General features: G+C 31.8%; 1 protein-coding gene and 1 long non-coding RNA gene across 2 annotated transcripts; one reads left to right on the top strand and one right to left on the bottom strand.

Moving 5' to 3' along the window:
* The first annotated feature begins 35,007 nt into the window (after positions 1-35,007).
* Positions 35,008-40,900, top strand: LOC143056079 (uncharacterized). The gene is made up of 4 exons (XR_012972236.1): positions 35,008-35,315; positions 36,420-36,464; positions 38,628-38,709; positions 40,847-40,900. It is a non-coding gene; the product is annotated as an uncharacterized LOC143056079 (long non-coding RNA).
* Positions 40,901-60,130: 19,230 nt separating this feature from the next.
* On the bottom strand, positions 60,131-61,584 carry LOC143057159 (acetylcholine receptor subunit beta-type lev-1-like). The gene has a single exon (XM_076230407.1). The coding sequence runs from the start codon at positions 61,465-61,467 to the stop codon at positions 60,325-60,327; it is 1,143 nt and encodes a 380-aa protein (XP_076086522.1). The 5' UTR covers positions 61,468-61,584; the 3' UTR covers positions 60,131-60,324.
* Positions 61,585-72,089: the final 10,505 nt, after the last annotated feature.

Here is a 72,089-nt window from a genome sequence, read left to right as displayed (position 1 = left end):
TTTCCAAAAAAAAAAAAAAAAATGCAGGCCCAATGATGATAATGAATTGTGAAAATAGCGCAGATATTTTAGGGTTTCGTTTCATTTAAAATTACTGGTACAAATGAAAAATATCAAATCAGTTTGTTGAAATCTCTTAGATCTTATTATATTTATGTTTGCATTTTACTTATATTCTAATGTCATTAAGTTTACATATCTCCCGCTTGTTTTTAACATCATGTATATCTCCTTTAATCAGACAGATACACACAAAAAATAACCAGATGCTCTGCAGGGCGCATCTTTATACGACAACAGAGTTCGAACCCTGAACATTGGGGCAAGTATGGACACAACATTCAAGCTTGATACAGCTCTGAATTTGGATTGTGATTAAATAGTTGACACAACACAGGTTTCTGACACATAATGAATGTGGTCCAAGAACTTAAACTTAAAAACTTTAAATTTTAGATTGGACATTACCTATTATGGTCCAATATCCAAAATCAAAATACATGGTAAGATTCAGCATATCAAAGAACCTCAAGAATTCAATTTTTAATGAAATCAAATAAAGTTCAATTTTGGACCCTTTCGACCTCAATGTGGACCAATTTGATAACCGGGCTCAAACATCAAAAATCTAAATACATAGTTAAATTAATCATATATTAAAGAACCCCAACTATACAATTTTTGTTAAAATCAAACAAAGTTGAATTTTGAACTCCGATTTGGACCAACTTGAAAACTGGGCCCATAATAAAAAATCTAAGTACATGTATAAATTCAGCATATCAAAGAACCCCAATGATTCATTTTTTGTTGAAATCAAACAAAGTTTAATTTTGTACCACGATTTGGACCAACTTGAAAACTAGGCCCATAATAAAAAATCTAAGTACATGTTTAGATTCAGCATATCAAAGAACCCCAAGGATTCAATTTTTGTTAAAATCAAACTAAGTTTAATTTTGGATCCTTTAGACCCTAATGTAGACCGGGACCAAAAATAAAGAATTTAAAAACACAGTACTTACACAGTTAGATTCGGCATATCAAAGAACCTCAATTATTCAATTTTTGATGAAATCAAACAAAGTTTAATTTTGGACCCTTTGGGCCCCTTATTCCTAAACTGTTGGGACCAAAACTCCAAAAAATCAATCCCAACCTTCCTTTTATGGTCAAAAACTTGTGTCAAAATTTCATAGATTTCTATTTACTTATACTAAAGTTATGGTGCGAAAACCAAGAATAATGCTTATCTGGGACCTTTTTTTGCCCTTAATTACTAAACTGTTGTAACTAAAACTCCCAAAATCAATCCCAACCTTCCTTTTGTGGTCATAAACCTTTTGTCAAAATTTCATAGATTTCTATTTACTTAAACTAAAGTTATAGTGCGAAAACCAAGAACATGCTTACTTGGGCCCTTTTTGGCCCCTAATTCCTAAACTGTTAGGACTGAAACTTCCAAAATCAATCCCAACCTTCCTTTTAAGGTCATAAACCTTGTGTGTAAATTTTATAGATTTCTATTAACTTATACTAAAGTTATAGTGCGAAAACCAAAGTCTTCGGACGACGACGACGCAGACGACGACGCCAACGTGATACCAATATACGACCAAAAAATTTTCAATTTTTGCGGTCGTATAAAAAAAAATTAAAAGAATAAGCTTACTTATTTTTGTTAGAGCTTGATACACTGTATACACAACCTGTATGTCTATAATTGTTAAAAACTGCGTTGATCGCCATCGACTTTTAGTTATTTATGTCGTTGGGTTGCTGTGCTATTTGCGCTATTCCCGTATTTACTTTTACAAATGTGATACTTGTGTACAAGTCGGACAACAAGACCGTACATCAGTTTCAATAAAACCCCAGTTTCCAATAGGACGGTAATAGAAATACGACCACAGCTTGAGTATCTATTAAGGTCAGAAGGATAGAAAATAATGTTTCCAATGCGGTTAGAATGCATGTGAACCATAATGTAAGGATCTCTTTGTTAGAAAATGAAAGCGGGAACATATCTTTCTTCACTAGTATATAAAAGAAAGCGAAACAAAATGATAATCGAACGTCCACTGTAATCAATTCTCCTGCGCATGCAAAAATGAAGTTTGTTTTACGGATATCTATACTACTATATCAAAAGATCGTGTTCATGTCAAGCTACAAGTCAAACTTATATAAGGGAATATATGCTTGATAGGGTATATTGAAAATTTAACCCTTTTAAATCGAATACTATGCAATTAGACGAACTGATAATTTTCAGAACTAACCGATGCACTTTTCTTTTTAGTTATATCACATGTTACCTATTACCTTATCGGTACGTTCCGCATCTGCCAGGCGCACCACCATACGGTGTATTTGGGAATTACACGGGTCATAATCACACGGTTGAAATTTCTAAATTCATCATTGTCACATTGTTTCCTAATGCAGTATTTTAATCAGCATGACTTTATAAAATGAGAATTCGAATACTAAAAATCTAGACTTGAAATAAGGCGTAGGTACAGTTTCCTATATGTTAGCTGACATGACTTAAACTGAACGGCGAATCAAAGAACTCAACGTTGTTTATAACTAATATAGGACAAAGCATTAAAAATTACGCCATGTCAGGATCTTTCTTTTCCAAATAATTATTATTTCCAATAATTGATAAGTTCCAGGTCGACGAGTTCAAACAGAAAGATCTTGAAAGTAAAGAAAACTGTCAATCTTATAATCAGCATGACTTAATCAGATGACAATACCAATACTAAAAATCCAGGCTAAAATAAGGCTTACACATAAGTAGATATTTAAATTCAGTCACGGACCCGCGAAATCGCGGGTTTGTTCTAGTGTTAACTATATTTGAAACTTTCTATAGCCCTTGAACGATGTAGAGCTGACACAGTGCTCGGACACATTTTTGAAGATTGTATGTTGCCTCTAGATTTCTATTTCTAGTAACTTTCTATCGTGTCTTGGGCTCCTGTCTCATTGTCGTTTAACCATATTTCTTTTATTCAAAGATATGACATTTTTTTTAAACTTTATATAACATTAATATTTAATGATAATCATTTAATAAAAATGAAATGGCACGGCAAAATTCGATGTTGACTCTCTGAAACTGAAACTCTCAAAATTCATGTTATTATAAAATATTTCACAACTGGGAGATGTATATTCTATAGTTTGAAATTTCTCAAAGCAAGAGGTCATGGTTATAACAGTTTCATAATTTTTTTTTACAATAAAATTAATGAACAGTTTGCGTTTCTTATACAGATAATTTATATCAAAAATCCTATGCGGATAACTATATTGTATGCGCATAACAGTTAAATGATCTTCTTTGTTAATGGCATTTTTTGCAGATGATCTTCTTGACATTGGTAGTAGTAACTGAAGGGTGGGCAAAAAAAATTGCTAATGCAATAGTAATTTTAATTCTATATTCCATTCAGTTCTAACATTTCTCATATCTATCGATGGAGTCGATATTTATCGTAAATTGACATGAACAGTGGTGCAATATTGACATTGTATTTTTTTCAGTTAAATATGTTTAACATATCGAAAATAATAGAATTACTCAAAACATCACCTTTTCACTAACTTACATAAAATTCAAAACTGATCAATTGCATTGACGTGTTTTGTTTGTTGAGATTTTTATACTTTTAACACTGTAACATTAATACGACTTATCTATAATATTTTGTATTACCATACATTTCCTACCAATTCTTTCATTCAGTGTGATGCAATATTTTTCATTATAGAAATTAAATAATCGAAAAAAAAAAAAATGATCGACGCGAGGTTTGTCTGTCGAAAGTGGAGAAATATCATATTGCTGGGGATTCATTGGTAACATATGTTAGCTATTGACTATTATACCATACTTGTGCATTGTATGTAGGACAACTTTATCTTTCCCTTTCAACAATTTATACAAATACACAACGAGCATGCAAATATGTGTTATTTCTATAAAACTTCATCTGACACAATCCTCTTTTTAAATGTTAAAATTCTGAGGGAAGATAAAAAAAATTAAAATTGAAATAAAAAAAAAAACCCGCCTTAAATAAATGTCGATCAATCAAGAACTGTGGCGATACGACTCACCTTGATTATTTAGCAAAAAATGTCAACCGGTCAGGGAAAGTATGAATTGGGGATTATAGCAGAAAAGTAAAACCTTTAAACCCTACTGTTTTGCTTTAACAGTTGTATATTATATAACGAAGATTTCAATTCAGTTTCGGCAAAAAGGACCACTCGGTCATCCACCATAAATACAGCTTTCAAAAAGATGTGACTTTAACTCATAGTTAAAGGCCTTACGAGAAAACAAAATTGTTTTCATTCTCTGGTTGTAAATATATAGTTGTCTCTTCGTATGATTTTGGAATCATAAATAGTAGTCGACGCTCAACCTGTTGATGCACCCAATAACACTTCTTTTAACGTTCATGTGATTACCACAACTTTTGTCTGTTACCCTTGATTTGTCATCTTGATCAATTTTTCTGATTTATGCATCGATAAACCTTATTTATTCTACTGTTGTCTATAATTTGGCAACCCTACTACAATAAAATTGAAAAAGAAAATGTGGATTGTGTCAAAGCGACAACAACCCGACCATAGAGCAGACAACAGACGAAGGCCACACATGGGTCTTCAATGTAGCTAGAAACTCCCGCACCCGTAGGCGTCCTTCAGTTGGCCCCTTAAAAAATATGTATACTAGTACAGTGATAATGGACGCCATACTAAACTCCGAATTATACACAAGAAACTAAAATTAAAAATCTACAAGACTAACAAAGGCCAGAGGCTTCTGACTTGGGACAGGCGCAAAATAGCGACAAGGTTAAACATATTTATGAGATCTCAACCCTCCCCCTATACCTCTAGCCAATGTAGAAAAGTAAACGCATAACAATATGCACATTAAAATTCAGTGCAAGAGAAGTCTGAGTCCGATATCAGAAGATGTAACAAAGGAAAATAAATAAAATGACAATAATACAAAAATAACAACAGACTATTAGCAGTTAACTGACATGCCAGCTCCAGACCTCAATTAAACTGATTGAAAGATTATGTCTTCATCATATGAATATCAGGCACAATCCCTCCCGTTAGGGGTTGAGCATCATACTTTCATAAAATATATGAACAGAACGTAACCCGTGTCATGCCAACAACTGTTTTTTAAATAAATGTGTTTAGTTCCGATGCAAAGACCCTATAAGTGAATCAATATTAAAACCAAACTATGCAATCTTTAATGACTGACAACAGTATCGAAACTATATCCCTTTTTAATAAGTCTGTTTAAAGGTTTTGTAAGCTTTTGAGGTGAATACTGACATTTTTGTGCTTTGCAAAGAATATTACCATGAAAGATTGGATGTGAAATACCTGAAAGTATAAGATGTCTGCATGTTGAGTTATATTTACGAATTATTTCCTTATACCGATGATAAAATTTAGTAAATGATTTGACTAGTTTGTGATATCGAAAACCCTGGTGCAATATTTTTTCATCCCTTATCTGTATATTGATTTGTCCATTATTAATGTTATAGATATTTGACGATGTGATGTGTAGATTACAATAATTTGAAAACATGTTATTTAAGTATTTCAAAATTCTTTTTACACATTATACATGTTGTACGTATGCAGACCATAGGTACATTTTTTTATGATATATAATATATGAGGGACCACTGCATCTTAACTAGCCAAGCCTGAGAGGAGGGGAGTGGATCGTATCCGTTGGCTAGCGAAAATGTGACTGCTGTAGATTTTAAATGGAATTGATAGTAAATAGCAAATACAAGTTATTTGTAGTATAATTATATTCTTATAGTACAGAAAAACGCGTAAATTATTCATGTTATTGAAATTAATCGAAACGGAAAAATAACGGATTTTGCCAAAATTGTCCTGTCCCAAAGCACTTATGATGCAAACTATCTACAGATTGTGATAGTCACACTTAACATTTTTGATAAAAAAGTAATATTAAAAAACATACCATGCACGTTTATGTGATAATGATTGTCATTGTAGAGAAATCCCGATTTTTACCCAATAAGATGAAATGGCTAGTATTTTTTTTTTAGGAAGGAGGACAAACTATGTAACTATAGTTATTATTTCTACTTTATTCATTTCACCATAAATCGTGGAACTATATTACAGAAAAGATAAAAATGTACGTGACTTGGTCCATCTTGAGCCATATCGGTCTGGAGAAATTAATTGCATATGTGAATAATCAATAAGACTAAAGTCCTTTGCTATATAACCAAATTTAGTAAAAAGTGTATTGTAAATGATATCATAGTTATTGTTGGAAACCCCGGCCTTAACATCACGAGACAAAAATTATGGTTAAAGTACCGATACACTGGAAAAATATAAAAAAAAAATGAAATATCAGTTTTAACTTATTGTAACTTTCACTGTAAAAATATTGTGCATATAAGTTTTTGTTTTATAAGATTCAGTAATTTAAATATTCCCTTTGTTTGGGCCTTAAAATCAAAACCCACTAAAAGTCGCTAATATCAGTTAGATAATATTCATTGACAGTTAGGAAGCGTCAAATAACGTTTCCGACGAAATATGATGATACAGAAATAATACGATTATCGTAAGTGTGCGATGAAGAACTAGACATTACCGGACACAAATATGTGAAGATTAAGATATATAAAAAAAAAACCAATTCTTGAAAATGACGTTTACAGACTTAATTGAATTGCCGCAAACGAAAAAAGAATTTTTCAGGGACAATTTATAGAATGACGGTTTAAGAATGTTATTTTCCGGACTACACTTACATTGAATTGAAGATCAAAGCATGAACTGCATGAATGGTTCCAAGCTGAAAATGAAATTGTCTAAGTGATCAGTATGCTATAGGAACGAACTGTGCGGCGCTTCTTGCCGACCTCTTCTTATTTTCATATGAATCGGAGTTCCTTTAGACATTTGTCAAAAACAAAAAGATTAAAGAAGACAGATCATTTAATTTCAATCAATTTTGATAAAAAAAAGTTTCTCAACCACTTAACCTGAAAATTAATGTTATCACGATAACTATATGAACACAGTTATTTTCATTATTGTGCAGTATAATTCTGTTTTTTTTTATAACGATAAATCCTTTATTGCACATTTCTCTGCTGTTTAACAAATTACTCGACTCGCAGCATTCAGCCGGGTATCCCTGTAAATTAGTTACTGTTTAACCAGGGAGATTATACATATTATATTTATGAATTATGGTTTGTTATTATAAATGCAATACATTGATTTTCACAATTAGTCAATTTTGTGGCGGTCATCATTATGTAAGTTAAAGACGGAAGTTGTAATATCTATTGTTCGATGTTGGTTATAATTTAATCATTGACCTTAACCTTGATCAACATATTCCCGTGAAAATTGAGATGATCAAATGATTGAAGGATACCACGTGGAATGATTTCAAGAGCAAATGATCTCAACTGAGTATTTCTAATGGTGAGTTGTGTTATATTTCTATTGAATTATAATAGATTGATCAATAAGGAATCTTTTTTATCCTGAAGTATTAGATAATATAGTATAATTCTTATTGTAAGCGCAATGCTTATAGGAAAGCTAAATCAAAATTGTTTTTAGAATTGTGACTATAGATTGCGTCGATACCAAAATTGATTGGAATATAGCCTTTGTCCGCTATTCCATGAAATATGACACGATTCTACGAAAGCAATTATTTCGATACAAAATACAATATGTTTTTGATAACCTCTGTCACGGGAAAAACATGTATTCAGCTATAAAGGTGTATATACCAAAACGACAATTTAACAACATAGTTGATTGTTTATCTCCAAAAAAAATGCGTCAATTTTCAAGTAGAAATTTTTAAAGTTCTTTTCTCACTTGGCTTAAAAATTACAACCCCAACCTAAACGGTTAAAAAATATATACAAATTCTGCTGTCTCACACCCACGTCATACTCAAGAAAATTGTCACCCAATGAACGGAACATTCTCTTCGTGGTCGCTTTAACATTAAAAAAAAACTTCTCCATTGAAATGTCTCAGCGCCTTAAGTAGCGTAAGAGCCATTATAATTTAATGTTATTATTAAGTGCTGTCCTGATTTTTATAGAGAAATATCAATTGTTTAATATGTGTTCAACATTAGCAACTGTCACCCCTTGATTTTATAACTAGGCTGGGCGTACAATCTTTGCATTGTGTTCACACATATTTGAAAAGCCAACGTAAAGAATTCGATAGGACAACAAAGGAGAGCTATAATAATCCACCCTGGACTCATAACTACATGAACATGTAAACCGGCACTACTGATTACACTGCAATCAATCTACTGATGAATAAAAAGAGCAATCCAGCAAACTATCTACTTGAAGCATTTACTCAAATGTTTTGAAATACTTTCAAGAGATCCTAAGCTGATTTGATGAGGGTAGTTTTAACGACCTTGACTGGCTATACAGCCCTCACACGATCGTCTTAACTGAGTAAACCGTTGATGTCCTTTTTATACAGGCAGTATTCGCTGTCACATTAAAACAACAGTAACATATCATTGACAGCAAACTGTGTATAATACGTTTCATTTATCAAATCGGACAGATAATTACATTGCATGATATAAAATCATTTTAAAACGTATATTTCTGAAGAGAAAAAGGATATTCCCATATTTTATCAATGAAATGTATCGGGAAGAACGAATATGAAAGTAAAATAAAAGTGATGACATAACAATATTTTGAAATTAGAACCTTTAGAGAAAGACTTATTTTTTAGATTCTTTTAATGTAATACATATACAGTTTTAAAATTACATGTATGATCTTGCCTCTTATAAGAAAAAAAGTCAAATGAGTTACAAAGCATGACAAAAGTTGAAAATGAAAAACAACAACGACTTAACTAACATTAAGGTTATCCTTCCTTAATGCACAAGATCTTCCGGGTTTAAATATATTTTTAAGTATATCTGGATTTTTTCCAATCCCTTCTTCATTTTCTTGTACTTTATCAAACAAGGAATAGTAATAAAAAAACAGGATCTTCCTGCTTAATTTGCTATAACTTTTCATTTTTAAGTACAACTTTAAAAAAAAAAAAAAAAAAAAAAACCAGGCAGGTTGAATGATAAAAATGAATTGTGGTGAAAATAGCGCAGATATTTTAGGGTTTCGATTAATCTATTTACTGGTTCAACTGAGAAATATCAAATCAGTTTGTAGAAAATATTCTTTTTTTACATTTTACTTTTATTTTACTGTAAACAAGTTTACAAATCTCTATATAATTTACATACCCTATAATCAGACAGATATAAAAAAAAAAAACGAGAATAAGATTTCTTTATTCGTCTCTTTTTCTTTAATATACTGTATACAAAAACTTAATGTATATCATTGTTAAAAACTGTACCTTCATCTCTAGACGACTTTTGGACAAAAATAGAAATACAACCACAGCTGAAGTATCTATTGAGGTCATAAAGCATGTTGCCAAAATGTGGTTAGAATTCATTTAAAAACAATTGTACGGATTTCCTTGTAAAAAAATGTAAGCGAGAACACACCTTTCTTCGCTAATATATAAAAGAAAGCGAAATCAAGCGACAATCAAACGTCCACTGCAATCGATTCTCCTGCACATGCCAATATGAAGTTTGTCTTACGGATATGTTAACTATATTCACAACTTTTTGTAGCCCTTGAAATATATACAGCTGACATATTGTTAAGACATGTTTTTAAAGACTGTATGTTGCCCTCTAGATATCTATTATTTTACTATTCTTGTTGGGCTGCTGTCTCATTGACGTTTATCCATATTTCTTTTATTCAAAGATATGACATTTTATTTTTAACTTTAGAATATTAATATATTGGGATAATCGTTAAATAAGAATAAAATGGCACGACACAATTGTTGACTGGAACTCTAAAAAATCATGTTATTCCTAAGTAAAATATTTCCCAACTAGGAGATGTACATTCTATAGCTTGACTTTACTCATTCGATAACACAAGTGTTCATATATAACAGTTTTGTATTTTTTTCTACAACAAAATAAATCAGCAGTACATGATGCGTAAAACTATATTGTATGCGCACAACATATACTTTAATTTGTTAATGACATTTTTTGCAGATGATCTTCTTGACATTAGTAGTACTAGTTACTAGCTCTGCTGGTTGGTGGTGGGGCAAAAAAGTTACAAATGTAATGGTAATTATATTTCTATATGTTATTTAGTTCTAACATTTCTCATAGTTATCCATGGAGTCGATACTTATCGTAAAAAGACGACGAGAACAGTTGGACAATATTTACATTGTATTTTTTTCGTTTAAAAGGAATTTGATTTGTTTAAAAGGAATTTAATTTGTTTAAAATATTAGACTCATTCAATATATAGCTCTTCCCTAACTTGAATTTTAGAAAATTAAATCATGCGTTCTTTCTATGAAACTTCTTCGGGAATTACACCCTGCTGTTTTGCTTAAACAGTTGTGTATAATTTAACGTATGATATATGGGGGCATAAATAGCATAAGACGCTTTAAATCTGTTGTAAACCTGTCAACGCACCCAATAACGCTCCTTGATTTGTCTTCTAAATATAGGCAAACTGCTGTTTCCTATTTATGTGTCAATCATACCACACCTCATTATCTTTATATGATATGACCATTGGTTCCATATCTTAAATGTTGTGTGTTGCTACCTAGATCTATCTAGATATTAGACGATATAATGAGTAATTCTAAATAGTTTGTAAACATGTTGCATATATATTTTTCATTATATTTTTGCAACATAATCAAGGGTCAATATACAAGTATACTTAAAAAATGCAACATCGTTTAGATTGCTTGTTATGTAAGACTATCTGCAGATCGTGACATTTACATTTCACATTTATGATACAATGTTATATACAAAAATATCTGACGCACCTTTATGTGATTATGGTTCTAAAAAGATAAATTGTGTGTGCTACAAAAATATAAACAAACAACCTACGTAATCTTTTATAACTTGTAGATCCTTCTAGAGGAGAGCCTTACTATTTTGGAACAACAAAACTATTCTGCATGACAAAGAAAGGAAAGCGAGATGCACCATCGCGAGGCACTAAAGTTCTTAGTCATCGATGGATCCAATACAAGGGATACTATTTTGAAAGAATAAACAGCGGCGATATCTATACTTATGGATCATCAACGGAATCTGACAAGTGCTCAACCCAGTGTGAAAGTAAACCAGCTGGATATAGCTCTCTAAGTGTTGACTGTATAAAACGCTGCACAAATAAATATCAAAGAAAATATGGATCATATGGATGGTGGGGAAATAACTGCCATCATTATGCAAACCGTATCTCCGAAATTCTATGTACCAAAACAACTTGTCCCTCATGGTGTGAATACTGAACTCGCCTCAATATTTACCTACATAACATATGTTTATTTACGAAGAAAGAAGGAGCATTTAATCTACTAACATATCCAAGGATACAATTTCAGATAATTACTGAACACTTTATTCTTGCTCATTTGAAAAAAAATTACATCATTTGAAATCTCGTTTCTCGTTTTTTATATAGATTATACCATTAGTTTTCCCGTTTGAATGATTATACACTAGTAATTTTTGGGGCCCTTTATAGCTTGCTGTTCGGTATGAGCCAAGGCTCCGTGTTGAAGACCGTACAGTGACCTAAAATGGTTTACTTTTATGAATTGTGGCTCGGATGGAGAGTTGTCTCATTGGCACTCATACCACATCATCTTATATCTAATTACACAGAATTTTTCGACTGTTTAGGGACGTCCTTAAAAAAGTCAAATAAAAAATAAAACTCCAAGGAAAATTAAATCGGAAAGTCCTTGAATTTTAAGTTAATTATTATTATTTCCCTTTACCAAATTGACCGATTACCCGGTTTATTGGATGATACGATAGACAAAAAACTGCCTGATTTTTATGAGAAACCATAATATGTCGCAATTACAGTCAAACTGCATCTTCGTGATACAAATTACGTTTACATTTGCTATAAAGGCTAACTTCAGACGTTAACGAATGTGATGTAGATTGGTATCTTACATTATTATTTGTCGAATTAAAGGGCCACATAATCCATAACGATTACGTCTCATTTACACTGGGCCGGTGCCACAGCTGACAGATGTTTTGCCTCTATGAAAAAAGTAAAATCTCAAAAATACTGAACTCAGAGGAAAATCAATTCGGAAAGTCCATAATCACATGGCAAAATCAAATAACAAAACGCATCAAAAACGAATGGACAAGAACTGTCATATTCCTGACTTGGTACAGGCATTTTCAAATGTAGAAAATGGTGGATTGAACCTGGTTTTATAACTAGCTAAACCTCTCACTTGTATGACAGTCGCATCAAATTCCATTATATTGTCACCGATGCGTGAACAAAACAAACAGACACAATAGGTATAAAAATGTCAAAAATAGGGGTACAGCAGTCAACATTGTGTTATCATCTTAATCACTATAAAAACAACAAATGTAACGAAGAAGCACAAAAGGGCATACATCAAATTAACATCCTCATTTTGATTATATTATACGATTTCACCTGGGGTTGAAGTCGTAAAACTTTGTTCAATGCTTAGAGCACAAAAATCATGCTCGAAACATCATTGATGATGTCGAATATAAATCAATCCAAAATCAAAGGACGTAAACAATTACAGATCACTATACGGCCTTCACTAATGGGCACAACACATGGATTTTATTCACCTTCTATGGTCAGTAGGGGGTCAACAGTTAAGAGCACTTCATAATTACCGTATTTGTCCTATTAGAATCGAAATAATTCATGAGGGCTTGAATTTATCGTGAATTTTACCAAAGGTTGGCCCTTTATGCAAAACATTTTACCCGGATCGATAGCAGCCATTTTGATTGTTTAGGTTCACATGATAACAATATTTTGAAAATTATATCTAATAATAATCGGGAAAATGTCAGAATTATTTTTTTTTTATTTTTTAATTTAGAATCGATGCGAGTTGAGGAAATATGAAGTATTCTTAAATAAATGTATACAAATGAAAATATGTTACAATTTCATTGCTGTTGAAATATACAAGTATTTTTCACTTCTTGGAAATAATTATTGATAGAACTATATTGATTACATAACATAACATAAAACAATAATAATATTAAATAACATTGGTGTCGATACAGAATGCAGCACAAGTTTCGTAATGAAATAAATTCTAACGGTAAGACTATAAAAATAGATGTGAAAATCTAGAGCAAATGATGTGATAGTTGATGGTACTTATACAGACCAGTGGCCATTATTTCTTACATTTTTTAAAACATTCATAGTATTGTCAAATAGATAAAAATTGGCTCAAATATAAACGACAAAATAAGAATTTGATATGGCTAGTCGGATTTTCAACGGAGGGGATGCCACAAATTTGAGATGCGGGATAAAAGAGGTAAACATGTGGTACTGTGCTATGTAGTTGTAAAAAGGGGGATCTAGGAAAAAAGATGAAAAAATAACGGGAACTGCAATACAAAAATGTGGGATTCGGGATATCAGAAATCCCTCTTTCACTCCTCTTACTTGTATCACAATTGTTTAAAAGAAAATCTGAATTGAACATCAATGTAAAAAAAGATGAAAAAAACAAAAGTAATTATAAAATGTTTATTATCCATAACCCCTTGTTATTTGTGAAACTCTTGATGTTTTCATTTTTAGTTTTATAGAATCTTAAAATATATTATCAAGATGACAGTTTATGTTTCAATAATTTAAAAACTTTAACCCTAACACTAATCCTACCCTCACGATACTGTAGCACTGCCCATAACGCACATTAGAAATTTGAATGTAACAGTACAATTCTGTAAGACCGACTTAATTCATCGGTTGATTGATAACCTACTTTAACAACATCCATCCATTCCAATTGAAAAACTTATTATATCAATCATGCAAAGACACTAGTTAGTGAGCAGATGGTATCTGTTGGATCTAACATTCAAACAGAAGCGACAAAGTGGCTAATTCATATTGTGACCAATTGGGAAATACGGTTAACCATGGTTAAACCGACCGGTAATTTAATCGAAAACATTTGTTAACAGAATCTATTGTCATGAGTTATAGTTAATGTTTTGAATAGTTTAACAACCTAAATCAAAACCAAACCTAAACACTTACCGTAGATTACATACCCTATCATAACACTAGCCCAAATGCCTAACAGAACATAAACGGACGTTTTTGAAGTTGCCTAAACGGAAGTTTTTGAAGTGGAATATGCCAATAAAAGCAACGTTACCATGGATTTTAAAACGGGCGATTAACTGAACATTTGCTAAACAAAGTTCTTCAGAGGGAGTTCTCCTATAAATTAAAGCTTGTTCCAAATCACTCGCTCCATTCCTAAAACAATTGCATGTTATCAATATTTGAAAAGTACACAGGGTAATAAATTGGACATCTAAACAAAACAAAATGAGAGAAATTAGTTTTAGATTACATTTAAATTAAAGAGATTACCCCCATATTTAGGTGGGGTTCGTGTTGCTTAGTCTTGAGTTTTCCAATTTGTGTCTTGTGTACTATTATTTGTCTGTTTGTCTTTTTTTTTTGTAGCCATGGAGTTGTCTGTATATTTTCGATCTGTGAGTTTGACTGTCCCTTTGGTATCTTTCGTCCCTCTTTTTGTACCTTTCGCCATCTTTTTTGTAATATTCAATAGATGATTAGTGGTATTCTAAATATGTTAACCCCCAAAATGGATCGTTTTATAAGTCTTGTAATCACTTCTATCCCCTGTAGATAATGTGAAACCGGTTAATTTAAAACGCCTTGTGGACAGTCCATACAAAGAGTGGGATACAGGTCTTTAAGTTTACACGTGTAATCTTTCTTTCTGCGTATATTACATAAAATCACAAAACTACTGAACTCCGAGGAGAATTCAAAAAGGGAAGTCGTGGTACTGACAAGATGGTGGATTGAACCTGGTTTTATAACTAGCGAAATTGTGTTTTAAATATTTTCTGTTTAATCATCAGTATTAGAATGCATATAGTGCTAGATTGTTCATATGGTTTTATGTACATTTTGAAGTTGGAGTGTTAATGTTAATGACCGAAAATTAAATCTGTTATATGATGAAATATAATTAAACCTCGAGTGCGAATTTGGGAGTAGGCCACACCCGAATACGGACATGTCATATTATAAAAAGATAAATTTGTTTTAGACAAAAATGCTTTTTTATCTGATAAAACATAGACTAGTCATGTAATCGTTGGACTGTAATACATGCTCCCCGCCACGTTCGTTCGTATCATTCCATTCATCTAAAGGTATGAAAGTTCTATAAGAACTAAATGTTAACAGTCAAAATCTCTAAGATCAACTATTCATAAGGATATCATATAATAGTTTAAATACAGATTGCATCATTTATGATAACTTTTCGTGTACCAACCATTTAATCATTCATAGTTGTTTTTCATTAGTTTAAAGTATTTGAGCTTTTAATTTTTTCCATTTGTTAGGGGACTTTCCGATTTGAATATCCTTGGAGCTCGGTATTTTCACTGGTATTAACCCTTTCCCTTTCACACGGTACAGCTTACCGGTGAAGCCAATTTCAAGACTTTTTTGGGGCATTTAGACTTGTTCCATCGCCTTTTGCTGACGTACAGATGTGGCTAAGGGCTCAAATTACTCAGTTACTCAGATAACCAGCAATGTGATTTAATGTGCATCAAACTTCTAGAGTTATTACTTTATAGTCAGGTCGCCCCTAACTGATGTGTATTTTTTCTGTAAAAACCATTTTTTTTCTTCGAATTTTGAGGAATAATCTCAAAAAGAAGTGCAAAGAAAACTGCTATTTTAAGAGGATTTATGACTTTTTTCACTAACTATGCAGTGAGTTTATGAAGAATAATATTAAACTAATAGTTCTAATTTGTACACTAGTTGAAAATGTAATTTTTAGTGTTACAACGCAATCACAAATTGAAATGCGCTAAAAATCCGAATTCATTTCTTAAAGATATTATGGGAAAAGAGACAAAAACCACTAAAATATTCTGAAATGTTTTTTCAGAGTTGAAATAGATGTAAAAAAAAACATGGTTTCGTAAGTGTTGAGGTATGATAAAGTTGAAAACACTTTTGTTTGAATAAAGGAACATGTATATTTTAATGCAAAAATGACATTTTAAAGAGTGGATTCCTCCTATATTTGCGTAAAAATCATGCATTTGGCCACAAAATTTTATCATCTGCACACATAATTTCTAAAAGAAAACAAACTGGGTGAGGATCTTTATATTATTATCATTTTTTAATTTCTTCAGAAGACTTGAGTACTCAAATTGCAATAAATTCTTGACAATGCCAGTGGCGCAGGGGTACGCTGAGCTATCCCAAGGCGCTAAGATTGAGTGTTCGAATTCCATTGCTAGGGTTGGAAAAAAAAATTCCTACATTAAATGTAACTTAACTTAACTTTACTTTCCATTTCGAAAAGAAAAACTACGAAATGTTTTTAAAAGAATGTGTGTGCCAAATTGCCCCCCCTTTTTACCCCCTTTGCTCCTTTGGGCTCTGTCTAGGGTGTACCTAATCAAGCATTGGTAATTCAATGAATTTTCCCTTGTAAAAATTTAGGTTGCTGATTAATTGAAAACGAATTAGACAAATAACTAGGGTCCAAGTTTGAAATTGGACAAAATGAGCGTCTAAAATCAGTTATTTTGAATGTTAAGGACATCTATATTTCAAGGCCTATAGCACGTTATGCGTCTTTTTATACCAATATGATAACTTATATGTCTTCAACAGACTCGAGGCATTGTGTTTCCACCAAAACCCGACCCTACAAGGGCAACAATATGTCTCTGCACGACGTTTTGCCCAAGGATTTCGAATTTTTTCACTTTTTCTCCAACAGTCACGTGACTTTTGGAAATATACCACTTGACCAAAAAATGACGAATTATCTTTTGAAATATTTTACCAATTATCTGTCATTTGAGCCCAACATGGCATGTTTATGACCATTGATGCGAATGCAGTTTTCATTTAAACCTTGATAATGTATTTTCGATAAGTAAGGGTCTAAAATGCCTGAGAGGGAAAGGGTTAAAGAGATAATCGTAACTGGAATTACGATTATCCCAATAAGGCGACGGCAGATATAGGTAAAATCTTTAAAGTCATTTTCTCAATTGTAGCATGTTTTTGTCAATAGTTACTCAGCTGCAAGATTTTTCTATACCATTACATCATATTTGAATCGTAACGATGCCCTGGAATTGTCTAAGCGCTTTGAAAATTGCCGTTGAAAAATTCGGGATGATAATCGTAAGTCTATGGATTTTTTCTTGTTTGGTAATCGTTATTTCTTTATCGGATAATAGGAACTGAAAAAATAATAAATGTGTCTTTCAGCATTTCAATGGTTTTTTGTGTGTTACAATGCAAATGTCAGTTAATTGATGACATTAACGGAAAATTAAAATAAATGAAGAAACTAACAGGTTAAAAAGAAGACAAATTTACTTATTTATCTCCATTTATGAGCGTTTTTCAACAAAACCGTGATTTCTTGTCCAAGCCACTTTAAAAAAAAAATATGTTTGATCTTTACAAGTGATTTTTTGTGCAGTCAGTACATGGAATTAGATTTAACATTAAATTTTTATCATTAGCAAAGAAACATACTATTTTTAGAGGGACTAATAAGATCTTGACTCCTGAATGATTCAAAATAACCAAAATGGCATGTCCCTACACGCCCTATTCAACATTCATTCTCAATGTTTGCAAGAGATATAAACATAAGGGTCTTACAAAAGAAGTCATGCTTTTATAACGGCAGTTTGAATCTTGGCAAAAAAGAGCACATCAAATGGATCAGAGTGATACCGTATTTTTGATAATGTCCATTAAGAAACGGTTTAATTCTCCTTCAGTATCTGGTTTTAAAATTATGAAAACAATATCAGTGTACAGGTTAGTACGTGCTTTGATGAATAGAATCATTCTTGTTACAATTGCAATATAGGGATTGGGGAAACAAATAAAACATGTAAATATGTCCACTACAAAACGGTCACCTACGAAACAAGTATTGGAGATTTTGTATTTTTTCAATTATATTCGTGCAAAACAAATAACAAGGGTTAGTTTCATGTGATTTTCAGTATGCTATAAACATAGAATAGGGTCGATGTTAACTACGAAACCGTAAGTTTTTGTCCCCTACGATCGAAACGGTTTTGTCCACTACGACACTCATCAAAATGTCCACTACGTAACATAAGTTGTACGTTCATATGTGAAGTACTGTTTAATATTTATCGATCATGAAAAAATGGTTCTCAAATTCAGAAATAAATGAGATCTTTCTAGTTCATCAAGTAAAACAAACTGGAATGTCTATAGGATACATTAAAATGCAATAAGATGTGCGTTTAAAAGTAGTTTCGTAGTGGACAAATGTCCCCTACACTACAAACTCCTCAGAGTCTGAATTGACCAGTTTTTGTGCTCGACCAGTAAAATCGAGCACACATTTTACTCGACTAGTCTCGACATTGTCTCGACTGTACTTAACTGTACTTAAGTGTACTCGACTAGGTCTCGACTTTACTTAATTAGTCTGATTCAGTACTTGATGATCTTTGTGTAGTCTGAAATGGTCTTGACCAAGGCTCGACCTGTCTCGATCTGTCTTGACTAGTCTCGACCTGTCTCGACTAGTCTCGACTCAGTCTCAACCAGTCTCGACCTGTCTCGACTAGTCTTGACCTTCAAATTTAGTTTTGACTGGTGTAAATCAGCCCATCTAACTAAATTAAATATTGATCTTACAAAATTCAAGCTTATTAGGTAGTTTGATTTATTGCTGTGAAATGAAAGAATTTAATTTTACAATATGTAAAAATAAAAATTATTATATAAAAATTCAGATAGGCATCTTTAATTTTTTTAATAACTTTTTCAAATCAACTTGGATTTGCATCAAACCACGCAGCTATCTTACATATATATCAAGCTAACTGAATCCCATTTCATTTAGTTTTTTGTTGTATTGCTGTAATATTTAAGAATTAAAGTAATCTTGGTAAAAAAAGCTAGGATTTGCAATTCGGACAAAATAGATATAGTACACTTTAATTTTTTTAATAACTTTTCCAAATCAACTTGGGTTTTCATCAAACTATGCAGCTATCTTAAATGTATACTAAGCTTACTAAATCCCAGGTCATTTTGTTTTTTGTTGTATTGCTGTCAAATTCAAGAATTAAATTAATCTAGGTCAAAAAAGCTAGAATTTGCTGTTCGAACAAAATAGAGATAGTACACTTTAATTTTTTGTATAACTTTTTAAATTCAACTTGGATTTTATTGAAACTATATAGCTACTTTGGTGATGTATTCATCTTACTGAATCCCAGGTTCTTATAAAGTTTGTTGTATTGCTGTCAAATTTAAGAATTAATTTAATCTAGGTAAAAAAAGCTATGATTTGCAGTTTTGACAAAATAGAGATGGTACACTTTAATTTTTTTCATAACTTTTTCAAATCAACTTAGATTTTCATCAAACTCTACAAATATCTTTGCAATATATTGATGTTACTGAATCATAGGTTGTTATTTTGTTTGGTGTATTTCTGTCAAATTTAAGAATTTAATTAACCTAGGTCAAAAAGCTACGTATTAGAAATATTTCTATTCTCATAATTTGGGAAAAAGTATATATAAAATAGTTATATAATTCCTTTAATGTTTTATTCCTTTTGATATACACTTTATAAATATATCAAAAAGGGATGAAACATTAGAAATTATTAAAATAGTTCTTCTGATTTGTTGTGATTTATAAAGCAATACCTTCTGCTTGGGGCAAACTTATTAAAAATATCACATCTACCAGAGAGTTTAAAATTCTAAATAACATTTATTCAAAGTTGCAACATCCTGTTAAATCTAAATCGCAGGGCTTTTAATTCACTAGATAAGTAATACACGAGTTTAAGAAAAGTAGGGCTTTCTTTTTACCTGTAAAACTCACGTGTACTGATGTAATTAAATCATGTATAGTGCCATGTCATTAAATTTGACAAAAAAAAACTTCTTGGGGATTTAGTAAGATCACCAAGGTAGTTATATAGTTTTAAAAAAATCCAAGTTGATTTGAAAAAGTTATTAAAAAATTTAAAGTGTACTATCTCTATTTTGTTCGAACTGCAAATTCTAGCTTTTTTGACCTAGATTAATTTAATTCTTAAATTTTACAGCAATACAACAAAAAACAAAATAACCTGGGATTCAGTAAGCTTGATATATATGTAAGATAGCTGCATAGTTTGATGAAAATCCAAGTTGATTTGAAAAAGTTATAAAAAAAATTAAAGTGTACTATCTCTATTTTGTCCGAATTGCAAATCCTAGCTTTTTTTTACCAAGATTACTTTAATTCTTAAATTTTACAGCAATACAACAAAAAACTAAATGAAATGGGATTCAGTAAGCTTGATATATATGTAAGATAGCTGCATAGTTTGATAAAAATCCAAGTTGATTTGAAAAAGTTATTAAAAAAATTAAAGTGTACTATCTCTATTTTGTCCAAATTGCAAATCCTAGCTTTTTATACCAAGATTACTTTAATTCTTAAATTTTACAGCAATACAACAAAAAACTAAATGAAATGGGATTCAGTAAGCTTGATATATATGTAAGATAGCTGCATAGTTTGATGCAAATCCAAGTTGATTTGAAAAAGTTATTAAAAAAATTAAAGTGTACTATCTCTATTTTGTCCGAATTGCAAATCATAGCTTTTTATACCAAGATTACTTTAATTCTTAAATTTTACAGCAATACAACAAAAAACTAAATGAAATGGGATTCAGTAAGCTTGATATATATGTAAGATAGCTGCATAGTTTGATGCAAATCCAAGTTGATTTGAAAAAGTTATTAAAAAAATTAAAGTGTACTATCTCTATTTTGTCCGAATTGCAAATCCTAGCTTTTTATACCAAGATTACTTTAATTCTTAAATTTTACAGCAATACAACAAAAAACTAAATGAAATGGGATTCAGTAAGCTTGATATATATGTAAGATAGCTGCATAGTTTGATGCAAATCCAAGTTGATTTGAAAAAGTTATTAAAATAATTAAAGTGTACTATCTCTATTTTGTCCGAATTGCAAATCCTAGCTTTTTTTACCAAGATTACTTTAATTCTTAAATTTTACAGCAATACAACAAAAAACTAAATGAAATGGAATTCAGTAAGCTTGATATGTATCTAAGATATCTGCATAGTTTGATGACAATCCAAGTTGATTTGAAAAAGTTATAAAAAAAATTAAAGATGCCTATCTGAATTTTTATATAATAATTTTTTTTTTACATATTGTAAAATTAAATTCTTTCATTTCACAGCAATAAATCAAACTACCTAATAAGCTTGAATTTTGTAAGATCAATATTTAATTTAGTTAGATGGGCTGATTTACACCAGTCAAAACTAAATTTGAAGGTCAAGACTAGTCGAGACAGGTCGAGACTGGTTTAGACTGAGTCGAGACTAGTCGAGACAGGTCGAGACTAGTCAAGACAGGTCGAGACAGGTCGAGCCTTGGTCAAGACCATTTCAGACTACACAAAGATCATCAAGTACTGAATCAGACTAATTAAGTAAAGTCGAGACCTAGTCGAGTACACTTAAGTACAGTTAAGTACAGTCAAGACAATGTCGAGACTAGTCGAGTAAAATGTGTGCTCGATTTTACTGGTCGAGCACAAAAACTGGTCAATTCAGACTCTGAGGAGTTTGTAGTGCTACGAAACAGTACATACATTATGAAAATGATATCATGTTAAAGAGTATTTTAGATTGCACTTTTTATTTACAAACAGGTCTATACTAGAGGTATTTAAAATAAATCTAGAAATAAATTCCGACAAGTTGATTTTTAATTTTTTTAGGTCTGAAATTCACACTTTTATTGAAAAACACCCTTATAACTGACAACAAGATGCATAACCTTTTAACATTTGCATATTCCTGATATTGAAAATTAAGCAGCTGTCGAGTCAGGTTTTGTAGTAAGGAGATATTTTAATTTCTTTCAAAGTTTCAATGTTATGTGCGCGTTTCAGGGTTTTTTTGGGGGAGAAAATGGAGGGGGATTAGCAATATCCCATATCCCAAAAGTGCAAAACTGTAGTTCCTATTTTCTCGTCGAACTGTCTCTGGCGAATACTTAACGTATTTCCTACTTCATTATGGCATAATAGGGTATGGGCTAGAATTGAATCAACAGTGGCTTCCCGGGGGATGGGTGGGGGTGGGGGAGAGAGATAGAACATATAGCCACCTGCAATAAATGATTTAAAACAATATTTACTACATTTACTATGTTTTTATTCAGGATAAACCAATGTTTTATAAAAGTCTAATCACAAATCTGATGTAGGGTGATACATGCGTGTGTCATATATCATAACTTCCCTTAAAATTGCCTCTTCGCTCATTCCCATATTTTGAGACATTCCTAGTTCTTGAAGTTTTCTGTAGTTTATCATAGTTCGTGTTTTTCCCATATCCAATTTTTTAGAAGCTTGTTCAACTTTCCAATTTTATGATATAATAGTATGTAGCTGTTTTCATTAGATCTATTAATAATGTATGCACAAAAAGAAATGTCATAAGATGTTGAAACGTGATTAATTCATAACCATAATTTCATCATGTGCTAACAGATATACTATCCAGTTACGATTATCTTCTCATTTTTTAATACAATAATTACGATTATCTTCTTTCCGAGTTACGATTATAACCCCAAATTTTCAAAGCGCTTAGACAATTCCAGTGCACCGTTACGATTCAAATATGGTGTAATGGTATAGAAAAACCTTGCAGCTGAGTAACTATTGACAAAAGAGGGACGAAAGATACCAAAGGGACAGTCAAACTCATTAATCTAAAACAAACTGACAACGCCATGGCTAAAAATGAAAAAGACAAAAACATGCTACATTTGAGAAAAATGGCTGAAAAGATTTTACTTTATCTGCCGTCGCCATATTGGGATAATCGTAATTCCAGTTACGATTATCTCTTTAATACCAGTGATATGTTTTTCTTCTTCATATATTCAAAAGTAAGATAACAAAACAAGCGAGGAAAAGTCAAAACGGAAAGTTTTTAATCTAATGTCAAAATCAAAAGCTTAAACACATAAGACGAGTGGATAACAGTTGTCATATTCCTGACTTGGTATAGGCATTTTTTTTCATTTATGTAGATATTTTATAGCTAACTAAACCTGTCACTCACAATCTTTGGTTCTCATTCATTATGCAAGGAGTCGTTAAATATATTGCGAGCTTACACCCTCTCATAACATTTGACAGTGTTGTAACATCAGAACATGGTTACAAACACTTAACAATCACTATATTTCAAGAGGGATAATATAAGAATATAATATAAAATTTATAAGTGTCGCTAAGGAATACACCACAAAGTGCACATGAAATAAAATTCTACGGAAAGGTTGAGTAAAGTTTTGGAATTATGTGATAGTTTGTGGTGCTTTTACCATCCAATGGCTAGTAGTTCTCAAAATTACAAATACATTTATAGCATTTCAAAATAAATAAACCATATTACTGTTTTAGAAAAAGGGAGAAGGTTTCATACCATTTAAACGTTTAATCCTACTGCAATTGTTTGCACCTGTCTTAAGTCAAGAATCTGATATTCGGTGGTTGTCGTCTGTTTATGTGGTTCAAAAGTGTTTCTCGTTTCTCGTTTTTTATATAGATTAGACCGTTGGGTTTCCCGTTGGAATGGTTTTGCACTAGTAATTTTTGGGGCCCTTTATAACTTGTTGTTCGCTGTGAGCCTAGGCTCCGTGTTGAAGACCGTACCTTGACATATAATGGTTTACTTGTGTTGAGTGTGACTTGGATGGGGAGATGTCTCATTGACACCAATACCACATCTTCCAAAATGTATTTAAACGAAATTTAATATGATAAGTCTGATTTAACGTGTAATTTTTCACCATACAAGACGGGGATGGCAGTGGAATTAAAATTAAAGTTTTTGTCTCTCTTGATTATTTTGATATGAGTATCACTGATGAGTCTTATGAAGACGAAACGCGCGTCTGGCGTACTAAATTATAATCCTGGTACCTTCAATAACAATGATATAACATATGTATACAGAAAAGCAAAAGTAGATTCAGTTTTTTATCTGTTGTTGAAATTCTAAATTAAAGGAACATAGAATGATTTATGGTTTTTTCTGGAGTTTCCCTTTGGTTAGTGTTTTTATGGTAAATTTCGAGTTTTCAAATGAATTGACAATACTCCTTTCCTGAATCAAGTAGTTGATCTAATGGTATTCACACACAAATAATAGGTTCTTTTGTTTGGATTTTTCACTATTATTAATAGTTTATTAGCTGTAATGTTCATGACATACTGGTGTTTTTAGTACAAATGAGTCGAAGGGCTTTACTGGGGGGGAGGGGAGGGGGAACAACAAAATTGCTGCTACCCATTATTTGGGGTTTTGTACCATGTGTCGTCATAGATGCAATATGTTTTCAATTCTAATATGTATCAACGCTCTAACTGCCTTAACCCATTTTGATAATTTCTCTGTGTTTTCTTTAATGCAGCTATCTTATTGCCTAGCATCATCCTCGACTAAATTTATCCTTACTTTTAAGTTTCAAATTGATAGATTTAGGATCAAGATATTTCGGGCCTTTGAAAAAAACACAACTTGCAGATACGTGTTATTGATATAAGCAAGATACCTTTAATATCGTAGGAATGGGGAACTATCAGAGGTGCAGTTGTCAATTGTTAGATGCTGCAACAAGTGATTGTTATTGAAAATTGTCGCAATTATATGTTTAAAAAAAAGATATTATAGGTACAGATGAGTTATTAAGCTATTGCCAAAATTGATGGCAGGGGTACCTTTGTTGGTAAAGAAAAAATTAAGAAAAGATCTTTTCTGCTTTTCATATTTCCTTTTTTCTAAAGCGAACCGGTCCGATAAGTCTGTGACTGGTAATTTCAAAACTGATAGCTGTCACTTTGAATTTGTTTTGATGGGGATTTGTAAAAGGATCTGCTTGCGACTATGATGATAAACGTGTCAGTAGAATAAAAAAATATATTCGTTTTTAAATATTAACAAGTGGTTCTTTGTAATAAGTCTATTGGTGATAATTGCAGTTCAACTGGGAATTATAATTTTGTGTGAAGATAATGCAGAATGATATAATTAAAGCATTATCGGATAATGTCAGTATATGACAGTATAAGTACATGTATTATAATTTCAAAGATTTTTCAGTTTTCCTGGAACTAAATATCGGTGAAGTAGCATAAATTACATAACATCTGTTTCATCATATACCTATTCATGATACATATCTTTTTACAAAAAAGTAAATTTAATAGCACCACATCCAATCCAAACTTCCAACTTCACCATGAAAATAACTCTTACGGTAAGAAATTAAAATAAGTTGTTGACAAGAAAATTAAGTTATCGTTTTGATTGTAATCATAAAAAGGGACAACCGAATCACATATGACATGATTGTGTCAAAGCATATTGTAAAACTCAAATGAATTAAGCCTGTTTTTTTTAATTTTAATTATCACTTAAGCAGTTTATTTCCATTATGGCACCATTCGTGTTGCTGAATGTTTAGTTTTCCATGCTGTGTTTTGTAAATTGTTTTGGTTGGTTTTCTTTGGTATCGTCCACCTCTGTTTGATTTTTGAAATACAAAGGATATTGAGCATCCACTCATGACACAAAACTAGTAAATGCCCAGCAAAAAAATAAACAAAACAAACCATACTCACAAAGCAAAGGAACAGCACTTTCATTGCTATTCCTCATCTCGACGTCAAAGTGAGGTTCTCAATATTGATAAAAAAAAAAACACCCTTTCAGGTCATTGCAAGTTTTGGACGGCAGCTAGCACCGGCTTGATCAAAATTAATTTAGATAGACTTTGTTGTCAAATGTGACACTACTTAATTGGTGTTAGTATGTTCTTTTCGGCAAAAACGTTTATTTGTAAGATATTTGTTATTCACATGGACATTTGTTACACTTTTATGATATATGGTATTGGTAGGAATATCCTTTTATGAACAAAAGTGATGAATCTTTCTTAATTCACACCACAAAATTAAATCCATACCACTGACGGATCCTTGTTAATGAAATTTTTAAACGAACAGAAATACACTTACAATACTGTCATTTACAGCAGGGGAGTGATTGTAAATACATTTTATTTAAACGGCAATTATAATAATGACTCTCTTGGTTTGGATAACTCACCTCATTAGTGAAACATAACACACTCAATATTACATTATGGTAATTAACTATACGTTTTGGGGGCTTTTACAGTTATTTATGCGGTATGGACTTTGCATCATATACTATTACTTTCATATTAACAGTCTAAACTTGTACTCACACTTTAGTCAGACTTTACTGAAAAGTCTAAACTCAAACACGGCAAGGCTTAAACAGTCAAAACCTATACCCGAACGTACCTAACCAGTAATCAACAGTTTCGAAAGTATGAACACAATTTAATCAACTGAATTTAAGTTCTGAACAATACTCTTCCAAGTATGAACCTTATTTGACATAGTCTAAACCTATTTTTACCAAATTTGAACCGTGCTCAATCAAAGACTTATTCGACCATTTATTCTCTCCTTAACAACACTCAACGCATAGATATGAATATATAAACAAAACAAAAACAAAAAACTTATTTCAAAATCGCTTGACTTTGTTTTACTTATATATGATCTTCAGTTGTTGAACAATATGACCAATTGATTTCTTATATATTATCAATTGGTCAAATGTCTAGCCCAGGGGGAATAATCCTGTAAAGAATAGATTTCAACTAAAAACACAAGACAGATAGTTAACGAATATGCAAATAACTGTCGATTTAGTTCATACTTGGTCTAGTATTGTTGATGCGTGGTCGAGGTGGACCAAACTTGGTCGAATATGATTCAGACTTTGTCGAGTATGGTTTAGATTTGGGTCGAGTATTATTTAGTACAGGTGTAGTTCAAGTCCAAGCTGCTTAATATGGTTCAGACTAGAATTGAGTATAATTGGGAAATTATCAGACAAAATTAGAATCGCCGATAAAATAATCAGCACGGTAGAGTACAAATACTGCTCATTTCAGACTTTTACTTGGTTGAAGTGTTATGTATCACTGGCAAATAATTATGGATTTCGTTATAAAATATAACTTAGGTTTATCCAGATAACTCTTTGGACGCATCAAAGTTAAAGGGAATTTCCATGATTTAGCATAAGTTCAATATCACTGATGTTTTAGATAAAGTTATTTTTTTTTTGCCACCGATTTATATTTTGATTTTTTCCACCAGGTTGAAATGCGAACGTTTAATTTTAAAAAGAAATTAAAAATTCGTCTGTAATTGCATTGAAAAGTGAAAGTATGGTTCTGCTGCGAAATAGTAGTTTGTTAGGGTTAAATTATAATTTGAAATAGCTATTTGCAGTTCACACTGAAATATTTCATACATTGTTTACAATTAAAATGTTTACTAAAGTATGTGATTCTTGATCATAGACGTTTTTTGCAGACAATCTTCTTGGTGTTAGCAGTCCTAGTTACTGGTTCAACTGGTTGGTGGTGGAGCAAACCAAAATATGGTTGCAGTGGTATCTAAATTTACATTGAAATATATTAATTGTTGTCGAGCCTGCAACTTTTGTTGAGAAAGCTCGATATAGGGATAGTGATCCGGCAGTGACGGCTACGGTGGCGGCTGCGGCGGCTACGGCGGCGGCGGCGTTAACTTACTCCTTAAAAGCTTTATATTTTAGAGGATGGAACACCTGGATGCTTCATACTTTGTATATAGATGCCTCATGTTACGAAGTTTCTGTCAGTCACATGTCCAATGTCCTTGACCTTATTTTCATGGTTCAGTGACCACTTGAAAAAAGTTCAGATTTTTTGTAATGCTGAATTCTCTCTTATTGTAGATAATAGTTTAACTATATTTGGTATGTGCGTATCTTGCAAGGTCCTCATGCCCGTCAGACAGTTTTCACTTGACCTCGAACTCATTTCATGGATCAGTAAACAAGGTTAAGTTTTGTCATTTTCATGGTTCAGTGGTTTTTGTTAAGTTTTTGTGTTTTGGTCTGTTTTTCTCATACTTTATGCCAAAGGTCAACTATATTTGGTGATTTGAAATATTTTATGATCTATATGTCAGTCCCGCAGGTTTTATTTGACCATGACCTCAATTTCACGGTTCATTGCACAGTGTTACGTTTTTGTGTTTTGGTCTATTTTTCTTAAACTATAAGTAATAGGTCAACTATATTTGTTGTATGGAAGCATTGTTAGCCGTTCATGTCTGCCTGGCATGGTCAATCTGACCTTGACCTCATTTTCATGGTTCATTGGTCTTTGTTTAGCTATCTTGGTTAATGTTAAGTTTATGTGACAGTTGTAATAAAGCTTTATACTTAGGACTATCAACATAATATCAATTATTAGTAAAGAAGGCGAGACATTTCAGTGTGTGCACTCTTGTTTTTATTAAGTACTATTTAATTTTATCAAGGCCTTATCGTTATACTTTTCTGAAACCGACCTACTTGAAAAAGAAGTAGATAATGCGAATGTACCATCAATACATCAACGGTAGTATAATAGTTATTCTTCTATAGGCAAAAATACTTAAGTTTTCTAATTGTACCACGTTTTATTAAAAAGAAACCTGGACATACAAACTTTGATATTCTACAATTTATGTAATAATGTATGATTGTCATATCAGAGAAATAGCCTATTTTGAAAAATAATAAGTCTTGTGCTGGATACACAAAAAATCATTTGTGGTTACTTGTAGATCCTTCTAAAGGATATCCATACTATTTTGGAACAACTGCTTTATTCTGCATGACAAAGAAAGGAAAGCGAGCTGCGCCATCACGTGGAACCAAAGATCTTAACCATAGATGGATCCTATATAGAGGATATTTTTTTGAAAGGCTAAACGGCCGCGATGTTTATAATCGTGGTTTCTCAACGGATTCTGGCAAATGTTCAACCCATCGCGAGAGTAAACCAGCTGGATATAGTTCTCTAAGCGTGGATTGTATAAAACGCTGTACAAATAATTATAAAAGAAAATATGGAAAATATGGATGGTGGGGTAACAACTGCCATTATTTTGCAAACCGTATCTCCGACATCCTGTGTAACAGTAAAACCTGCCCATCTTGGTGTGTCTAATGAAGAAAAGTTCCTGCACTATTTGTTAGTTTGTTGAGAAAAAGCATATCCTACGCTGAAGACATAACGTATTCTTTCTTGAACAATACTTTGAAATTTACTTTTACTCTTGATTATTTTGAAACTATTGTCATATGTCTATAATAAATATATGAAGTTTGAATGTTGTTTTTGCAAACTTAGTTTCTTATTTTTACCTTCAACTGTTGAAGAAAATCTGATTTTCCACACCGGCAAACTAAAGTTCACCCTGAATAGTCTATCATGACCGTAAAAAAATGATCATCGAAATTTACGTTTTAATGGTACAAAAATGAAAATGACGTCCATTGATTTAAGTTCGTTTGGCCGACAAAAATAGATGTCTTTAATTTATTTTAATTAAAGATGTCACCCATATTCTACAATGCAAAGACACTTACAAAATATGCTGTTACATTTTGTTATTTAGAACGAATTAAAAGATCCTGACTTGAGACAGGCACATGCAGAACATCGCGGGTTGGGGCGTGTGTTTATGAGTGTTTGAGCTACTTTCTGCTCTAGGAAGTAGTTGTACGGTCACACCATTTCTTATGATATTTAAAAGGCACTAGCTACGAGATATACAAATATGATAAACCTTATATATTTATTTTTTGGCTCCATCAGTTATGAAATACAAATAGTGAAATAATAATTCCTTTTTAGTAGACAATAAGGTTCAGTTTTGTCAAATTAATAAAAAAAAATATTGATTATGAATTATTTACTTGCAAATGAATAATTCGACCTCATTGAATCCGTATTCATTTGAACTTTAATTTAACCTCTTAGCTTGAGATGGATAACACGTGAATTGTATGTGTTAAGTTTTTTAAAGGAAGATAATGTCAACATTGAAAGTGAAACAAAGGTAAATCATTTGATTGACTGATTCGATCCACAAATAATCATTATCTATTCATATCTATATTTATGTTTACATCGCTTATATGGTCATTGGATGACTATAGAGGTCAACTCGATAAATAATTTAATGGCGTCTACACTCAAATAACACACGAAACGAAGCTACGTATTTTCATGCTTGTGTCTTGTTTATTGTATTATTTAGACTTTTAATAGTTTGGATAAATGTATTACATTTTTATAAATCAAATATGAGAATTTGATTATAATCGGTGAACATGAATTTGACAACTAGTGCCCCTTTAAGCTTTATTTTAATGATTCTTGCGGGAAATATAAGCAACCTTCACCTGACTGCAACCACATACAATATCACAGTGGCGGATCCCGAACTGTTCATAAAGGAGGGCACTCCCGTCATGCTTCAGTGATTCTCTATATAATCAACCAACTTTTCCTAACCAAGTGGAGGACGGACCCTCCCCCTTTGATCCGCCTATATATCGGACACACTTTATAATCATCCTAGCCATAGTGTTTGGTTACTTATAATTTTTCATTTCATTGTTGTGAATTATCAAACAATGACAAAAAAGTTTCAAAAATAATTCTATCCATTTAAAACTACTAGGTTTACGAAAATCAATATACATTGTACAATTTCATTTTAAGATATTTCCTATTCACATCAAGATCACAGAGAAACCTACAATAATTTAAAAAAATGAAAACAACAGGTTATATAAACGTCATGCGTCTGAAGCGCTTTTCTCGATTTACCTTAATCAGGAACAGCCACAGCCAAATATTTAAAAGCCAAGGAGTTATATGAAACGAAACAATTGATAAAATATAACTTGATAAAATGGCCATTTCCACCCAATGTCAACTTTATGTTAAGTTTTGTATATATTAGCTGACTTAGATTAGATTTTAGATGTGCTTATTCCTATTTCACATGTTCACATGATAAGGAATGTATAATAGAGATGTAAAGTAGGTTTTTGAAACAAACCACGGACAAGACACATTTTATTAGTTGTTATTCAACTGACAGGAGACGTGTTTTCACGTTCTAAGATCTGAAACCATCAGACAAGTCGTCTAGTGCCCTGCCACGTATTATTTGTGTTTTTGGTTATCTCTTTTTACTGTGTATCGATCTGTTCAATTAAGACTGGTGAAAATTCATAAACTGGTTAGACAAATGAAAATTAAGAAAATTTTGCATTACAACAGATTACCAGACGTCGCAATAACTATTATAACGTTTTCGACTACTCATTTCAAAGAACAAGCAGAGGATTCGGTGGCCGAATGGTCTAAGTAGTTACTTCTGTAATCTAGCAAGTCAATACCAAGGTTGTGAGTTCGAACCCTCTCGTGCAGGTGCACTCGACTCCAATCCTAATTGTCAGTTTGCTTATCAAAGATCGGTGGTATTCTCCGATCACTCCGGCTTCTTCCACCAATAAAAACTTACCACCACGAAATAGCTCATAAGCGGTGCATAAAGGTGGCGTTAAAACATCAAAATTCAATCAAACAAAGAACAAGCGACACCTAACATATAACTTACCCTTATGTCTAATATGTTGTTCTCTTGTAATGTTTAACATGAATATACAGTACTTGTTTGACCATTTGTGCATGCAAAAGGACAACGAAAATATTAACTTTAGTTTTTTGAAACAAATAACAGGTGTGTCTTAAAATATCTACTTAAAGTCAAGCAAGTTAGGTTGAAATGATGATGCATTTGTGCTCCTTAGTTTTTTTCAGTTTATTACGTTTGCGTTCGATACAAAAACCAATATTACCTCAATAGAAGCAATCATTCTTTAGGTAAAAGTCCTTCAGCCTAATAATCCAGTCTATTGAACACAAAATAAAGGATATTTCTACTCTCTAACGACGGGTGTCAATTGGGAAATAGAAACATATAAAACTTAACATATTTCCCATTAAGGGCATACGATACAGTTTTGATTCCGTATTTAGAGTTTGATGAAAATTTCTTTATAGGCTATTTTTTGCCTGATTAAATCAAATATGTAATGAAAAATATACCTTCATGTGCTACCTTTTGAGTTAAATGAGGTCGAAATTTTGTATATTTGCTCAAAATTCGGATTTGTGACCGTATTTTCTCTTTCGAAAGATATCTATAACTTTCTTGTTTTAAAAGATAAACACAATTTTTTTTTTGTTAAATAATTTGTAATTGCTGTACTAATAAATATTCTAAAAATGTATGCATATTCTATTCAGAAATAACTCATATTTATCAAATGGTCATGAATTGAGAAAAAAAACCGTCATTGTGTGCTTCATATTTATCAAAATTAAAAGAAATGCACTATTTACAGTTTTATAAAATTTGGTCCACATAATCTCCCTGCAAAATGAAACAAAATGACTTTTTAAAAAAAAAATAGGGCTCCATGCACTCGTTTTCAAGTTAAATCAGTTTGAATGATAAAAATCAGTCGGAAAATGCATTTTTTCCCGATGTGTCACAGTTTGACGTCGCGAAAATAACATTTTACGCTAGCAACGTCATTACCTTCCCTGTATCGTATGCCCATAATGGGGTTCGGGTTGATGTTCATGACTATATACATATACTCGTACGGTACGACCATACGCTTACGGTTGGACCGTATGAGTATACGCGTATGGATCAGTACGAGCTGACCATACATGTTATTGGACAAACATTTATCACAATCCTTTTTTTTAGTTTTACAAATTGTTATTATTACAATTAGATGTATCAAATGAACAAACGATCATTGAAATTAAATATCTGTTTAATTTTAAATCTGAATCATATTTTGGTACATGTTCTCTCGTCAAAAGTGACACTTGCTACCACAAGTAACGTAATATTTATTTACATTAACATGTTTGCAATTAATGCATGTTCCTTTGCATTTGCATTTGTTTGTAAAGTTGCTAGATATTTTTAAACAATAGTCCTCCCACATTATGTTTACTTCCTATATCTTTGATTTCATTGATCATAATTCAATTAATGTATTACTGATCGACATGATAAATACAAGAGATTAACAGATTTGATTAGCGTCAATTTTTTCATGTGTTTCTCTTATTATATTATTTGTGTTTTTCTCTGTCTTATATGTTCTCCTATTTATTTGTAATGTAGTCCTGTCATGTAATGTTGTCATTTTAATGTTACTTTTAACATTATTATACAAGCGAGAGGTTTGGCATCACATAAAACCAGGTTCTACCCACCATTTTTTTCTTTAAATGTCCTGTACCAAGTCAGAAAAATGGCCATTGTTATCTTATAGTTCGTTTCTTTGTTTGTTACATTTTAATGTTGTGTTTCTGTTGTTCTCCTCTTATATTTTATGCGTTTCCCTCAGTTTTAGTTTGTAACCCGGATTTGCCTTTTTCTCAATCGATTGATGAATTTCGAACAGCGGTTTACTGTTGCCTTTATTTTTGAAATAGTTAAAATAAAAAGTTTTTTATTTCAGTTACAATTGATTTTTTTTATATTAATTTGAAAGTTAAGTTATGTTGATCTGTTATATGCATTTGTATCTTATAAACTTGACCAACTTCGTAATATTAGTCCGACCGTACGCGTACGGCCCAACTACTCATACAGTCTGGAACAATTATACAAATTAATTATTGTTGGACATTTTCAGAAGTGATGTTTGGCCTTTTGTTGTTTTTAATTTCATTTATTTTTAGGGCCAAAATAAAACTCAAAGTATGGAAAATGTCTAATCATATTTCCATGCAATTAGCCAATGTATAAAGTCATTTTCAAATCTCTGATCGTATTCAGTTCCATTTGATAAATTGGCACGAACATTTTAAACACATCATACATGAAAGCATGTTTTGAGTCAAAACGATGTACAACACTTATATGTACTGTCAAAAGAAACATGCATACAATTAACCTAAGAGATTAAATATCACGAATATACCATTCACTAGAAACATTATTCATATTTTTACTTAAAAGTTTAACAAGCATTTTTATATACAAATTTTCTAAATTAAAAACTAACAGTCTACAGCATTTTCTTGTTAGGAACAATAAGAGAATATCTGCAATGTACCCGGAAGCATTATGATATGACTTAGTAACTATTGCAGAATGAAAACCAACTTACGCTTTAAAGCAAAATAACAGTTTACACATGTATTGTTTTTTTTTCCAATGTTGATTTCCCCTATGAATATAGAAGATGTGGAATGATTTATCATAAGACAACTTTCCACTATGGACCAGCTCACGTAGAATTTAGTACTTTAGGACGGCATTCAACAATGCGAAATCCTTACTCGACAATAAAATAATGCAGTCGAGAAAACAAATCAATGAACAATTAAGTAAATATGATAAACATCTACAAACAAAAACTCCTAAACGTACAGGTTCCTAACTTGGGCATGTATGACAATATGTTGCATGGTTTATACTTATTCTTTGTACTATTTTGCAGTAACATCAGCATATCAGTTGGTGCTCAACCTTCGCAGTAGTCTGGAACAGGTTAACATTCGACCAAACTTTAAAAATCAGTGTAAAAGGCCTTAAACCTTCAGACTGATATAGAGCAACAAAAACAACAAAACACAAAAGACACAAAATACAGAGGCTGGTTTTATTTGTAATTACTATATTTAACAACCAATCAAAACTTGATGAATAAAAAAAATGAAAATTGCACTTCCTGATACTAAATATCGACGCAGTAGGATGAGTTACATAAAAACTGCATGATATCCATATTTGTGTAGCATCTGTATTTCCATTACATGATGTATTTAACATCAGCATTCCCAATATAGAATACAGTTGAAACGTCATCATGAAAATAACACTCACGGTAAGAAAGTAAAAGTATCTTTGTTATAACAAAAGAATTTTTTTGTATTATTATAGCCATAGTCCTCTTTTCGTCCACAGTGACATGTAGCTACCTAATTAGAATCATCACAAAAGTTTATTTACATGAGCACTAGGACGGGTTTCACATATCAACCCACAGGTGTACTCACCCTCCCTCCGATTCAAATGATCAACATGGGTTTTTGATGGTTTTCTAGTTCTGTTCAATGTTTTTGTTTGATATTCTAGTAAGGGAAACATTGAATATTACAGTTATTTTCCATTTGTTAGATGTGTTTGTCTTTTCATTTTTTTCATTTGATATGAGACTTTTCTTTTTAATTGAATTTTAATTGAGTTCGGTATTTTGTTATGTCACTTTTTAATTAGCTCATACTTAGTTATGAACATAATAAACCAGTTTTAAGTAACATTGGGCACCCCGTTGGTCAATACTTAGGTCCATTTTCGGTGTGTTACCTTTGTTTTTTGCCCTTAGTGCTGATGAATCTAGCTCTAACGTAAATGACTTTTTGCTTAAATAAGCATCCGTATTCTTAACTTTCTATATGCGTGTGTCCTGAGCGCACATCTTATAGTTAGAATATATCGTCAGTTGCTGTCTGCCACAATTGTTTTAGGAAACACCAATACTGTTGTACTTCACCTTGAAGATTATTTCATATTTTGTCATATTCGTGCAGACATTGAAAGGATCTTGTACATTGTTTACGAAAAAAATGTCACATTCTCGGATAATATTATTCTGATTAATGTGGACTAAGTTGTAATATTACTAGTTTTGATAAATGAGATGTATTAACCTGCAGCTGATTGTTGAAAAACAAAACTTGAAAAAGCTTCTGTTTGACAAGAACGGAATTAAAGGTAACGAATGTCCTCATCAATCAATATTTATTAGGGGCGCCAGCGTACGTATCAATTTGTTGAATAATTTTTGTAAGAGTTCTATTTAATTTTACGGAGTGATCCCAAAAAAATCTTCAAAATTGAAACACACTATTACACATTTAATGCTAATTAGCTATAGGTCGATATCTCAAAGACTTTGAATCCTAAATACATTGTTATTTTGTACTAGATCATCCTGAAAAAGAATTATATGTGATGGTTAACAGCTAATTAGGTAAATGTATGATTTAAACATAGAATACTTTGATTAACACATTTAAAAAAACGATTAAAAAGTCAAACCAAGCCAAACATTCATATAGAAAAATCATCACAATGGCATGATAGTAAGAAATTAAAATAAGTCAATGTTCAACAGAAATGACATGAATCAGATATTATCATTTGAGAATTCGACACTCAGTGCTACCAAGCAATACTCGATTAACCGAATACGCATCCCTAACATTTATTAATACACATTCCTACTTACTTTTGCTGTTGATTTCACATTTTAACTATCATTCCCTTCTACTAGGGGTGGATTCATCCATTGTAAGTAAGGGTTTTCAACAAAGGATAATGGCATGGCAAATGCGCGCAGTCCCAATCATATGTCCCCATTAAAATTATTGATGGAAAAAAAGAGGGTTCCAACCTCCGTCAACAAGATCCGACCCTGCTACTTTATAACAATTTCATTCAAATGATTATAATAACTGATTCATCTAATTGCTTTCTTTCAGTCTGCTGCTTGAAATTCGTACTGAAGAAATATGATTTTAATTGAAAGATTTAAGTTTGTATTTGAAAGCATGGAATTATAAAATTATCACGAAAATGAAATATATAAATTTTCAAACTGATTAATCGTCTATGATATATCTTCAAGTGACCACTATTTATTTGATAAGGCAAGTTGAAATTCTTATTCAAAAGTTTCATATAATTTGGTATAATCAAAAAACATTACTAAAGTATGTGGTTCTTAATTAATTTATTTCTTATTATACATGTTATAACATAACTAAAGTATGTGGTTCTTAATTAATTTATTTGTTATTATGTGATATAGATACAATGGATAAGCGTTGATTCTTGAAAAAGAAACCATGAGTCCGCAGGGCGAATGGTTTGCTTTTCATGAATCAACGCTTATCCATTGTATCTATCACTTAAACTATTGTGATAATGTCTTTTGAAAATTAAAGTCTATTCTTAATTAGAAGGTATTGTAAGTGAGTTTAATTAACCATGATATTGTGTCAAACGATCCATTACAATAAATTAGATATCACAATTAAATATTTAAAAAAATACAAATATATTATAACACAACACGTCTGCCCTTAAAGATCTTCATATCATCAGGCATCCGAATGTTATCTGTTTTTACAAAATAAAAATATTCGAACTTATTTCTATTTGAATTGATCTTAATGGAAATGGAGAATGTGTCAAAGGGACAACAACCCGACAAAACATTATATATAGTGCATATAATAAGTACATTTCCGGAATTTCTAGCAATAAGCCTAATTCAACACATATCACGATTTTCTAGCATAGGAATTTGCGAATTAAAATTTGTAAAATTATATAGTAAAACAGATGAAATCATATAATATTAATTTATAAAACAAAAATGGACCATTATTATGCAATCCATTTTTGTTTTCTTTGAAACATATGGAATAGCCAACCATTATCCGATAATAAACGACCAAAATCGCTTTTTTTACACAAAATATCCACAATAACATTCAAAACAAGAACAAAAACTGGAAATCTAGACTAATTTGGAACAACAAAAAGAATTCAGGGATTCGAACCTAAACAGACAAGTCCTTAGCTTTAACTCATTTATCTTAACTACGAAACCTCGTGGCTATCAACTCATACTATACGATTACCTATTATGTATATCTTAAGGTACAAGCCATGTGTGTCCGTTGTACCGATGTATATCATATATTCATTTATATATATAAAATAGACTTGTAAATCGTAACCGATTGGTAGCCCAGAGGTTTCGTCGATATGTTAATGTCAGTAACAAGTTACAAAACTGATGGACGGGTTCGATTCCCAGTGAAGGCATATAGAAATTACAAAAATTAAAGGTAAGTTTTTAAAAATAATTGCATTAGTGAACAGAAATCAGGAAATTAGTCAATTCAAACTTAATGGTATTAGGAACACAAAGGAAACAATAGAATATAATCTGGTGAGTCCATTTCAGCGACGGATTTAGGAAGCATTGATTCTAGAAAAAGAATCCACGGTAAATGAATAGGCTGACGTCACCACAATGGTTTAAAACATACTGTGTACATTGTAAACGCATTACATTATGTATTGTTATTCCTAAATGTTAATTGATAACATTTTTATGCAGGTAATTGTCTTGGTGTTAGCTGTACTAATAAAGAACTCCGATGGTTGGTGGAATGGTAAAATAAGGGGTTACAAATGCAATGGTAATCATTTATATTATATGTAATATTAGGTATCATTACAAATAAAATCATATTTGATTATTTGTTATATCAATAATTTGTCATAAGTATAGGGCATTCAAATTGTTTAACATAATGTTTAAAATACGATCCATTAAATGTAATTTAGTAAAAAGTAAATGCATTTAAAGGGATTACATATATGATACCGTTAACAGTACGCCCACTTGTATTTTTGTCCATCTAATGAGTTAAGCCTTGTTCAACTGATTTTTATATTTCGTTCAAATGTTGTACTGTTATACCACTGTTCCAGGTTAGGGGGAGGGTTGGGATCCCGCTAACATGTTTAACCCCGCCACATTATGTGTGTATGTGCCTGTCCCAAGTCAAGGGTCTGTTATTCAGAGGATGTCGTTTGTTTATGTATTACATATTTGTTTGTCGTTCATTTTTTAAAAATATAAATAAGGACGTTAGTGTTCTCGTTTGAATTGTTTTACATTGTCATTTCGGGACCTTTTATAGCTGACTATGTGGTTTGGACTTCGTTCATGGTTGAAGGCCGTACGGTGACCTATATTTGTTTATTTCGGTGTCATTGTGATCTGTTGTGGAGGTTGGTCTCATTGGCAAGCATACCACATCTTCTTTTTTATATGTTCTAATTGTTAATTGTTATTGATGTTACTCAACGTAACAAGGGTCAGCCATGTATCGTCCCCTTCCGACGGACCATCATCGTTTTTCAAGACCATACTCACCAATTGTGTCGAAGGAGAGTCGAATATTCAGTCCCTTATTTTTTATCTCCGGAACGAAGATCGAACCAGGACTCGTTGTATTTTCAGTCCGGTGCTCTAACCACTAAACCACGACTTTTTTATTATCTAATATGCCGACTAATTATCCAATGTTCATACTTCAATTTACATTTTTGGAAATATAAATAATATTTAAAAAAAAACAGCCTATAATCAAATGTTAATGATGGCTGCAAGATTCGATTTGCACTTATATTTAAAGTTAGAAAAGCCCGTGATATACCAAAGAAAGGACGTCATGAACAAGGAAACTAGGTTATGATGTTGGCTACGACAAATATAGCATATACATGTAAGTGATGTGGTGATCACTGACACAGATGTTTCACAACGATCATCTAATTCAGGAGTAAGCCCGTAAACCAACAATCTGGTATCCAATTGTAATCCAGGAATTTTTCGTCCACTAGAAGCTGCGGATGGAGTTTTTCGCAGACAAAAATTCAAAATGAGAAAGTTGAAATAATTTCTTTTGTTGTTTAACGTGCTGGTTACACAAATCTTGTAGGCGAATTTAATCAGTGTTAGGACCGGTACTCAATTATATCCCATCAACCAATTGTCTGTTCTTGATATCCCATGTAGTGCTTCATTGAAAGATCGTATGAAACTATAACATAAACGTTACCAATTTTCTACACCAGATGCGCATTTTGACAACAGATGTCTCATCAGTGATGCGCGCTCAAGGCCACAATTTTTGAAATTCCAAAACTTTTTAAAAGGATGAAGAGCTATAAACAAAAAAATGGCAAAAAGTATAGCCAAAGCCGGGCAAGTAATCAAAGCGTTGCACGAGGGAGATACATGCCTTAATTCTAATTGATTTAAAAAATTTCAGAACAGCAAATCTTTAAAACACAATACATGTCTGTATATGAATTGACACAAAATATGTTGAAAACAAATAATGCAACAATGTACCGGCCTTAGAACACCATTACGAATCATTTCAAGTGGAAGTTTTGCAAACGACAAAATAACAAAAATATCCAATGTAATTCATCGACATCATCTTCAATCAACGTATATCCCTCATCTTCGTTTAATTCATATCTTTACAACGTACACTTATCTTCACTTATAGACTAACAGGAATCAGCGAACACAAAAACGAAAATGTATAAAGTATACGTTGATATTTGATAATACCAAAAGATAAGCAGTCTGGGAAAATTATGATATTGTGCACGTTTATATGTTTACAATTGCCATATCATGGTTGATGAATCACAATTTGTTTTTGTACATACATGTAAATTAATATAAGAATATATATAAACGTGTTAAAAAAATGTAGAAAACTAACAAAAGCTATCTCTTATAACTTGTAGCAGCCTCTGGAGGAGAGCCATATTATTTTGGAACAACAGCTTTATCCTGCATGGGAAAGCGAAAGGCACCATCAAGAAGCACTAGATCTCATAAACACAGGTGGATTCTATACAAGGGATATTACTTTGAAAGATTAAACAAGAGCGATGTTTATAATCGTGGATTCTCAACGAACTCTGACAAATGTTCAACCAGGCGTGAAAGTAGACCAGCTGGATATAGTTCTCTAAGCGTTGATTGTATCATGAAATGCACAAATAGTTATAAAAGAAAATACGGGTCATATAGCAGAGGAGTAAACGATGGGCGTCATTTTGCCAACCGTCTCTCAGATATCTTGTGTACGAGAACAACATGCCCCTCATGGTGTTAAATTATGATCTGACTTCAACAATTTTCTACACTTGTCCTGTATTTTCTATGAAAGTACAGATGCATACTCTATGTTGATAATATATATGAAAACCCGAATTTAAATAAAGATTACTTATTTTACTTTTCTTATCCTTTCTTGCCTCTTAAAATATGATTGGTCTGTATGCCTTTTTGGTCTTCTTTGTTACTTATTTGTATGTTGTCTTTTTTTTGTGATAAGGATTATAGCACAATGTTGATTGCTGTATTATTGACATTTTCACCTATTATGTCTGTTTGTTTTGTTCACGCCTCGTTGTCAAATTAATGGAATTTGATGCGACTGTTATACAAGTGAGAGGTTTAGCTAGCTATGGAACCAGGTTCAATCCACCATGATCTACATGAGAAAATGCCTGTACCAAGTCAGGAATATGACATTTGATATCCATTCGTTTGATGTGTTTCAGCTTTTGATTTTGGATTTTCCGTTGGAGTTCAGTATTTTTGTGATTTTACTTAAGTGGTTCGCGAGTTTTCCATAAATTTGATAAATCTTTTATTTGTTATTCCAGCCAGGACGGGTGCAAAAATGTGTTGTACATTTGTTTCTTCAAAAACTAATATAAAAAAAAATCAAAATTCAGATGTGGTACTCCGGTTTCCTAAATAAAGGCAACAGAAGTATATCACTGTTCAACAGCCATAACTCGAGTGAAAGAACGAATCCGGGTTACAAACTAAAACCGAGGACAACACATCGACTATAACAGAAAAGCGACGAAACAACAGAGCACCGCAATGCAACAAACATAGAAACGAACAATTATATAGCAACTGTCATATTCCTGACTTGATACTGGACATTTTAAGAAAAAAAAAGTGGTAGAATGAACCTGGTTTTGTGGCTATTCAAACATCAACGCTTTTTGTCAATGTTAAATATACCGCCAACATTACACGACGGGAATACAATACGAATAAACGGAAGAACACCAAAGACAGAAAAATATATAAATAAATAATATTAAAGTACATTTCGACATGTTAAACACAGATAAACAACGAATTACTCAAATTGATTAAGGACAGTACACAAAAATAGCTTCATAGAATTACGAAACGTGTGTCTATAAAATGAATGAATCAATGTTACAAAAAATAACGTTACAGGTAATTTGCTAAAAATTGGCAAAAAATCAAAATTAGGTTTCTAATCATGTTATTTGATTATTTCATAACAATTACACGAATATTAATATTGAATTGTGTTAGTAATAGTGCAACCAACTATGTCGTACCCTCTTCAAAATCAAACTGCAAAACAAATAAATCCAGTGCACACAGCTTCCTTAAACCAAAATCCAAGAAATGAACTGGGTGATTAACCATCTGTACCCTCACATACGAAAAGAAAACAAAAAAGAATCAACAACTAAGAATCAAGAACTACAAACGATAAGACATAAAACAATATACTATCATAATTACAAATAAAAATTTGTAACTAGATACAGGATTGCGAATTCAAACTTAGTTAAATAGTCCTATTCGGAAATAGGTCACGTTCGGCACTTAAAAAACTAGACGACATAAATGATAAACCACAATATAAGACACGAGACATCCTCGTTTGGTTTAAACACAGCAATATTAGAACTTCATATTTGTTTTGAAATTGTCTGTTCCAACAACTTAACAGACAATTGAACAGCATACTGGAGGATTACATTATTCATTACCCTTCGGTAGCAACTGATATACATTATTCACTGATACTTCATGGGTACATGAAGAGATTCCCTTCACTTCATAAAATGCAAATTACAAGTCAAGAATATATATTTCATTTGTTTTCTATCCATAAGTCATGTTGTTTGATAAAGTCCTACGTTTGTCTTTTTGTCAGTTTATAGACAATTTCTTTTGGATTTACCTTGTAGTTTGTTTTCTTTTTGTTTCGCTTTCTGTGTCTAGTGTTTTGGGTACAGTTGCTTGTTTCTATATGCTAAATTTGTTTTCTGTTTTCATTTGACTTGATTGCCCCCCCCCCCTTGCTTTTTTCTACTTCTTGGTACAGTTATGGAGTAACAGTACTGTATTTGAAGAGTTGTCGCCTTCAATTAGGATTTATATGGTCGTAATACTGTTACTGCTGTTTAAAATGCAAAACTCTTAAACTTTTCAAAATTAAACATTCAAAAAGTAAAATCACAAAAATACTGAACTCTGAAGAAAATTCAATCGGAAAGTCCCTAATCCCATGGCAAAATCAAATGACAAAACCAATCAAACGAATGGACATCGACTGTCATATTCCTGACGTGGTACAGACATTTGCAAATGTAGACAATGGTAGATTGAACCTGGTTTTATAGCGCTAAACATCTCACTTTACGACAGTCTCATCAAATTCAAATATTTAAAACGATATGTGAACAAAACAGACAAAATAAATAATAAGTCAAAATATGGGTATAAAATATCCCGAAAACGTACGTAATCTTTATTTTTCATCTCAGCAATATGCTATATTGAATCCAAATAACAAACGTAATTAGAATATCGAAAGAGGAAAAATCATTTACAGATTTCTTTCGGATCGTAGAAATTTATTTCTGTTTTGTTGGGGGGATATGGGGGGATTGTGGTGATTTATTCAAAGTGTCCTATGTAACGTTGTCTATTGTATTTGTGCAATTTAGTTTTCATTATTGGCCACGATAGTGTCTGTTACCGTACAAACAGTGTTTTATTAACTACTTGGTAATTTTTCTCTTTTTTTAATTTAGTTCTATCCAACATTGAAAGTCACATAAATCACGTATGTGTATATACCATAATGTGTAGTATTTTGAATTTGTGAAGAAAATATCAAACTATTAATTGACAAGCAAACGAATATTAGAAAAATATATATTTCCAAGAAGCAAAACTAACATAGGTAATAGGTAAAATGTCCAAAGTTAGGGTATAGCAGACAACATTGTGTTACAATTTTAATAACTATTAAAACAATATACTGTCACTATGAAAAGTATTTTTTTACATGGTAAAAAGGAATAAATACAACAATTTCTATAGCATAATATAAGGTTAATGAAAAAGCGTAGCTCGTTGATGCAGTACATAAAACAGATGTCTGGTTTAAAATTCTGACCTACAGGTATCACATTTTATTTATGTTATTACTAACGACATTTGTTAATAATTAATGATAAAAATGGACATTTGAAATCCGAAGATGTATAAGTACCGAACCCGTTGAAGAGCTATATGACAAAACATACCTAAAATAAATAGCCAAATGGTAAATAGACCAATTTGAATCATTTTCAATAACCTATTTCTTAATGTAGTAGTAGGTATAACATATGTTGCAAGTCTGAACGTACAAAATAGGGATTACAATAATAAACATATTCAGATCAACACATATAAGAAATATCCAAAACAAATAATGATCATCGTCATATAAGACCCAACGAAAAATAATGAGTCTAATGTGTCAACTACGTCGTCCTTGGTAACATTTATTTTCTTTTTGGAATCAGCTTGTTCTGCATATTTCAACTTCTTTTTCAATATCCATTCTGTTATACCTTTCAGTGGTGACCAAATATCATCAGTTTTCTTTTTATAATGGTATTTAATAGTTACTGTTGTACCGTACAGAATTACTCCACTTACTGTGATAATCACAATCATAATAATAAGTAAAGTGCACATCGGATTCGAGGTAGCTGGCACTGAGGCTGAAGCAAGAGTAAGAAAAATAGCATACGACAACAACAATGTGATTGCTAGGCCTATACGTTCTCCTGTTTCAACTGGAACGATGAACACCAATGGGTTCAAAAATCCAAACAAAAATGTAGGAAAAACTACCATTATTGTATAATAGAGTGGCTGACGTTTAATTTCTACTGTAACGTAAAAAACACTGTGTTCTTGAGAATTGTAGACTGTCGAAGTGCACTTTTCCAAGTTCCAGTCCGAATTGGGAGTGAGGTGCATCAAAAGACATACATCAACTATTTTTGTTAATGAAAGATGTTTTTTGTCCATTCCCCATGGAACTATTTCAAGAGTACATATTTGTCTATCAAACGGAAATTTAGAAATATCTGGGGTACATTTGACATCTGCTACTGTCCCTGGACTATACCTTATATATCCACTACTGTTCACAGATGCAGGAAATTTCGTACTGTCACCAATTATTTCCATTTTGTCAACTCGATTTATAAGAACCAACGGTGGTAGCCATATATCGTTTGGGTCAATCATTAACAAACTCAAATTTCCTTTTAAAGACGGAGTCCACTCTAGACGTGTATCATGCCATATTAGATGAAAACATCCTGTAAGAGATATGCTCTCCTCGACTTCTCTGAAAAAGTTAACAGATACCATTAGAAAACTTATACTTATGTGCAATGTCTCTGTTGACGGTGTAGGCATCACCTCTTTTGTATAATTCGTCATCAGGTCTTTGTATAGTCTCTGAACATCAGTGATTGTTTGAGCTTGAACATTAACTAGTAAGAGCATAACATAGAAAAGTAAAATCCACTTCATTCCGAAATAAGCGCAATACATAATATTCTCTCTCAAAAATTTCTTCGAATATGAGTGTGTTAATTCTGAAAGAATCATGAATGTTTCGAATAGGAATTCACAGTCTATTACAAATCTATACAAATACATGAATTAATGGAACGTAACGTTTGTATAGATAAGTTTTTTGTTCAATATCGAGTCAATCATACTAAAGCCAGATAACTTGTAATGTAAACACTAGTAATGAAATTGTATTGTTTAAAAATATTACTATTTTTGTTCAATTCTAAAAAAAAAAAATAGATTTTAATCGGCTTAAATTAAGACAATAGGAAAAAATATTTTATGTTTGACATTGATGACTGAGTTTTATTTATTTGAATATAAATCATGATCCCTTTAAAGAATAGCTTGTAAAGTAACAGTTTAATTTGAAATTAATTGACTGTCATCAATTGTATCAATCCGTTAAATATAAATACCAATTAAAACCTTGGATTTATACAAACACATCAATTCAAGACAAAGCGCTTGTATAGAATGTAATTTCAATAAAAAAATCTAGCTATTTTCACAATATAAGTATTGCTAATGGAATTTCATTGTTTTGAGCCTTTTATATGTTTAATTGAACATTAGCTGTTAAAATCCATGTTTGACAATTCGACTTTTTAGACTATTTTTGTCGTGTATAGTTTTTATCTATTGAGTATAGTTTTCAAGATAATAAGCAACTATACTAAACATGCATAAACAATATATATTAGCAATAACTCTAAACAGGAGTCGATTGTCTAATTTTGTCGTTAAAATTTCAAGTTTTTACATGTTATAAAAAATGTTCAACTATTCGGTACACATAAATGTACGGATAACTATATATGTCGCCTTTGTCGCGTACAAGTGTACGCATCTCGTGGCTTCTGGAGAACATACATCGCAACATAAGTTTCTGATAGTTTTCCTTCATAAACTATTGAAACAGACAACATTGTGTTTAAACATTTACTAGAAATTTGCGACTCAGTGTTTAACGTTTTGTTGATTTTATAATTTCACAGATATGCAGTATGCTTTAGACGGAACGCAGCACGGTTTAATTTATTAAATATTATGTTTAACATTTCAAAAAGGTGTGTGTGCGTTTTTAATACATTTTACCCACTAATCACAAAAAAGTGAGATTAAAAATGCAAAGTCATTAAAAGTTGATTCACATCTCGAAACTAGACGAAATATTATCAATTAAAAACTAAACTTGCTAAAGTATCTTCGTTATTTCTGTAGCCAAATTCCAACTGCTCGTACATGTGAAGTGTATACATGTATCTCCCAAATGATTCGATAAAACAGGTCTTTGTGTTCGATATTCATGTTTTTATTAATAGAGAATTGATACCAAGGCAGCTTTCAACCATGGATTATAAATAGTAAATACTTTTGCTTTATGTATTTTGTTTTATATGTCGTTTTCTCAATGGTTTCGTCGTTTTGCTTTTTGAATTGACAATGCTGTTGTTTGATGTTTTTTTTTTTTTTTTACTTTTTTCTATTACTAATAAACGCTTTTTAATTTCCACCTTTGTAAGTTTCTTTTTAACATGCTTTTATTTCATATGTTTTATACAAAAAACCGGACCAGTCAATCCTACCATATTCATTATAAAAAAGCACTATAAAAGTGTACAACACATGTATTGTTAACAGTATTTATAGCATATATCGTTGACTATTCCAGTGTTTTTCTGCCTTAATAGCATATATCATTCCTTATTCGAGTGTATTTTCCAGATATTTATATTGTGTTCCTGTGTGGTCCTATAAATATTTTAATTTTATTTGTTTAATTTCTTCACTTTTGTTTTGTTTCTGTTTTATTTAAAAACGAAAGAAGTTCACGAATACTTGTAAATCGACTAAGATGGAACAAACCAAAGTAAAGCACTAACTGTGAGAGAATGGAGAGAATAGAGTTTATCCACCCCACCCCTCCAAAAAAAAAAATCCGTATGCGTCTTCACTGAAACCGCAGGCGTCTATTGGTATGCATGTAGCTGAAAGACGCCTCCGGGTGCGGGAATTTCTCGCTACATTGAAGACCTGTTGGAGACCTTCTGCTGTTGTTTTTTTCAATGGTCGGGTTGTTGTCTCTTTGGCACATTCCCCATTTCCATTCTCAATTTAATGTATATAGTTATCAAGGTACCAGGATTATAATTTAGTACGCTTGACGCGCGTTTCGTCTACATAAGACTCATCAGTGACGCTCATATCAAAATAGTTATAAACCAAACAAATACAAAGTTGAAGAGCATTGAGGATCCAAAATTCCAAAAAGTTGTGCCTAATACGGCTAAGGTAATCTATGTCTGGGATAAGAAAATCCTTAGTTTCTCGAAAAATTCAAAGTTTTGTAAACAGGAAATTTATAAAAATGACCACATAATTGATATTGTATAAACCGCCATACGTTTTAATTTCGGTCAAAATCAAAATGGAAGACCGAGTTTATCGTGTAAGTACCTCATCGTCATGTTATAAATGGATTATGCAATGAGGAATAAATGCTCTCAACCTGAAGTTGTCAACTCATTAGACGGAGACTAATTGCCAACGCTATAGCAAAAACAATAATAATGTAAAAGAAGAAATTCTGACATAGCTAAGATAACACTTTTACGCATGTTTAGAAACTACATAGATGTTTGATAGCTTTTAAAATAACAACTTTAAAAGTAATATGATGTGGTATGATGCCCAATGAGACAACTGTCAATATATACTATATAACAGAGAAGATAATATTTATAGGTGTACGGCTTTTCATAATACATAAATTTGACACCTGCTTAATAGACTCATTATAGATACTACTAAAGCACGCTTCCGGTTGTGGGATTTTCTCGCTGTATTGAATACCTTCAGCTGTTTTTTTTTTTTTTTTTTTTTTTTTTGCTCTTTGGTCGGGTTTTGTCTGTCTGACACATTCCCCATTTTCGTTCTCAATTTTATACAAGTTTACAAACAACATTGAACATGTTGAAATTGTTTATTTCCGTCCCAAAATATCTTGTTTATTTCCTTCTATTCGATACGGTTCTTTTTTTTTATAGAAAATTCCGATAAATGCAAAAAGAAAAACGACGAAATCATTGAAAAAAACCCGAACAGAACACTATATAGAATTTGTTTTTCTTATTCATGGTTGAAAGCTCCCTTGATACATGTAGTAGCTATTCTTTGTAAAGGGAAGCATTATACAAAAGCCCTGTAATAAAGCTTCAATAGGGTGATTTACACTATATATGTAAAAGCTTTTGGAATTAGGCTACAGAACTCGCAAAGTCAATCTGGCAACTTTGTCTTTTTTTTTTTCGTTTTTGATATTTTTGTCTCATTCCGAGTTGTGAATCAACTTTATATAATTAGTCATTTCAATCTCAATATATGTGATATTTTGGTAAAATATTTTACAAAGTCACACTCTCTTATTAAATAAAATATAATAAATAATGTTTATTGAGACTAAGCATGCTACTCTCCGTCAAAAGCATACTGCATATCTGTGATGCTAAAAAATAAACAAATGAACACTGTGTCACGAATTGCCAGTTATGCTGAAAACAAAATGTTGTCTTTTTCGTTGTGTAGTTTATTGAGGTTAACAAATACAAACATATGTAGCTATTAGTGTTCCCACGAAGCAACGAGTAGTGATGGATTCACCTTTACACGATAAAGGTGTCCTATAAAAATTCTGCTTACATTTATTTATACTGAAATTTCTTTTTTTTTTTCAGATTGTTAAAACAACTTGAAATCTTAAATATTGTTCAACTTGATCATTTAATGCCAGTTTTATCGATAATCTAAATACTGCTTGTAAAAGGGAAAGTGTAACGAGAGCCTATATGTGCAGAATGATCAGATCTTAGCACTATCTATTTACATCAAAACTCTGGGTCTTCTTAAAATGTTACAAGGAATATGAATGATTGCCAATGAGACAAATCTTCAAAAGAGACCAAATGACACAGAAATTAACAACTATAGGTCATCATACTATATGCCCTTGAACATTTGAATGACAAAATTAACTATTTTTTTTTCATTTTAAGCCAATTATCTTGAAAAGAAGTATACAAAAAATAAAGAACTTCTCATAAAACTACCATCTATGCAGAGAAACATCAAATGGCCAAAAAATAGCACCAACAAATGATTCTTATGGCCAAATAGTAAGACAATTCCTTATTAAGACAATTCCTTATTAGAGTTATTGCTCTTTAAAGACGATGTTATCCATTTGTACTGAACATGTATTTGCTTATTACATTGAAATAAATAGATGGAAACTGTACATGACAAACAGGGTCTACATGGTCGAATCGTCAAAAATGGATTTAACAGCTAATGTTTTATTTATAATGTTAAAAGATAAAAGACTCAAAATGCAAACAAAACAAAAACAATATGCTGAAAACATCAAAATTCAGGAACATGGCCATTATTATATTAAAGTTCGTTTCTCTGTGTGTTACATTTTAGTGTTGTGTTTCTGTTGTGCCGTAGTTCTCCTCTTATATTTGATGTGTTTCCCTCAATTTTAGTTTGTAACCCGAAATTGATGTTTTTTTTCTCAATCGATTTATTAATTTCGAACTACTGTATAGTCTCTGAACATCAGTGATTGTTTGAGCTTGAACATAAACTAAGAGCATAATATAGAAAAGTAAAATCCACTTCATTCCGAATTAAGTGCAATGCATATATATATGCTCTCTCAAAAATTTCATCGAATATCAGTGTGTTAATTCTGAAAGAATCATATGAATGCTTCGAATAGGAATTCACAGTCCATTACAAATCTATACAAATACATCAATTAACGGAACGTAACGTTTGTATAGATAATTGTTTTGTTCAAAATTGGGTCAATCATACTAAAGCTAGATAACTTGTAATGTAAACACTAGTAATGAAATTGTATTGTTTAAAAATATTGGTACTTTTTGTTCAATTCTAAAAAAAAATAGATTTTAATCGGCTTAGATTAAGACAATAGGAAAAAATACTTTATGTTTGACATTGATGACTGAGTTTTATTTATTTAAGGAATGACTGTAATATTTTTTCTGTCTATGAAGAAATAACATAAAAATTTGGTGCAAACTGAATAACGCGCGTAGCGGGTTATTTAACAGTGTGCACCACATTTTTTATGTTATTTCGAATAGACAGAAAAAATATTACAGTCATTTCTTATAATTTAATTCTAAATTCCATTTTAAACCGTAGAAAACCTTGAAAAAACGTTGATGACGTCACGGTCACATGACTAAATTATGTCTATGGTCTGATAACAAAATAACGTCAGCCAATCAGAAGACGCGTTACATCCAAAATTAAATTATATGAATATAAATCATGATCCTTCTAAAGAATAGCTTGTAAAATTAGGGTTTAATTTGAAATTAATTGACTGTCATCAATTGTATTAATCCATCGAATATAAATACCCATTAAAACATTGAATTTATACAGCTTGACATGTACGGAGCTTGACAAAACAGTGGGGTCAGCGAAAAGTACATCGATTGTACTGAAATGACAAAAAAGCCCTTACAATTCAAACTGTAACCTTTGTAATTAATTTAGAAGTAGAATGTCCCGTTTTTAAAAATAAGTAATAGTTTCATTTATCTAATTATTTTTTTTATTCTATCTATACAAATTGGATTTTCAGGAGGGTATATCATGAAATAGTTATTGCATTTCGGGAGTTTGACATGGGCTTGTTTTCTGCCTGCCTGATCATCAGTCAGAGCACACGACGATGCCTTGTTCCAGGTTGCAATTAACCTATACTATCATGGTTTGTATCTTCCGTGGGATAGTGCGTATACACGATTCTCACCGGACCACTGGCTTGGGCAACTGATCTAACATAGTCTACTAATAGTATTCAAGAAATACGACAGAGCAACTGACTATCATATTTTAAACAAACATAAACAAGTGACACAATACGTTATTTTTAACACATAACACTTACAACCACAGATGAAGAAAAAAACAAAAACAAAAAAGGAAAGCATATATAATAAATATACAGTATTTTTTCTTTTATTTAAATTAGATGTAAAAGTATAGGTCAAAAACCGAACTCTCAAAAACCAAAAGTCTCAATCCCTTATAGAAGTTAAAAACATTAATTTATTTTATTGATTTTATTATTTTAAATTTATTAAAATAAGTTTAAACTAGTATAGGTTAATAAGGCGCACCACCTATAAACAAAGATATCTCCTTCAATATATATTTATTTTTTAAATTTTTATTCAAATGGAATTTTTTCTAAAGTAAAATATTACTATAATGGACCAATTTCAAATTTAGTTACCAGGGCGCAATTACCAGTTGGTAAGCCGTCCACCAAAAACATATAACAGTAACCGGATTTATACAAACGCACCAATTAAAGACAAAACGTTTATATAGAATATACTGTCAATAAAGAATCTAGCTATTTACACAATATAAACAATGCTAATGGAGTTTCATTGTATTGTGCATAATATTTTGTTTTGCATCTTAAGTCTTTTATATGTTTAATTGAACATTAGCTGTTAAAATCCATGTTACAAGATTCGACTTTTTAGACGAGTTTTGTCATGTACAGTTTTTATCTATTGAGTATAGTTTTCAAGATAATAACACTGGTGGCAAGCGGATGGTCGTAACTAAAAGTTACGACCATCCGGAGATGGGAGACAACTCTAGGGATAAGTTTTTCTTTTCCGATTTTCGTGCAGTAAAATGTTCATTTGAGCCAAACCGCTTGTCTCATATACACTTATCGTGAGTGCGTTGATATTGAAACCAAATTTGATAGAAAAAATCATTCCAATTTTCGCAAAATAGTCATTCAAAAGTTCGAGCATGATGGTCGTAACTTTAAATGTGTGATGGTCGTAATTTCAACTATAATATTTTGGATGATGGTCGTAACTTTGAAAGATGACCGTACCTCGAGTATTTAGACAAACTTTTATTAATGTATTTTAAAAGTAAAAGTAATAAACTCAGATGTCATATATGATTTGTTACAAACAATATTATTTGTTACTATGATACTGGTATGCAGAAATTGAGCTAGAAAATTATTAAACACACACAGTTATGATGTATTCCAAACGCTCATCATTTAGGAGAAACAGTGAAAACTTGTCAACTCGCATTAAGCCAAAAAGTATGTTAGGGTTGAGTATTAATATTTTTTTTACTGTACGTTAAGGCATAAAATTATTAAATGCACGTGTATTCCCTCATATTTTTTTTTTTTCTACTTTTTTTTTTATCTGCAATCATGTCGGCAGATGAAATTATTAAACGTACAATTCTGAACAATCATCTTTATTTTTTGATCAGCTATTGCAGTTCTTATCAACTATAGGCCTTCGAATATTCGGCTTTTGGTGGTTCATGCGGAAATTAAATCCACAAATACACTTCGGAGTCCTGGGTTGAGTTCAATATCGTAGCTGCTACGTAAATTTTGACTATTGAACGTGTAGCTATAGACTAGTTCCTACATAGATATTGATAGCAGCTACGTAGCCGCTACGATATCGAACGCAACCCAGGATTTTTTAACGTGCTGTCTTTATTTTTTATCGATTACATAACGATTATATATTGCAGTATATCATTGATATTAGTTCTAAGTATTGGTACGGAATGAAAACTGAATCCATTGTGTCGCAATGAAAGTTGTATTAACCTCGAAAGTAGGAATATTGTTGATATATATTTTACACTGCTACACGCACTGAATTTAAGAGTAAAATAAACTACTAGTTTGTAGCCAGGCTTAAGCTTGTAACCAGGATAAGATATCAGAGACTTAGGTAGAACTAAATGTACTGCGGCAACTATCACATACAAACCCCACAGTTTGCAGGTTGAACATTATGTGTATGTTATATGTTTATATTATATGAATGGCTACACGCTACTCATGGACTTTGTAATGGACATAACTGTCCACCTTATTATCAGCTTGATTTCACCAAATAACAATATCACTTCTAAAAATCCAGGCTAAAATAAAGCGTATGTTCTTTAACTCAGGTACGGACCTGCGAATTCGCGGGAATGGTCTAGTCTAGATAACGACCTTCATAACCTATCAATATTAACTTTTAGATTATTTTGACTCCTTACTAATGCTCTTTCGACTTAATGTATCAATCTTAAATTGTAGATTTAAAAAAAATCAGCTAGTAGGTACATCCTCAAAAAGTTTTTACAATGTTTATCTTTTCAAAAGATGCAAAATTTAAAGAAGAAAAAAAAACAGGATACTGTTATTTCATGTGATGTCCAATTTATTAAAAATGCCTTTCCTTAAAATCATTTATTTTGTAATTAAAAATGATTTGATACATTTCGTGCTTTTTATTTCCAACTAAGAACAAAATATGAATAAGCAACTATACTAAACACTAAACAATATGTATTAGCAATAACTCTAAAAAGGAGTCGATTGTCTAATTTGGTCATTAAAATTTCAAATTTTTACATATTATAAAAAATGTTCAACTATAAATGTACGGATAACTATATATGTCGCCTTGGTCGCGTACAAGTGTACGCATCTCGTGGCTTCTGGAGAACATACATCGCAACATATTTTTCTGATAGTTTTCCTACATAAACTGTTGAAACAGACAACATTGTGTTTAAACATTGACTAGAAATTTGCGACACAGTGTTTAACGTTTTGTTGATTTTATAATTTCACAGTTATGCAGTATGCTTGAACCGAATCAAGATTAGTGATTTAATATTAAAATTATAATTAACAATTAAGTGTGAACGTTTTTTGACCTATAATATTTTACTTTTACAAATAATGACCTGATATGAGATTTGTCTCATTGGCACTCGTACCACATCGTCTTATATCTCAAAACGGCATAATTCGTTTGGCAATTATTTCTTAGTTCACAGATTCGGTAAAACTTACAGTGTGTAAAAACAACAGCTGCGGCGTACGCTCAAGTTGCATATTGATATAGAAATCAATTGTATTGCTCTTTTTAAATCAAACCCAAATTTATAACTTCGCATATACGGTGCTCTTAATTAAAGTTATGTTCGATTGAAAGTGTTTTTTTTTATGACTTACTTGACATAATCCACTTTGTCCCATAAGGGACATAGGATGACCACATTTGATTTCCATCTTTACCTGTCCATGGCTATTTTCTTTGCTTCTCTCCACATTTTCCCAATTTCTGTTGATCAGATGCCAGGTGGACTTTGATCGCCCTCTTTCACGATGGCTCTGAGGATTCAAATTTAATGCCTGTCTAGTTACATTGTGCTGTTTTGACGTAACGTGTGTCCAAGCCATTTCCATCTACGTGTCGTAATTGTTCTTTCTATTGGTTCTTGTTTTGTCCTTTTCCATAGTTCTTTTTTGCTAATAGTGTTTGGCCACTTGATTCCAATGATGTTTCTAAGACACCTTGTCATGAAAACTTGTAATGCTTTGAAAGACACAGCGGTTAGTTTCCAAGTTTCTGACCCATAGAGGAGTATAGGCTTTAAATTGGAGTTGAAGATCCTGATTTTGGTGTTTGTTGATTGAAACTTTTTATTTATTTATAAATGGAGTTGTGTGTTAAAATTGAATATCCGAATGGCCTATTTAGTTATCATTAAAAAAAATATGGATAATTACTGAAAAAACTAATAACAGTTAGTCGTTCGATAATTTGATTGACACATTTGATACTCAGGAATATTCTGCTTTGCAATTTGTCCAAAATGTTCTCCCAACATTATCACAATTGTATAATGTATATTGAAAGGAGAAAGAAATTATCTGCTACAAAGTAATATTCAAATAAATATCTAATATATTTTAGCATTTCCGTTGGTTGGAATAGCAGAATATGAACCTTATAAAAGACCATCACTGTGCCATATGAGATGGGCATCATCGAGCCTGATTGAAAACGTTTATTATGTAGCAATACTGATATTGTTCTCCGTGGTACCTTCCATTGTTGTTACAACTCTATACGCCATCATATATATCAAGGTACGTTTGTAAATTATGTTGTTGTCTCTTAAAAACGTATTATATCCCTGTAATCAGAGTACAGTGATATATCGACCCTCCTGTCAGATTCTCACATAAAACATGTTTTCTATAACCTGGTGGAGATTTATGTAGTTAAACAATTACGTAAAACGGGGCTATTGTATATTGCTTTAATTTAGAGCAAATTTAAGACATTTTTCAAACTGTTAGTAGGCTCACCAGGTTAACGACCTGGTTGCGTTTTAGCTATTATCTTGTGTAGTGTACAGCACGTTCAACAAACAATCCAGTATACAATAACTTAATAAATGCTTCTTTGAAAGACTCTGACGTTTCATCAGTATGGTTAACGTTTTGCTTTACATGTATGGTAATCACATTGATAAATAGCTTATCATCACATTGATCGTGTAAAAAACGGTGACAAAACTAAATAAATAAAAACGACGAAAAGAAAAGCAAGTCCGTAAACACTGATCAACACTGTCGACTGGGCAACAGGAAGAAACAAAATAACTGTTGGTGCTCCGGAAGGGTAAGCAAGTAAATGTGACATTAGTTTGAAATTAAATTGATATGAAATGAAATGCGTGCCTTTTTATTTTTTATATTTATGCTATTTAGTATATTTTAGGCAAATGACTCGTTTAAAAATGTAGCAGTTCACGCAATCGAGTTATGCCGATGCTAAAGACCTTCGTTGTTATTAGCGGTAAGTAAACTTTGCTTATTTTACAATTTTTTTTTCAAATCATAGCAACAAAACTCATAACTCAATTTCTTTACATTTATTGAAGGATGGGGGAGTGCGAGTGATTTCTATTAAATCAAGTAAATAACTAGAAAACTTCGCTTTGATTTAAAAATCTGACACCAAGAGTTTTTCTTAGTTGCCATTTTCTTTTTCTGTATTTGTACAGTAATGTCTAAAGGTAGTGAGTTACACGTGTTGAAGGAATGTAAAAATAAACGGTCAACGTCACAATATTTATTCCAAGTCATTCTAGAATTTATAAGCTAATCAATTTTTATCATATAGTGCTTACCTGCAAAAGTAGAACATTATTGTAGTTTATTTTAAATGTTAAGAAAAGTTATCAATGTAAATTTTTCAGGTACGTTTATATTAGCATGGACACCGTACATTGTATGTGTTATAATGGATTTATTTGGAATTGATTACCATTCTAATAACGTCTATCTCATGTCCTCAATGGTGGTGAAGTTTTCTTTAACCGTGATTCCCATATTACTTTTGATACAGCATAGGAAATTCAAGAGAGAATTGGAAAGTGTCGCTAGTGACGTAATTGACAAAATTGAAAAAAGGACAACTTCATCAGGAGAGTATGTCGTAGACTGTATGAAGGGAAATAAGCATAAATACAATCCAGGTGAAAAGGATGCAGGGCCAATTCAACTTATTTTATACATTCAACTCAATAAATGGAATACTTAATCAATCTATAACTAACTTGCACAAAAATGTTGAAAGCTACATTTTTGTACCACTTTATACTTTATTTTGGTCTTTTTTATCCCTTTTTTATTCAAACGTCACTTATAAGTCTTTTGTAGACGAAACACGCGTCTAGCGTTAACTTAACATTTTAATCCTGGTATCTATGATGAGTTTATTTACTACCAAATTCACTCATTTTGGAATTATCAACAAATACTAATAAACATATATGAACAGAAGCAGTTGTTATCAAATAGTCCGGTTTTATGTATGTTGGTGTTTGTTTTTGTAGAAGTTCAATGTTTCTGTTGTTTCGATTTTACTCTAAGACTTACAGTTGGTGTGTTTTTATCAGTTTTGGTGTGTGGATCGGATTTGTTTAAGTTACATCGATTTATGACTATTGAACAGTAACATACTTATAATACCTGTATTTAAGGAATATTTATCATTCTATTCTACTGGTATTTGGTGGGTTTTTTTCAGAAAATATATATAGAATACATTTTGAGTGTCTCTGCTGGATTTAATTACATGACATTATTCAAGTGTACACATCTATTATAACTGAAACTTACAATCGTCACAACTCGGTCGATTCCGTACCTCATATAAAGAAGGAGTTATGCAAAATAATTTTTGACTGTCCTCTTTGTGCCTTGTGTGAGTTTACTAGTTTCAAATATTTTTCATATTTTGTTTTATTCAAACAGCTCGATAATGTCTAATTTAAAAAAATGATAATTGTTTATTCAACTTCAAGTAGCGTATATGTCACAAACATTAGGTCATTGATAAGTGCAAACAAACTTGTAATATTTTGTGTTTGTACTGGAAACTTGCACGACAATAGTAACGGAGTATACAATTACTTCCAATAGAATAAAAGCTACAAATGTATGTTGAATGGGGACCTAATTTAATCTTGCAACAAGCTACCCTTGGTAACTTATGTCCTTTATAGAGCTATTACAGGGGGTGGTTTAAGCTAATATATAGTACATTGGATATGTATGTATATATCAACTAGCCTCGTTATTGATGTCGTTCGGAATAATTATGTATCGAACGTCAGTGTCACAAACAGGAAATGTTTGCGTACTACTGTATTCTAGGTTAAAATGTCAGTTATTAAATGTTGATACGTGGGTAAAACAAAGTATGTAACATGGACATAATTTGAAAACGTAGAAGAAAATAGCGTCTAGCGTATGATTTTTCACTTGGTAACTTATTCTTAATTCAAATGAAATTATTGTTAGTTTAAACATATTTATTTATAGTAGATTGGGAAACAAGTTATTGACACTTTGCCGGTACCAGTGCTGCCTTGTGGCGACATAAGCCTGCTCTTTCTCAAAATCTACAAGGGTGTCTTATACGTTCAAGAGATATGGTTCTCTCTAAAACACAGGTCAGCCATTTATTATCCCTTATCGATGGACTATCATCTTTTCTTAAGACCATAATCGCAAATGGTATCAAGGGAAAGTCGAAAATTCAGTCCCTGAAATTTTCTCCCCGGAACGGTGATCGAACTAGGAACTTGTGTGTTTAACAGTAGTTAGATACACTACACCATTTATTTATTATCTCTATCATTGTTAAGCACCAGATAAACGTTGATGGGAACAGGTATAATTGTACTTTATTCATTCCCTGGTAATAAGGTTCGGAATTAAAGTATACCTACAGAAGTTTTTGGGCGTATCAAAATCTAAAAAATAATGATGTAAACCAAATTTGAAACTTAAAACTTTCGTTAGCCTAAGGAAAAATATGGTTCACACTCATTATAAGTACGTACACTGACATAAATTTGTGATTTACATAAAATGTTTGTACCTTGAAACTTGGATAAAGAGTTGACTCATTTTCACTCATACCACATCATTTTACATTTAAAGGCAACCAAATATAAAAATTGATTTTAAGAATAATTTCTCGTAGTTTATTGAATAATATTAAACCGCAAACATGAACTTTGATTAAAGAAGATACATGGATTTAAACAACATAAACAAGAGCTCATTGTTAACTAGATTATAAATGACCATGAAATGGGAACGTTACCATAAAGAAATTTCACACTTGTTATGTTTACGGACTTGACACATCAGACCGACACGGACCCTACAACCATCTTAAACGAATAAAAGACATAAAGTGCGATATAAATACATTGCTTTGGGATAACAAAGTGAACAAAAAAGTTAAACATGCCGCACATATGGAGAAATGATAAGTATTCTGACGTTTCTATTCGATAACATATTTATTTGATTTGGGAGGTAGACTTTTCAACAAATTGGTAGCATTCCTATAGCAAAATTACCGACCTCGATGGAAAATTCAAATTGTAAAACCTTCATCAAATTGCAAAATTAAAAGCTCAAACAGATCAAACGAATGAACAACAACTGTCATGTTCCTGACTTGGTACAGACATTTTAAAAAGTACAGTAACTCATTCATATTTTCAATTGAATGGCTAATATTCTACATTTTGTACTGGGATATTCTAAATTGAGAAAAAATACAAAAAAAGGTGTCATACAAAACTTTTTCGGCGATAAAACCACAACATCATTGCAAACAAATCAACTGACAAAAGGGCATCAACAAGACCAATGGGTACGGTTTTGGAAACATCATAATCATAATTTGATAGAAAAGCCTTGTATGTTTTGATTTTCCTTTTCACAATTGAAATGTGCAAATCCATTAAATCGGGAAACGAGAAACAGTTTTATATAAACAACATAAACAAACGACAACAACTGAACATCAGTTTCCTGACGTAAGACATGCACAAACAAATGTAGCGGGTTTAAACGTTAACATAGGACAAATCTTCACCTTTACCCAAACGATTGTGTAACATCACAACATAGCCAGTCAATTGAAATGGCTTTACTTAATAAATATAGATATTAACATAAGTATACATAAGTACAATATGTACGAAATAAAAAATATGTTCAGACTAACACATATAAGAAATATCCAAACCCAATAAGTATCATCATCACATACGATCCATAAAAGAACAATGAATCCAATGCATAAACTACCTCGTCCTGGGTAACTGGTACATTTTCCGCGGAGCAGCACTTCCTTTTCATTGCCCGTCTTGCAAAACCTTTCAATGGTGACCAAATATCATCAGTTTTCTTTTTATAATGGTATTTGATAGTTAAGGTTGTACCGTACAGAATAATTCCACTTACAGTTATAATTATAATCATAACAATAAGTAAAGCGCACATCGGATTCGAGGTAGCGGGTACGGAGGCAGACGCAAGAGTAAGAAAAATAGCATAAGACAACAACAGTGTGATGGCAAGGCCTATACGTTCTCCTGTTTCAACTGGAACTATGAACACCAATGGGTTCAAAAATCCAAACAGAAATGTGGGAAACACTACCATTATTGTATAATAAAGTGATTGGCGTTTGATTTGAACTATGACGTAAAGATTGCTATGATCGGTAGCATTGTCTATTATTTGGGAGCACTCTTCCAATGTCCAATCTGAATTCGGAGTATAGTAGTCAAATTGACATTGATCATCTTTGTATAGGGGCCTAAATGAAATATAAGGCATTGGTATTCCATATGGGATAAAATGAAGTGTGCATGTCTGTCTATCGAATGGAAATTTAGATAAATCTGTGATGCATTTGACATCCAATACGTCCCCAGGGGAATTGACAACAAATCCACTACTCCATACAGTTATATAGAATTTTTTCCCATCACCAATAGATTCAAATTTATCAACTCGATTAATGATCACTAACGGGGGCAACCATATGTTCATTGGATCAAGTATTAACAAACTTATATTACTATATGATGAAGGATTCCACTTCAGGCGTGGATCATGCCAAAGGAGAATAAAGCTTCCGGTTAATGATAGGCTTTCTTCTACCTCTCTGAAATAGTTGATAGATACAATAAAAATTCCAATTCGTATGTCCATTGTCTCTGTAGATGGTGTAGGCATCACTTCTTTTGTATAATTCGTTAAGAGATCTTTGTATAGTCGCTGAACATCTGTAATTGTTTGAGCATGAATAAAGATTGGCAGAATACAGAAGAAATATAAAATCTGCTTCATTCTGAATCAGACGCAATGCAAACTATTATCTCTCAAACTTTGAAATGTTGTTTCGACTTACAGAATTTAGTTAATTATCAATCAATTAAACGACCACTCAGCATATACATACACTGTCTATTACTGGATCGGATCTGTTCAAAAGCATAAATCAATAAAAGAAAATGTTTGTATAGATAATTATGATAGTTCAATATCAGTTTATTTTAATAGTTAGTTGTTTTTGCATTGTAAACAGTGATAATGGATATTCATTGTTTACAGCATATATACTTATTGATTCTTTTAAAGACCCGGACCATGTGTAACAAAAAATTTGTTCGGGTGTGACATTTGTTCCACCAGGACAAATTTCATAGGAAATATGTTCCACCGGAACTTATTTCACAGAAAATTTGTTCCGGAACTGTTTTTTTTACCAAATGTGAAATAAGTTCCGGAACAGAAATCGCAGCTTCATGAGTTTTGTTCCAATAATAAAATAAAAAAAAAAAGTGAAATAAGTTCCTGTGATATTAGTTTTGAACGAAGGTATTTTATAGAAATCCATGAAAATGTTCTGCTCGAACCTATTTCACTGAAAATAAGTACCTTTTACATATTGCACAGCGAAATATTTTCTTGTTACACTTAAAAAATATAATGCAACCTAGAAGCTGTACTTGTGCTTGCATGGGGTACATTTGCAATTGGAGGCATAACTATAGGATGAAGATAAGAAATACACGCCATGATAATGTACCATAATGTGTATCAATGCTAGCACGGATCCAGGGGGGGGGGGGGGGGTCCGGGGGTTGGAACATCCTTTTTTTTTGGACGATCAATGCATTTGAATGGGGACATGTAGTTGGACCCCCTCTCCTTTTTTTGTCCTGGGTAAGGAACCCGTCTTTTTTAAATGGCTGGTTCCGTCCCGGCAATGTTTTATCATTTATGTCACGGTATTCAACCTCCTTATTTCCTGTTGATCTGGCATTATTGTTCTAATCATACATGTATTAGCTATTGTCATTGCAAAGTATTAAAAGAGTGTGTCTTTTGTTTCTTTATGTTTTTAATATATTTGATCAATCACTTTGTCCTCTTCAAATATGTACAAATGTTAATCTTTAATTTTTTTCCGAATGACTTTTATTATCATTTTTTATGGTACTCTTTCCTAGTTCATAAGTGTCATTTTTAGTATTATTATTTGAGTATGTTATTAAACTTTTGCTTTACTCCAAAGGATCCAAATTAGATGTTTACACTTTTTGTCTATTACATTTATCAATCGAATACATTTTTTTACAATGACTTTAAACTCACTGATGACAAGTGCTCAGTATATAAAATAACTTGTTTGACCAGTGGAACATATTTCACAGACAAGGAACTTATTTCCCCATATGACCTCAGTTATCCACCCCTGGACAGTATGGACGTCTTTTTTGCGGTCCCGAGAAAAAAAACAAATTATATTGAATTCAGCATAGTTACAGAACATGGAAAGTAACCATAGAGTGGGAAACTATTAAGGAAATAGGATCAAGCCGGAAAATTTAATAGGTTCGTCAGTCTGAATTTTATCTAAATTTTGCACTAAACTGAATATATATCCTATATACAGCCGCTAAAATATACATACATAATACCATTGACCACAACTCACTAAGTCCGAATACGTTTAATACTTAGTGAAGACATTATAGCCTGTGGCAAAGTTGACCTTTGAACTTTTAACTATAAACTTGGATCTCTATTGTTATTCAATTGAACTCATTAACGATCTGACAAATATACACAATTATGTCACTAAGCGAAACCAGAAAGTTACTTCAGCAAAGCAGAAAAATAGTCGACGAGGCAGATGAAAGTACGAGTGTAAATCTCATCTTAAATATGATTGTGAAACTTGTTTCAAGCATCGATACAAGACTACAAGGGTTGGAAAAAAGTGTAGGAAAATTCGATGAACTCAAGAATATTATTACCTCAGTAACAAGCCGAGTGGTGACAGTTGAAAAAGATGTAAATAATTGTAACAAGAAAATTAGCGAGGTTGAAAATAACTTACAGGGTGTTGGAAACTTGTTTGATAACCTTAAATCACTTTGTGACACCAATAAATCTACAGTTGCGAAAGTCCAAGACCAATATGAAGTAGTCACGACTGCATGTAACAAAAACAAAGCAGAAATAAAGAAAGTTTCTGAAAACTTAGAAAAGGTAACAAATGGAGAAAGCAATCCGTGTGTCTGTTTGGAAGAAGTGCAAAACCTAAAAAAATCAGTTCTCGACCTGAAATGCCGATCTATGAAAAACAATCTAATTTTTTCTGGTCTGTGTGAAGTACGTGAAGAGAACACAGAGGAGCTCTTTAGAACTTTTCTTCACAGAGAAATCGGTATTGACTATCGGATCGAGTTTGGTAATGTTCACAGGTTTAGCAATTATCCAAGGGGGAAGCGCCCAATAGTAGATAGCTTTCTGTACTTCAGTGACTTGCAGTATGTTTTAAAAATGCATATAAACTACGAAACTCTCAGTATGGCATTCGACAGCAATTCCCCAAAGAGATTGAGGACAACAGAAAACTATTGTATCCTATTCAAAAGGAAGTTAAACGTCAAGGGGAAAAGGTAGTACTTGTCCGAGATCGCCTTTATATAGACAATCAACTATATATACCGTACAGTGAAGCCGACGAAAGCCAAATGATGAATGATACTGAACAACCGCCAGATGATGTTTGGACTACACCGACCAATGGTGGCTCTATACAACCACCAAAACGTCAACGCGTAAGCTCGTCCACTCCCATGGGATACTAGGGATGCCTTGGAGAACAACATAACTCACGAGACTCTTACTCAAGTCTGTTATCTAACTGTTGTAACATAGATAAATGTATTGGTGATATTGCAAACATTAACAGTAAATCTCTGTTGGTTGATGAAAATGAATGTAATGTAAAAGTAAATTCATATACAGTTAACTCTATAAATACAAATAATTTACATGATTCTAAAGCCAAACCGAGTGAAAAAATTGTATTGAACAATCCTGTAATAGAAAATAGTGTCACAATCTGTATTATTGAAAACAAATGTAAATTAGATATTTTAAGTCTGAATTGTTGTGGTATAAATAAACGTCTTCAGTACCCTGAATTTTGTGAACTTTTATATGATCATGATATAATTTGTCTGCAAGAAACGAAGACTGATGATTTAGATACAATAAATCTTCCTGGTTTTATTTTTCATATGAAAAACAGACAAAAATATGGGGAAAATCTGGTGGTATTATTTTAGCATATAAAAAAAACTTAATAATCATTTAGAACTATTAGAAACAGATTCAAAATATACATTCTGGTTCAAACTCTCTTCGGTTTTTTCAAAAATAGATGAGGATGTTGTCTTTGGTATTGTATACATCCCGCCAGAAAACGTATACCACCAGCCAGATACTTTCGATCAAGTTGAAAATGAAATCCGGAGCTTTTCTCATAATTTTAAATATATTTGTTTATTTGGCGATTTTAATGGCAGAACTGCAGATGAACCAGATTATTTTGAGATCGAAACACATGAACACGAGCAAGATTTTTCGGAATTTATACAAGATAATTTATATTGCCTAGAGTCTCTTAATATTGACAGAAAAAGAAAGAGTATGGATACTGTAAAAAACCGTTCTGGTCAGAAATTATTAGAATTATGTAAAGGTAACGACCTGTTTATTGTTTATGGTCGTATTGGTGATGATAAACATGAATCTGGTAAATTAACATGTAAAAATACTAGCGTTATTGATTACTGTATTTGTAAATATGATTTTCTTAAATTTGTATCAAACTTTAAAGTTAAAGAGTTTTCACGTGTATACTCAGATATTCACTCTCCAATTACCGCTACTTTACACATGAATGAATTTACCGCTGTCAATGACCAAATTGACAATTATACATGCGATAATTCAGTTAGCTGTAGAGTTAAAAAGTGGGACGTGTCAAAAAAAAACTTCATATGTTGATAATATAGATAAAGAAAAACTTCAAGTATTGTATACTGATTTGGAAGAAACTTTGAGTGACAATTTAGATAAGGATAAAGTTAATTCTTTTGTCAGCAAATTAAGCAATCTTTTTATTGAAAGTGCAAAGAATACTTTTGGTTCCCGAAAAGATACCCCAAAACGAAAATCTACAAATAAGAAGCCTAAGGAAGATAACCCTTGGTTTAACGAAGAATGTAGATTCGAAAGACAAAACTATCGTAATCTTAAAAGAAAGCTTAAGTTTAGAAAAACAGATACACTTAAACGAGAGGTTTCAGAAGCAGAGAAACGATATAAAAAGACACTCGATGCGAATAGTAAAAAGTATAGAAAGAAAATGCGTAGTAAACTTAAATGTATGAAAACTTCCGACCCGAAAGAGTATTGGAATCTTTTGAATAGGGGTACACAGAAAAAGCAACCAAATCTTCCGCTCGAGGACTTATTCGACTTTTTTTTTAAAAACTTAACCAAACGGTTGAAGAACCCCTAATCGAGAAATGTCTAATACAGATATATTTGATAATGCTGATATTGATCATTTAAGGGCGTTTTTCAATAAAAGCGTAACTTTCAGACCTAAAAAAAAAAAATGGAAAATCAACTTGTCTAAAATTTAATTTCAAGAGTTATTTTGAATACCTCTATTATAGACCTGTTTGTAAACAAAAAGTGCAATCTTAAATATTCTTTAAAATGATATTATTTTCATAATTTGTGTACTGTTTCGTAGGGGACTTTTGTCTCCTACAAAACTTCTTCTAAACACACGTATTTTTTGCAATTTTAAATGTTTCCTATAGACATTCCAGTTTGTTTACTTTAAATACTAGAAAAATCTCATTTTTTTCTGAATTGGAAAACCATTTTTATCGATAAAGATTAGACAGTACTTCACATATGAGGGTACAACTCATGTTACGTAGTGGACATTTTGATGCGTTTCGTAGTGGACAAAACCGTTTCGTAGTGGACAAAAAGTTTCGTAGTTGACATCAACCCTATTATATGTTAATAAAAACATAATAAAAATTACATGAAACTAACCCTTGTTATTTGTTTTGCACGAATATAATTGAAAAAAGAGTAAAAAAAGACTGTATGGTAGTGGTAGTGTCCACTACGAAACGTTTTTCTCCCATACTTGTTTCGTAGGGGACCGTTTCGTAGGGGACGTATTCGCATGTTTTATTTTTTTCCCACAATCCCTATATTGCAATAGTAACAAGACTGATTGTATTCATCAAGGCATTTATTAAGCTGTACACTGATATTTTTTTCATAATTTTAAAACCAGATACTGAAGGAGATTTGACCCGTTTCGTAGTGGACATTAACAAAAATACGGTATCACTCTGGTCCATTTGATGTGCTCAATTTTTCTTACCAACAATTTAATTGCCGTTATAAAAGCATCACTTCTTTTGTAAGACCCTAATTTTATATCTCTTGCAAACAAAAATTACATTGATTTTATAAAACTGTTTATTGGCAAATTTTAATGACTTCGTTTCGTAGTGGACATTTTGTGAGGGATATACCTTCTGAAATTAAAAATCCTATATTGAAAGCTGTTTATTAAAATATGTTGGCTCTGAACATACTTTTGAATTATTAAAGAACTTATGTAAAGTAAAAATAACATTTATTTCTTCATTTTTTTACGATATTTTAGAGTATGAATGTTGAACAGGCGGTCTAGGGACATGCCATTTTGGTTGTTTAGGACCATTCAGGAGTCAATATCTTATCAATCCCTCTAAAAATAAACTGTTTCTTTGCTTAAAAATGTTAAATCTAATTCAATGTACTGACTGCACAAAAAATTACTTGCAAAGATCAAACACATTTTTTTTAAAGTGGCTGGGACAAGAAAATACGTTTTTATTGAAAAACGCCCTTAAACGATCAAATTAATGCCTACATTTCCAGAGAAGAAATAGCTAAATGCATTAAAAATCTGAAGAATAACAAAGCCTGCGGTGAAGATTATGTAGTGAATGAATACATGAAATCTACTGCAGATTTATTTCTTCCGATCTATGAGAAGCTATTTAATCTCATATTTGACTCCGGCGTTTTGCCCGATATTTGGCTAATTGGAAATATAAAACCTATATATACAGGTAAAGGCAACCAGTTTGATCCAAAAAACTTCCGTCCGATAACAATTTTGAGTTGCCTTGGTAAATTATTTACAGCTTTACTTAATGAAAGATTATGTCTTTTCTCTGAAGAAACACTCTTGCTAAATGAAAATCAATTTGGATTCCGAAAATAATACTCGACAACTGATAGTTTGTTTGCTCAAACTCATTTTTTGAAATTTTGAAATATAGAAATAAAAAGCTGTTTTGTGCATTCGTCGATTTTGAAAAGGCGTTTGACACGGTTTGGAGAGAGTCTCTCTGGTATAAACTTCTTTTAAATGGTATTAAAGGGAAAATATATAATGTTATTTTAAATATGTATAAAGATATTAAATCCTGTATTACATATAATAAACAGAAATCAGACTATAATTTCTCATGTGATATTGGTGTACGGCAAGGTGAGAATTTATCGCCTTTTCTGTTTGCCTTATTTTTGAACGATTTGCAAGATTTTTTAGAAACGGAAAATCTTCAGGGTCTTAACGTGATTTCAGATTTACTAGAAGATAAGTTAAACATTTACCTGAGACGTTTTGTTCTGCTATATGCAGACGATACGGTCCTAATGTCTGAATCAAAGGCAGACTTACAAAAAATATTAAACAAATTTGGAGAGTACTGTAATATATGGAGACTGAAGGTTAATGTTAACAAAACCAAAGTCATGGTATTTTCCAGGGGAAGGCCTTGTACAGATTAAAATTTTTCCTTAAATGGGGCAGATAGATATTCGTAAAAACCGTTCTCACGGCCGTAGAACAAATCGCAATCAAAGAAAATTTCGGACTAATCATACCAATATTTCGGACCTAATTTCTATTTCAAAAAACAACGGAAGACATTATCTGTTAACAAAACTCTGTTCATTACCGGTTAATAAGTTAAATAAAATTTTGGAGGATTGCAACACAATTTCATATAGCAGTCCTAAGTATGAAATTGTTCAAATTATTATGTCATATTGTTATTCTAAACTATTTCCCAAAATTGATCGCCCTGAAGATCATAAAAAGCATTTTATTAAAATAAAGTATGTCAATAAAGGTTTTGATTTTGTAAATATTGCCGGTATATTTAACGACCATTCTGTTAAAGAACAAATTCCTGGATATTTTGACAATACTGAGCTACCTCTTATTTGTTATATTTACAAGAAATCTACCCGGAAATTTGTGTTTAATTATAGTCAACTGTGTAAAGATGTTAATATCAGTGAAAATACACCTACTTCATGTAATTGTAGTACCTCCGAATATATTTATGGACCCATTTCCCATGTTATAACAGGAGATCTTAACATCGTTCAAGACCGAGAGTTAAAATCATTCCTCAGTAAAGGACCTAAATATCGTCCCCCGTCAATTATTAATTGGAATGAGTGTCGTAATATCATCCACGACTCACTCCATACTTACTGTATGAAATTGATAAAACGGGAAAAAGCTGAAAAAAAATCTTTGGACTCTTTTTTTAATTCAGTAATGAAGATAGTTGATATACGTATTCAACATTTTAAAGAATATTTTACTATTAACAATAACCACAAAAAACCTATTTCTCGTATCAAACATAAACTAAAAGAACTAGCCATGAAATTTGTTTTTGTCCCGGCCGATAAAGCTGCCAATAACATTATTAGTGTTTGACGTAAATTTTACATTGAGGTTCTGAAAAAAAGAAATCACCATTCACCAACATTCCAACTGACTCCATTTTCAGAAAACGACATCTGTAACAAACATAAACTTTTAGCTACCGCTTTACAAGCAGAGCCAAATACAATGAAAGTCCCAACTATGTACTGGCTTCCGAAGCTACACAAAACACCTTAAAAATATAGATTTATTTCGTCTTCAAGCCATTGTTCCATTACTAAATTGTCTATTCTTCTTACCAGCACACTTGGTGCAATTAAAAATCTGATAATAAATTGTTCAAATAAGGCCTTCGAAAATAGTGGAATTAATTACTTTTGGAGTGTCAAGAACTCGTTGGAAGTACTTGATAAATTGCATGCTTATATTGGTGATTTTTAATCTGTTCAAAGTTTTGATTTTTCTACCCTGTATACCACATTGCCTCACATTCTCATTAAGAAAAAAATCACACACCTAATTAAATGGGCATTTAAAAAGTCAGAATGTGAATATATATGTTCAAACTCTTTTAGGTCATTTTTTAGTAGCAATAAACAAAAAAACTATGTCAATTGGACATGTTTTGATACTATATATGCCCTTGAATTTTTACTAGATAACATTTTTGTTCGCTTTGGGAATTCTGTATATCGTCAGATTATCGGAATTCCAATGGGGACTAACTGTGCACCACTTATTGCGGACCTGTTTTTGTATTGCTATGAGTTACAATTTATGACAAAAATAAGCAAAGACCCATCGAAACAACATCTGATTTACTACAAATTTAATAATACTTTTAGATATTTGGATGATATTTTGGCTCTCAATAATGACGACTTCAGTATGTATATTAAAGAAATTTATCCTGCTGAACTTACTTTAAATAAAGCTAATACTAACAATGACCAATGTCCTTTCCTCGATCTTGATATCTATATTACTAACGGAAAGCTGAATACTAAAATTTATGATAAAAGAGATGATTTTTCATTTCCTATCGTTAATTATCCATTTTTAAATGGTGACGTTCCCTTGTCACCATCTTACGGTGTTTATACATCTCAACTTGTACGATTCGCTCGTGTATGTAACAATGTTTTAGATTTTAACGAGAGAAATTTATGTATTACTGAAAAATTATTACACCAGGGTTTTCGATATCACAAACTAGTCAAAACATTTACTAAATTTTATCATCGGTATGAGGACATCATTCGTAAATATAGCTCAACATGCAGACTTCTTATACGTTCAGGTATTTCACATCCAATTTTTTATTGAAATATTCTTTATAAAGCACAAAGGTGTCAGTATTCACCTCAAAAACTAACAAAACCTTTGAATAGACTTATTAAGAAGGGATATAGTAACGATACTGTTGTCAGGTCATTAAAGATTGCATATTTGGGCGTTAATATTGATTCACTTATAGGGTCTTTGCATCGGAACTAAACACATTTATCCAAAAACCGGTTGTTGGCATGACACGGGTTATGTTCTTCTCATAAATGTTATGATGGTATGATACTAAACCCCTAACTGGAAGGATTGTGCCTGATGTTCATATGATGAAATCATAATCTTTCAGTCAGTTTAATTGAAGTCTGGAGCTGGCATGTCAGTTAACTGCTAGTATTATTGTATCTGTTGTTATTTATGTATTATTGTCATTTTGTTTATTTTCTTTGGTTACATCTTCTGACATCAGACTCGGACATCTCTTGTACTGAATTTTAATTTGCGTATTGTTATGCGTTTACTTTTCTACATTGGCTAGAGGTATAGGGGGAGGGTTGAGATCTCACAAACATGTTTAACCCCGCCGCATTTTTGCGCCTGTCCCAAGTCAGGAGCCTCTGGCCTTTGTCAGTCTTGCATTATTTTAATTTTAGTTTCTTGTGTACAATTTGGAAATTAGTATGGCGTTCATTATCACTGAACTAGTATATATTTGTTTAGGGGCCAGCTGAAGGACGCCTCCGGGTGCGGGAATTTCTCGCTACATTGAAGACCTGTTGGTGACCTTCTGCTGTTGTTTTTTTTTTTTTGTTTTTTTTTTTCTATGGTCGGGTTGTTGTCTCTTTGGCACATTCCCCATTTCCATTCTCAATTTTATAGTTCATGAATTTAACTATCTTGGTATACTATTTAGCAGGACCGGCAATTTTAGTAAAGCAATAAAAAAAGCAAGCAGAGAAGGCAACAAAAGCAATGTATGAGGTTTAAAAAAGAAGTCGCATTCATAATTTAGCAATTGAATGTCAACTAGAACTGTTTAATAAAATGGTAAAGCCCATTCTTTTGTATGGCTCAGAAGTATGGGGATTTTTTAAAAATATTCAATGTATTGAAAGGGTACAATTACGATTTTGTAAATTGTTACTTAAGTTAAAATCATCCACCCCAAACTATATGATTTATGGTGAACTTGGCATTTTCCCTGTTCAACTAGATATCAAACTAAAAATGATTGAATTTTGGACACGACTTTTATCTGGAAAGGATTCAAAACTGTCTTATTTAGCTTATCAATTATTATACAAATTGTCGGTCGACAATCATTTTGAATCGCCATGGTTAAAGTTTTTAAGAAACGTTTTTGATGATACTGGCTTTTCCTATATTTGGACAACCCAGCTTTTTCCTAGCTCAGATTGGCTTATCCCTTCGATAAAGGTGCGCCTAGATGATCAATTTAGACAGAAATGGCATTCACTTATGTTAAATTCACCAAAATCTATAAATTGTTGATTATTTAAGGAGACATTTCAGTTTGAATGTT

The sequence above is a fragment of the Mytilus galloprovincialis genome, chromosome 13, assembly GCF_965363235.1.
Source record: "Mytilus galloprovincialis chromosome 13, xbMytGall1.hap1.1, whole genome shotgun sequence".
NCBI lineage: Eukaryota > Metazoa > Mollusca > Bivalvia > Mytilida > Mytilidae > Mytilus > Mytilus galloprovincialis.
This window is presented reverse-complemented; position numbering and strand designations above follow the sequence as displayed.

Coding starts and splice junctions, on each gene's coding strand:
- LOC143057159 (XM_076230407.1), bottom strand. CDS start 61,467: ATGAAGCAGATTTTATATTTCTTCTGTATTCTGCCAATCTTTATTCAT.